The following is a 72089-nucleotide window of genomic DNA, read 5'->3' on the forward strand; positions in this document are numbered from 1 at the left end:
TACTAAATAAATAGCTGTATAAAAAATTATACAACTTTAGACATTTTTATCTTACACGCTATTTTAGAAATTCTTCAGGAAACATTTTATGTTCAGGAATGATTAAGACATTATATATATATATATATATATATATATATATATACACACACACACACACACACAAAAAGAAAAAAGTTAATTCAACTGAGAATATTTATATATGAAACTTGAATATATATTTTTCTACAATATGATTTGGGTCATGTTGCCTACGATTTTTAACTACTATTTTTCTCATCTTCATAATTGCTTAATTTTGATGATATGTTCTGGTGTTTAGGTTGATTGTTGAAAATACTGATGTTTAAGGAGGGATGTATTTTAAGTTTGATATGTAACAACTTTTAATTATTAATATATATTAGGTATTATTTTTAGTTACTGGTGTCACAAACATTAATAAGATATAATTTTATTTCTCAAACAGCTTATGATCAAACAGAGAAAGTTTCATAAAGTAAGTATATTTTGTTATAAGGTCAAAATAAGATTGTATAAAAAATCTACAGAAATTTACTAGTCAGATATATATTATTTAATCTGTTATGTGTGAAATATGGTGTACAATTAATAATTCATATTATATAATACAGAATGCAGAACAAAAAAACCAATATGTAATTTCTTAAATGTGATGCATGCATTGATTTATCTATAATCTATGTAAACACATCAAATTTAGTGGATTTTCTAGAATGAATATATGTTTAATATTATAAATGAAGATCAAACATTAATTTTGACCCAATAACAATGGAGTCATGGCTGTAGTAATGTCTTGAAATTTCTCTAAATTCTAGAATGAATACCAGACTGACCAAAAAAATAGAACAATAAATAATTTATGAATAAGCGACATATTCCCTGAAGCCACATAGGAGTTTCTTGAATACTTGGGGAACTCCTGAAAGTGAGTGGCATGGCCAATGCCCTTCATGGCTTAAAATCCATGCTGGACTAGCTATTGTCCAAGAGTAGGTGAAAAAAAAAAGAGAAACAGTGAAGAAGCACAGAGGTTATGGAATTCAAGAATAACAAATAAAAAGTTGTTCTCAAAAGGATGTAGAACAATAGTGTACGAACCAAGTGCAATACTGTAAGAAAATGTGCAGGCTCCAGAAATTTGTAAGACAAGACTAAAGGAAACACAGTAGGATGATGAGAATATGAAACCATCTGAGCCTAAATTCCAAGGCATCAGTGAAAGTAGCATAACACAGTTTTTCAGAAAGACGAAGACCTACCATAAAAGAAAACATTTGGCAATATAAGCCAAACGGAGAAGATGGTAACACTGGGAATCCTAGGAAAGATTGTTGAAGTACTGGGAGTAAATAAATCCAGAATAAGCAGGTCTCAGAAAATGATATCAAAAAATATATATATAACATTGAAAGTGAGTAATCGCTTTGAAAGACAAGGCCTGTAGTATGCAAGACAATGAAGAGTTAGAAACTCTGAGCCTTCCTGCATCAGATTTATGTCATTCACACACACACACACACAGACACACACACACATACACACACACACTATTGGCTCACGTAGTTATTGAGGCTGACAAGCCCCAAGATTTCCTGTCAGCAAGCTGGAGACCTAAGAAAGCTATGGTGTAGTCCCAGTATAAATCTGAAAAGGATGCACATTCCATATCAATGTCCACACCAGGAACCTGGAGTTGTTATCTGCTCTAACAAAGTGTGAAGGTTAGGAATCAGGAAAGTCAATGGTGTAATTTCCAGTGCAGGCCAGGCACAGTGGCTCATGCATGGTGGTGTGTGCCTGTAGTCCCAGCAACTCAGGAGGCTGAGGCTGCAAGTGAACCACGGTTATAACAATGCACTCCAGATTGGGCAAAAGAACAAGATTCTGTCTCAAAAAACTACAAACTAAAAAAAAAAAAAAGTTTCAGTCCAAAAATGAGCAGTTTAGAGATTCAAGAAGAGTGGATGTTTCACTTCTTCTGAAGTCAGGAAAAGAATGATGTTCCAGCTCAAGCACTCAGACCGGAAGAGAGTTCTCTCTCTTTTTTTTTTTTTTTTTTTTTGTTCTATTCAGGCTCTCAGTTAAAGGAATTGAGGTCCACCCCCATTTGCGAGGGCAGTGTGCTTTACTCAGTCTACAGAATTCAATGTTAATGTCATCTAGAAGCATCCTCACAGATACATGCAGAATCATGGTTGGTCAAATGCCAGGGTACTCCATGACCAAGTCAAGTTGACACATAAATTTAACCATCACATCTACTATGAAATCCATTCCTATTACACCGCCATACTGTAGAGTATAGCAACTGTGGTGATGCCTCATTTGTGCCTACAACAGGCCATATTGATGCTCTGTCAGTCTGGTCACCTCTGGAAGGTAAGTGGGAATCCATGCTATTGGTCTCCATCCCTGCTACTGGGTCATTCTGTTCTCTAAATCACATGTGTCTTATACTTTCAGGATGCTAGCCATTTGAATAGATCAATATGCTATCCTCAATGAGATGGATTCATGTACTGCTCTGTGCAATATTTTGATAGTTCACATCCCTTTGGCTTACATTATGGCAGAGGAGAGAGGAGTTAACAAAACCTGAGGTCAAATTTTATAAAGGCTTATTGTATGTTTTAATTAAATAAAATTCTTTGTGATACATTTCTCTCATTGAAACAGAAAAGAACGCATATGCCATTATCAATGCCCACACCAGGAACCTGGAGTTGTTATCTACTCTAACAAAGTTACCATCTCTGTCATGGCAGTTCTAATCAGGGCAACTGACTACTGGATTGAGCTTGTAATGACATATAATCATCTTTCAAGATCCATCTGGTTTCTGCAAAGGAAATAGTAGATAATCTAAACGAAGGTGAGATGAGGACCACCATCCCTACATCTCTTAGAGATGTAAGGCTGGCATAAATCTGCTAACCCCTGCCATACCCACAGGACTAATGTTTTTCAGTAATTTGGTCATGGAAAGAGAAATTTCAGGTGTTTCACTTAGCTTTCCCTATCATATTAGTTATTTTCTACCAAGAGCCCAATTTTGAAGTTGTGTTAACTTTCAAGTATGTCAATGCCAATTAAATATTCAGGGTTTAGGATTCATCAATATGGTCCATATAAGCTGTTTTTCACCTGGTTCCCATATGTTCCCAACAAATAAGAAAGCTATGGTAATGTCTCAAAGTATCCATATTTTAATGTCTATTAGGCCCTGTACCCTGTATTAGAAAATGTGAGTAGCTCTCATTTCCCAGTGTCCAATTAACTGAGTATATGGTCTTAGTTCCCTTTGGTAAATGCTTAAGAAATAATTTCTATGTATACATGCTATCGTCCTGGAGAATCATTGAACTTCAGAAAGAAGTCAACTGTGTTTAATGGGTGAGGTCTGCTCAATGTCTCAGGTCTGAAAACTATCCAAGGTAAAAGGAAATTTTTCTTAAGATGGCCTCCCTCAGATTCCCTGTCCAAGGTAAAAGGAAATTTTTCTTAAGATGGCGTCCCTCAGATTTCCTGTTACCAAACTGATATCGTTTGGTTCTGTGTCCCCACCCAAATCTCATCTTGTAGCTTCCATAATTCCCACGTGGTGTGAGAGAAACCCAGTGGGAGATGGTTGAATCATGGGGGCGGATCTTTCCCATGGTGTTCTTATGATAGTGAATAAGTCTCATGAGATCTGATGGTTTTAAAAATGGGAGTTCCCCTCCACAAACTCTCTCTCTCTCTCTCTCTGTCGTTTCCTGCCACTATCCGTGTAAGATGTGACTTGTTCCTCCTTGCCTTTCACCTTCCATCATGATTGTGAGGCCTCTCAAACCATGTGGAACTGTAAGTCCAATAAACTTATTTCTTTTGTAAGTTGTTCTTTTTTTCATAAGTTGTTCTTTCGTAAGTTGCCCTGAGACATGCCAGTCTCAGGTATGTCTTTATTAGCTGTGTGAAAACGGACTAATAAACAAACCTTGACTTCTTCCACTGGCTTAAGCTGAATAGTGTATTTGTCTTTCACCAATCTATTTTGTCTCCAGGGAGGTCACGTTCTGTTAACAGTCATCATAAGTCCCCACGTATTTGGTTCATGGGGCTGCTACTTCAACTTTACTAGTGATTACACAACCTGGTACTATCAGTTAAGTGCCACCACCTAGACTCTCTTATTTCAAAGTCCATTCATAACTCATTGTTTCCAGCAAGACAAATTTTCTAACAGTGTTTCCTACCTCCATCCTTGAACTGCAAGGTAGAGCCATTACTGAACTTTTTAGTGATGCTGCTACGTTTCTCACTGGGGCATTCTTGTGGCCTTGATAAATTGTGTGTCCTCTTGGCCTTCCCAAATAACATTATCATCTTCCTCATCTTCAGGCTATACATATTTTATCCATACTAGCAAATCCACTACCCTGAACTTTTTATTCTCTTTATCCATCATCAGAAACGGCAATTCTAAGCATTTCAATTTTGCTCAGCTTGGCCATTGTGGATACCAAGGCACTGAGAGCCAACTTATTAGGTACTTTGCAGGCTCTCTTGAGGTTCTTTCCATCATGAGAAATCCTTCATCTCCAGAGAGTATTCTCAGATAAATAAACTCTTTCTTTTCAAACTTTGTATTTCAGTCCCTTTCATGAAGAATCTTCTAATCTTGTGCCACTCACACTTCCCAGGCTGCTGGCAATACTTGTCAGCTAAGTTTGTAGCGTCTTTAAATTACAGTTCTTTCTTTCTTTATCAAGCACAGTGCATCTTCAGCTGGTTAATTTTCTTACTTAAATATAGGTAAAAGTTAGGTGGTCCAAAAAAGACGTGAAGGCAGATTTTGAGTATATTGCCTTTCAGGATTATGGGGCTGATCACTCTTAATAGGGAGAAATGAGATGTATCTGCAAGCTTAGATGTTTCAGAAGAGACAGAGCAATCAATCCTCCAAGGACAGTCACCCGCATACCTAAATCCTATTGTAGAATCTCAGATTTTCCCAATGAAGCTCTCTCTTTGGCATAACAAATCTGTCTTCCTTGAGGGCTTAACCTCCTCTGAAGTTAATCAGACAGTCCAATAAATATTGTGTTTCATGCTTGGCTTTCTATGCACTCCTGCTGCAAGTTATGAGGGCTTTTTTTGTCACCATACCAAGGAGTGTCTCATCCTTTTGTTTTCATATCTCATTTTAAAATGATCTTTATTTTTCTCTTTATTCTATTATCATCCTGTAAAAAAAAAATCAGCACATAATAGTTTATCAGGGAATGGGAGTACAGAAATCAAAGAAAGTTGTAATCATCTCCTTATTTCTGGATAAATATATGTCCAAATTAATAACAGTGTATTCTATCACTTTCAAAGCTGATTATTTTGATCTCTTCCCCACATCTCTACAAGATAAACGCTGTGTGTGTGTGCATGTGTGTGTGTCTGTGTGTAGTAAGTATAAAGCTCTCTATTATGTGAGGTCAAATTTTATAAAGGTTTATTGTATATTTTAAGTAAACAAAATAAATACATATTGTATATTTTAAGTAAATAAATATTAAACTCATTGCTGCTTCTCCGTTTTGTGGTTAGGTAACATTTTGTTATGGGAATTCTCAAAAATAAATACAAAAATAGCAGAATTTTTTTTTTTTCGAGACGGAGTCTCGCTCTGTTGCCCAGACTGAAGTGCAGTGGCCTGATAAAAACAGCAGATATTAACATCAGGTTCATCTGGTTTCTGCAAAGGAAACAGTACAGTAGATAATCAGCAGAGATCAGCATCCAGGTTCATCCACGTTGCCACAAATGACAGAATTTCATTGTTTTATGGCTAAAGAGTGTTCCATTGTATATATGCATGGGGAAAGCTAAGTGTAAGCCCCTGAAATTTCTCCTTCCGTGACCAAATTACTGAAAAAATTGGTCCTGTGTGTATGGCAGAGATTAGCAGATTTGTGCCAGCCGTATATCTCCAAAAGATGCAGGGATAGTGGTCTTTATCTCATCTTCATTTAGGTCACCTAGTGTTTTCTTTGCAGAAACCAGATGGATCTTGAAAGATGATTATATATCATTACAAGCTCAATTCAGTAGTTAGTTTCCCTTATTACACCTGCCATGACAGGGATGGTAACTTCGTTAGAGCAGATAACAGCTCCAGGTTCCTGGTGTGGACATTGATATGGCATGTGCATTCTTTTCTGTCAATGAGAGAAATGTATCACAAATAACTTTATTTCATTAAAATATACAATAAACCTTTATAAAATTTCACCTCAGGCTGTGTCAACTCCTTTGTCATAATGTAAACCAAAGGGATGTGACCTAAGTATATATTGCACAGAGTAGTACATTGATCCATTTCATTGAGGATAACATGTTGATCTATTCAAATGGCTAGCATCCTGAAAGTATAAGACACATGTGATTTAGAGAACAGAAAGACCCGGTAGCAGAGAAGGAGACCAACAGCATGGATTCCCACTTACATTCCAGAGGTGACCAGACTGACAGAGCATCAATATGGCCTGTTGTAGGCACAAATGAGGCATCACCACAGTTGCTATACTCTACAGTATGGCGGTGTAATAGGAATGGATTTCATAGTAGATGTGATGGTTAAATTTATGTGTCAACTTGACTTGGTCATGGAGTACCCTGGCATTTGACCAACTATGATTCTGCACATATCTACGAGGATGCTTCTAGATGATATTAACATTGAATTCTGTAGACTGAGTAAAGCACACTGCCCTCGCGAATGAGGGTGGGCCTCAATTCCCTTAATTGAGAGCCTGAATAGACTATTTCATTTTTTATTTATCCATTGGGTATTTAAGAGCATGTTGTTTAATTTCCATGTTTCTCCTGTTACTGATTTCTGGTTTCATACCATTATGGTCAGAACATTATAATCAGAAAAGAAACTTGATATAAGTTCAACCTTTTTAAATTTTGTATGATTTCTTTTGTGGCTTCAAATATAATCTGTCCTGGAGAATGTTTCATGTGCAGTTGAAAGGAATGTGTATTTTTCTGCTTTTCGGTGGAATATTCTATAGTTGTCTGCTAGGTTAGTTTGATTTAGTCTGTAGTTTAAATCTAATGTTTTCTTATTGGTTTTCTGTATGACTGATCTGTCCATTACAGATAGTGGGGTGTTGCAGTCTCCTACTATTATTGTATTGCACTTTATCTCTGCCTTCAGATCTATTAATACTTGTTGTATATATTTAGGTATTCCAATGTTGGGTGCACAAGTATTTACAATTGTTATATTGTTTTGCTGAAACCCCTTTATCATTATATAAGGAACTTCTTTGTCTCCTTTCTAAATTAAATGTGTCTGCACAGCTTTGCCCTTTTTTTAATCAACTAAAAAGCTTCTGAACAGCAACAAATATAATCAACAGTGTAAAGAGACATCCTACAGAATGAGATAACACACTTGAAAACCATATATCTGATATGGGACTAATACTCAAAACATATAAAGGACACAAACAACTCAATATCAAGAAAAGAAATAAGCCATTAAAAAATGGCCATAGGGATTGAATAGACATTTCTTAAAAGAAAATATACAAAGGTCAACAAGTATCTTTAATCATCAAATAAATGCAAATTAAATTCAAAATGAAACATCACCATGCACCTGTTTGAGTGGCTGTTATGAAAAACACAAAAGATAAATTTTGGTAAGAATGTGGAGAAAAGGAAAATAGTGCACACTGTAGATGGATATGGAGATTAATACATTCATTATAGAAAACAATATGAGGGTTCCTCAGAAAATCATAGAAAGAACAATCACTAAATCCTGCAATCCCACTGCTGGATATACATCAAAGGAAATAAAAGCATTATGTAGAAGAAATATTTGCACACTCATGTTCATTGCAGCCTTATTTACAACATCAAAGCTATGGACTAAACCTGAGTATGTATCAATAGATGAATGGACAAAAAAAATGTGCGTCATATACACAATTAAATCATATTACATACTATTCAACCAAGGAAAAGCAGGAAATTATCTCATTTACAGTATGAACAAACCTGGAGAACATTATATAAAGTGAAATAAGCCAGGCAAAGAAAGAGAAATGCTTCATAGGTGAGATCTCATATGTGAAATTTAAAAATGTTGATCTCATAAAATAAATGACTATAGTTATTAATATACTGTATTCCTGGTAATGCTAAAACAGTGAATATTATGTGTTCTTACCAGGAAAATAATAACTATGTGAGGTAATGCATGTGTTACTCATCTAGATCTAATCATTTTGCAATGTATGTATATTTCAGAGCTCATTATGTACACAGCAAATACATACACTTTTATCTGACAATTAAAAAACATTTAATATCAAGCAATAACTGTGTGGTTTAAGTAACATACTTGCATAAGATGAATTCTGTTTGTAGTTATTAAACAACTTGCTTTAAAAATGTTCAGTAAAATGGAAAATATTCTTGATATAATGTTATATCAAAATAATAGTTTACCAGATGTAATTTCAATAAAGAGCAGAGATGTAATATCAATATCCTAATAATTTTGATATATGATGTTCTAAATTTTATGTTACACAATGTAAATAAGAACAAATACCACCACAAATAGACTGATTTTCAGTTAAATATGGTGAAATAAAGTTGTCACTTCTGTCCTGTTCTTAGCAACTCAGTGCTAATAACAAAAGTAAAACCAAGTGAAAAACATATATCTTTAATAAAAAAGAAAATATTTTGTTGCTTTATAGAATTATGTTTTATTAGAATAAGGAAATATGACCAAATTAGGGCAGAATTATGGGATCAAAAAGCAACAATACTTAATTTTTACTGGTTACTTCATTTGCATTCATATCATGAACAATACTCATAAAATAATACAAAGTTCTAAAAATAAATGACTAACTCTGTGATTTCTGAATTGAAGTTTGGGAAAAGGAGCAAAGTTGTCCCAGGAGACAGGGTGAGTGCTAAAACTACACATATCTACTGAACCAAATTGAATCAATAAGGTTGTCTCCCCCAAAATTTTTTGCATAGCAATCAAGTGAGGACAAATCAATATCTCTATAGGAATGGTGAATACATAATGAAGAATCTAGAATATATAACACATGATGGTATTTGGAAAAAGTTATAAATTCAGAAACACACACATAGAGTGGGGAAATGTCTCTCAATATTCTTATCAAATGAAAAGCAAGATCCAAAACCATAAAAAGAGTAAGAGCCTACTGTTCATTTAAAGTGTACTTATTAAAATGTGCATAGCAGAATGTTAACAGAAACTGCCTTTAGGGAGAGACAAAGAGCATAATGACGTTAGGTAAGATAAAGGAAAATTTTTCTTTTTCATTTTAATTGTTACATTTATACCTACTTGAATACCTTACATTTCACAAATTTTATATATGTATATATATATAAATGAACATAAATTAAATGTTTAAATAACAGAAAAACATACGTTTTTAGTTTTTATCTTGCTTTATTGAATGCTACATGCTTAGAACATTTTAGTATATTTATTGACTTTTATTTACCTGTTTGAACTGCTTGTTCCTTGCATTTGTCCACTGTAAGATTCATTCTGTTAGTTTTAAAAAATTCCTCCACCCTGTATTTATTATTTTACATTGCAAATGTTACTTCTCCATTTAGATATTTATCTTTACTGTTGATTTTTTTGATATTTAATCAAATCTCTCATTACGTCTGCTTTTATTGTGCATCTCAGAGTTTCAATTGTCTTCTGGATTATTTTAGTAATATGATGCTCCCTACACTTGTCCATTTGTTATGGAGTGAATGTCTCCATAAAATTCATGCTGAAATGCTGTCTCCTATGTGATGATATTAGGAAGTGACATTGTTGGAGGTAATTAAGATTAGTCTAATGAGAATGAAATTAGTGCTCTTGTAAGGGTTGGGAGAGAGCTTGCTTCTTTTGCTTTCTGCCATGTGAGCATACAATGCAGTTTGCACATGAAATGCAGTCTGTGGTCTGCACATATAAGAAAGCCCTTCCTAATACCTGACCATACTGACACCCTGATCTCAGACTTCTAGCTTCCAGAACCATGAGAAATAAACTTATGTTGTGTCTAAGCTGCCCAGTCTGTGGAAATTTCTTAGAACATCCAGAACCGACTAAGACACCATATGAAATTTATTTGGATTTGTATTTCAGGATCTATATAAGAAGATCACCCATCTTCTAATTAAATGTACACTCTTTAATCATCATATTATGATATTTATAGCCTCTTGAAATCATAGAAAAAAGCATACTATAGTGGTTTGTCGGAGAAAACCTGTCTCTTAAAGGGAATGCCCTGCCATCAAAGAGTAGGTCCTTAGAGAGGACACAGAAACTGAACAGAAGATGTTAACTTTCTGGGTAAAAGGAAACTCATGCCTGCTTTCTGGTCTTTAACCAATATTCTTAATAATGCCAAGCACTTAAGAAGATTCACTTATTGTATTAGGTAATGGGATGTAGTCAATAATTTTACTACCCTGTTGCTGGTTCCGTGAAGATTAGTTGCTGCTTTGGAAAATTGTAAATATCTACTTAAAAATAGTCTGTGAATATCTATGGTTAATCACATCTTTTTTATCATCATCTTTTCATGAATCTTCAGTATCATTAGTTGAAACCTTGAATTGCTTTATTCTTCCTCAATTCATTTTCATTTACTCACTTGGAAGAATAAATTTTTCCCCATTTTTTGCATTATATTTTCTTCAGATGGAATGTTTGGTATTTGGCAGCTTCACTATGACTTGCATTTTCAATAGTAGTTGAAGGAAGCTACATGTACAACCAGAAGAATCACTCATATGTTGCTTTATGAATTTTTTTTTAAAAATCCTTATAATTTGCCAAAAAAACAGGATATACGGATAATGATTTATTAATTTTGTTTGATGATTTAGAAACTTTTTCTTCTTCTTACAGATGAAAAAAGTATTTTTATTCAATATTTTATCAGTTCTTTTTAATGAAGTTGCAATTTTATATAAATTGAATTTTATTTTACATTTTTCTGTCTCTTAATTTTTCTCTAATCATAACTAGTTTCTATATTTTTCTTCTGAATTCTAAGCACATTTACTGAACATACATTTCATTGTCTTGATTTTCTGAGGAATATAACTTGTGGATTTTTACCATTACAATAATTATAAATTTGATAATTATATTTTTAGTCACGGATATATATTTTCTTTCTAATCTCTAGAGCAAGCATGTGAATTAAGAGTAATGACAACCTGTTCCCTATGTGGAAAAGGGAGGCAGCAGCTGCGTCCTAGGTTTCTGGACTGGCCAGGCCACAGCTGGGGCAGCCTGTGTCCAGAGGCACTTTCCTAAGGGAAGAAGAGCTCGCCTGGCAGTTGAAAAGCCTGTACCGCTGGGCGCGGTGACTCACGCCTGTAATCCCAGCCCTTTGGGAGGCCGAGGCGGGCGGATAACGAGGTCAGGAGATCGAGACAACCCTGGCTAACTCAGTGAAATCCTGTCTCTACTAAAAATATTTTAAAAAATTAGCCGCACATGGTGGCGGGCGCCTGTAGTCCTAGCTACTTGGGAAGCTGAGGCAGGAGAATGGCGTGAACCCAGGAGGCGGAGGTTGCAGTGAGCCGAGGTCGCGCCACTGCACTCCAGCCTGGGTGACAGAGTGAGACTCTGTCAAAAAAAAAAAAAAAAAAAAAAAGAAAAAAAGAAAAGAAAAGAAAAAAAAGAAAGAAAGAAAGAAAAGAAAAGCCTGTACCCACTTCATCATGCTCCATGGAGTGGATATGAAATTGTTGAATGCCTTCCTGAAGTTGCACCAGGCAGAGCAGGAGAGACCCAAGTTTATTTCCTGGCTCTATCTCCAAATCCTGCTCAAGCCTTTTCCCCGGGGAGCTGGTAACCATACTTTATCTCATTCTTTCATGTATATCCACTTCTGACCCGCTATGAAGTTGAATAAAGATAACCTGGACCACCTGACACCGCAGACGGTGAGTCTGCACATCTACCGGTAACCAGCAACACGCACGGGACCTCGAGCTCTTCTTTCTGCTTGTATAAAATAAGGGCAACTATACTGATCTTACTTTCCCTTGCCTGGGAAAAGAGATGACTTGAATAAGTAACTTACGTAGAACCCGGGAGGGGCAAGGGTGGGGATGGGGGTTTTCGGTGGGGAAGAAGTAATGGTTAAGAGGAAAACTTAGTCTTGAGTTTCACACTTGCTAATAAGAAATTAGCCACAACAACATACGTCTTTGTGATCTCTGTTTTCTATAGAAACCAGGTTAAGATTATTTCTATTAGTAAAAAGTGACAAACATATTTGACTACTGATTAAATTGGCATATTTTATCAGATTAAAATAAAGCTTTGCTGGAGGGAGAATATCATTACATGGGGTATAAGATGGCTTTCATTTTGTGGGAAAACTAGTTTTATTTTAAGTTACTTGTTTTTTCCTTTCAACCACTCTTTCCCTCTATCTTTTGGAAAATTTTCAGCAAGTCTGGATTGCTAAATAAAAATATTCAGTATATGAGCCGCAAACACAATTCTTTTTTTTTTTTTTTTTACCTTTTCATATTGTTTTAGGCTATCAAGGCCTCTTTTGTTAAGTAATGCAGAATTTCTGAACAACAACAACAAAAAAACAAAACAAAAAAAACTCATACACACATATACACCAAGCTAAAGTGACTTCATGGATATCTTATAAAAAGTGGAAAACATAAATTTCCACTTTTTGCTTTTATTTATTTAATCTGTTTTTAAGCTCATATATAAGTAATATAAAAAGAATGTAGAACATGGATTATGTGATATAGATATCATTTCAGAAAATTAATGGCAGACAGTCAAATGCATTAGAAATGTTGGATTTTTTTCAAATATTGTTTATTTATGACAAGAATTTTCAGTGCATTTATACAGTTTTTAAAAATTTGTCATTTTAGTTTCACCAACCTACTCAATTTCATCTTGACTCATGGCACATAATAAAATACATTTTTACTGTTACAGAATATTGCTAATTAATGGAACTCAAAACATCCTATTTTAATATTTCCTAATCCAATTCAAAGAAACTAAGTCAACAATTATAAAATATATTTACAATTTATTATAAAATCAGTTAATTAATTGAGTAGAGCAAACAAAGAAAGCATGCAATGGTCCCAATGGGTAGAATGAATTTCCCCTTTTAGAACCACCACTCCTTCCAGGACAGAAAACAGCTTTCTTTATCCCAGGCCAAAGTATTAAAACATATTGGACAATGATTTAACTGTGCTGAGTTTCTTCCAAGGCCTTTATCAATATTTCAAGGTTTCTGGGCTTCAAGTGAACTTAGATTTTGACCACCACTGCAGTCTCATGAGCTCAAACCAGCTGTGTGTGTGTGTGTTGTGTGTGTGTGTGTGGTGTGTGTGTGTGTTGTGTCTGTGTGTTTGTTTAACCATCCCATCCTCCTCTGGAATAATTGAATCATCATGGAAGAGCAACCACTTTTTTCTTTTACCTCCTCTAGGTCCATTTCAGCGGAAGGTATAGAATCAAACAGGGAACTAATCTCAAACTCATGTTTTCACTTTTCTTTCAGCAAAGTGCTGAGTAGTAGGGACTTTAATTGTAACTGGATAACGTGTTTCCTTTTATGTGGTGTGAAAAATAATTATTGCACAAAACACATACATATATGGCTATGATACATACTATAGATAATATTTCTGTAACATATACAAATATGTAATATATACTAAATATAACAGGATATCATATACTGTGATATAGTACATACAATTGACAGGTTCAGTGAGCTATTGCTTGTCTCACAAAAAGCTATGCAGTCATATAATCAAAACAGTATGTGTGTGGGGACCAGCTTCTGGAATGGCAGAGTAAAGACTTTTGAAAACGTTCTATTCCTTTAGAAGCAATGAGAACACTGGCAGAAAAAGTAAAAAATGAACATTTTGGAAATCTGAAAATCAGTTAAACACTTACAAAAAATCCAAAAAGTGTTTATTCAAGAAAAATGACTGAATCTCAGTATGAACAGTGAACCTTGTGGTGTCTTGGCCCACCCTGATCCCGTTCCCCTCTATCTAACACTTTCGCAGCCTTGAAAACCAATAGACTCACAAAAGCATAACTGCAAAATTCAGCAACCTAACAGCTATGGAAGGGGGAGCAGAGGTTTGGAGTTCCCTAAACCCCCATTTCAAGTTTGACCAAACTAGGGACTGGCTGAAATATTTAATTCTTAGCACGTTTCTTCGTTTTACCTGACTTTGGGCTCCCTGTGTGGGAGCAGCTTAGCTCCAGGAAATTTGTCAAAAGTAACCAGCAGCAATTGTACAATACTGCGGTTATTTGAGGTGGCATTACCAGTTAAAGCAAACAAAAAGATGACCAAAAAATAGACCCTGATGATTATGTATCCATAGTTTACACGGTTTCACCAAATTCCAGGGAATCTAGGCTCCGTGTTCATGCATAGTGCTGCACAGATGCCCTAAAGAGACCTGAGACTTTAGAGAGAACTGATTTCTAACCTCTGCGTGACCTTGAGTCCCTACACAAGCAGGAAATGGAAGTCTATGACACAGCTGTAAACTACTGCAAGGATCACTGATAGCGTACACTGATACATACAAAGAGCCTATTGGCCAAATCTCAGAAACTTGTTGGTTCAAGATGTTTAAGGATATCTCTTTCCAGTAAGACTACCCAAGCAGAGACTCCTGTGGATACACACAACAAAGAATACAGACTTTACAGAATTAGACCAGAAAAGTTTATCCAGGAAACAACAACAACAAACAACATCAAAGAGCGACAACAACAACAACAACAAAATTAGAGGAAGGGAAAATATGATTTTTTAAAACGAGGGAATCAATAGAAAAAAATCAGTGATTAAAAAAAGTGGTTCTTTGGAATTAGTAAAATAATTGAAAAGCTGATAAAATAGTAAAAGTAGAGAAGACACAGTTCCTGTATCAGAAATGAAATACGATTATCACTAGTAAGCCCATTCAATTTAAAAGGACAATAGCAGATTATATATAACTTTATGACAAAAACATGATAACTTTGATGAAACATACCAATACCTTGAAAGACAAAACCTACCAAAGCTCACACAAGAGAAATAGATCACCTGAGTAGGCCCATATATATGAAAGAAATTGAAGCAGTAATTAACTTTCCACAAGAGAAAATGCCAGGCTCATATTTTTTTTTACTGGTGAACTTTACCAAACATTTACTAAAGAAATGATTGCAATTCTATTTCATCTCTTCCAGAAAATAGAAGCAGAAAAGCAATTCCTAAATCAGTGTATGAAGCCAGTATTACCCTAATACCAAAACCAGATAAAGATATTATGAGAAAATAAAACTACAGACCAGTATTTCTCATAAGTAGATACAAAAATTCTACATGAAATTATAGTGCCTTAAATCCAACAATATATCAAATGAATTATATGCCATGATCAAGTGGGATTTATCTTAGGTGTTCTTGGCTGGTTCAGTATTTTTAAATCAATGTAATCCATCACATCAAAAGACCTAAGAGGAAAAATTACATGTTCATATCAATTAATGCAGAAAAAGCATTTGAAAAAAAAAAGGGACACATCCATTCATGATTAAGAACAACTCTTATCAAATTAACAATAGAGAGGATTTTCCGTAACTTCATAAAAAAATCAATGAAACAAATTCAGAGCTAACATTATACTTAGTATTGGGAAATTGGATGTTTTCTCCTAAGATGACAAACAAAACAAATATGTCTCTTCTTACCACTCCCATTCAATATTACTGGAAGTCCTGACTAATGCATAAAAACACAAGAAAGAAACAAAAGTCATATGGATTGGGAAAGAAGAAAAACAAAAACTATCTTTGTTCATAAATATATATGATTTTTATAGAGAAAATTTCATATAATTGACAAAAATGAAACAAAACAAAAATCTCATAAAACTGAAATAGATTACAGCCACCTAGCAGGATACAAAGTTAATATACAAAAGTCAATTGCATTGAAAAACTGGATTTGAAGTTTAAAATACAGTACCGTTTACACGAGCACCAAATAAAAATGAAGTATGTAGAAATAAACCTAAGAAAACAGGTTTAAGATCTACATGAGAGAAAATTACAGAGCTCTGATGAATGAAATTTAAAATATCTAAATAAATAGAGAGATATTCCATGTTTATGATAGGAAAACTCAATTTTGTCAAGATGTTAATTTCTCCCTAATTTATCCATAGACTCAAGGCAATCTCAGTCAAAATCTAGCAAGTTATTTTTCACATATGGACAAACATTTTCTGGTGTTTATGTGAAAAGGAAAAGACACAGAATAAGTAATACAATACTGAAAAATAAGAATAAAGTCAGAGAACTGATACTACCCAACTTCAAGACTTAATATAAAAGTACAAATCCAAGTACTGTGATATGAATGAAAAATATAAACAGAAGAAAGGAACAGAAAAAGTAGCCCAGAAATAGACCCACACCAATATAGTCAACTAATCTTTGACAAAAGAGCAAAGGGAAGTCCTTTCAACAAATGGTGCTGGAACAACTGTACATTCACATACCAAAATTTTAATCTAGACATTGACTTTACACCTTTCACAAAGGTTTGCTCCAGATGGATTATAGACCTAAAAGTGAAACATAAAATGATAAAATGAGTAAACGACGACATAGGTGAAAGTTAATGACCTTGGAATTGGTGATGACTCCTTAGAACCTATATGAAAGGTGCAATCCATGAAGATGAATTGCAAATTGGCTTTCATTATAATTAAGAATATTTGCTCATGAAATGCACTATGAACATGAAAAGACAAGCCACAGACTAGGAGAAAAAAATTGTTAAATATATATTCAGTAAAGTTATTTTGACTGAAAATGTGTAAAAACTCAAAAATACGGAAAAAAAGTTGGGATGATCTGGGAAAACATACCCCGCAAAGAAGATGTGTACAGGACAAATGGCATATAAAGAGATTCTCAAAGTTGTATGTTGTCAGTGAAATGCAAATTAAAACAATAGTGAGATGCCATTACAGACCTATTAGAATGGCTAAAACCCAAAGAAACCAATATTACCAATACTGGCAAAGATATGGAACAACAGGAACCCTCATTTATTTATTGTTTGTGGGAATGCAAATTAGTGCAGGCACATCGGAAGTCAATTTGGCCTCTCTTACAAAGCTACACGTAGTCTTACTACATGATTCAGCAATTGTGCTCCTAAATATTTACCCAAATGAGCTGTAAACTCATGTAAACACAGAAATCTGCACATAAAATATTCATGTCAGTGTTACTGATAATTGCCAACAAGTGGAAGTAGCCAACATTTTCTTCAAATGGTAGAAGGATAAACAATTTTGGTACGCTGGTGCAATAGAATATTATTTAGTGACAGAAAGAAATGAGCTATCAGGCCATAAAAAGGCACAGATAACACAAAATGCATATTACTAGACAAAATCAGACAGTATGGAAAGCCTACATATTACACGATTAAAACTGAATGCTGTGATGCAAAATACAAAATTATGTTGACAATAAAAAGATCAGTAGTTGCCACAGATTGAGTAGGTGAAATGGGAAGGACAAATAGGTAAAGCCCAAGGAACATTTAGGGCAGTATAACTATTATTTGTAACACTCTAATGATGGATGTACAATATTATATTTCTTAAAATTCATAAAAGGCACTACACAATGAAGTACCTACTGTAAACTATTTATTTTAGTTAATTATAATGCATCAATATTTGTTCCTCAGTTGTAACAAATATACCCCATAAATGCTGGATGCTTATAATAGGGAAGTTGTGGAGAGGAGAAAGAGTGTGTGAGAACTCTCTGTACTATATACGCAATTTTCTCTAAATATAAATCTGTACTTAAAAGTTTATAAAGGAACACTGTGAGCATTGTATTTAAACAAATTAGATAACATATGAAATTGGCAAATTTCCAGAGAAACAAACTATTAAAACTGCCTAAAGAAGAAATAGAAAATGTGAATACACATGTAACACATAAGGAAATTGGGTTAGTGATTTAAATAAATTAACAAAGAAACGTCTAGGCCAAGAGTGCTTCACACGTAATTTTATTAAATGTTTACAGAGAAATTAACATCAACTTTTCAACTTTTCACTAACTCTTCCATATTAGAGAAGTATAATAGACACTTCACAATCTATTCTATGAGGCCAATATTAACCTGAGGATAAAACCAAATTTTTTTAAAGGCATCACAGCTAAATTTGCAAATATACACAAAAATTATTAACAAAATACCAGCAAATATGTCCAACAATATACATAAGGATAATACAATATGACTAACTGGAATTGAACCTGGGAATACAAGGTTGATTTAACATGTGACTATGATTATAATAATCATATTAATAAAATAAAAGACAAAAAAGTCATCATCCTAGTAGATGAAGAAAAATGCATTTGACAGAATCGAACACTCATTCAAAAAAATTAAAAAGTAACAAAGTAGGAGTAGAAGTGAACTATTTCATTCTAATAAAGGCTACATATGAAAAACCCAAGGATAATGTTATATTTACAGTGAAAAATATAATGCTTTCCCGCTAACACCAGGAAGAAGACAGGATGTCTACTCTCATTGATTTTATTTAACACTGAAGGTTCTAGCAAGGAAAATAGGCAAAAAAAAAAAGTATAAAAGGTATTCGAATTGAAGGAGAAAAAATAAAATATCTCCATTTCTAGAGGTTTCATTTTACACAGAGAAAATTATAAGGAATCCACAGAAAAACTATGTAATCTAATGAATTATCACAACAAAATTACAATGTAGTAGATATATTTCTATACCCAAGCAATGAAATGTCCTTACAGGAAATGTATGAAACAATCCCACTTACAACAGAATACAAAAGAATAGTTGGGATAAATTTAACGAGACTTGTGGACTGAAAACTATAAAACTTTGTAATATAATCTGACTAAAAAATTAAAATGAAATAATATCTCATTTTCCTGAAGGAAGGTTTAGAAGACCTGATATAGATACTCTAAGTTGATATATAAAATTGCTCTACATGTTCAATGTAGCCCTATCAAAAATCCAAGTGGATTGTTTTTTGCAAAAATCCAAAAATTAATATTGAAAAATAATATATCCATAATACAAAAATAATTTTTAAAAAGAACAAATTTGGATAAATTACACTTCCCAATTTAAAACTTACTACAAAACTAGAGTAATCAAGACTATGAGATACTGGTGTAAGTAGCCATAAAGACACAATGAGTAAAATTGAGAGCCAGTGATGGTTAACTTTATGTGTTAACTTCACTGAAACATGATGTGCTCATTTGACCAAACATTCTGAAGATGTCTGCAGTGAGGGTGTTTTTGGATGAGACTAATATTTGAACTGGTAGACTGAATAAAGCAGATTGCTTCCCTAACGTGGGTGGGCCTCACCTAATCAGTTGAAGGCCTGAGTAGAACAAAAACGGTGAACCTCCTGCTAGTAAAAGGGAACTTACTGCCTTTCACCTAAGATGTTGTTTTTTGCTTGCTTTTGGACTCAAAATGTCAGCTCCTTCTGGGTCTTGATCCTATCATCGTTTGGACTGGAACTTCACCATGGGCTCTCTTATTTCTCAGGCCTTAAGACTTGAACAAGAAATACGCCATTGGCTATTCTGAGCCTCTAGCTTGCCAACTGTAAATCTCAGGATGTCTCAGCTTCCATAATTATATAAATCAATTCCATGTAATAATCCCTTTATATTGGACTTCATCAAAACTAAACATTTTGTGCTTTAAAGAATACTATCTATAAAATGAAAATACAAGCCACATAGTGGCAGAAATTATTTGTGTGTCATAAATCTGATAAGAAACTCAGGCCCAAAACACATAAAGAACTCTTACAACACAACAATACAAAGGCAGAAAATTTAAATAAATTTGAGCAAATGATTTGAATAGACAGTTCTCCAAAGAAGATAGGTAAGCAGCAATTAGCATAGAAAAATACATTTAATATTATTAGCAAACAAAAGTGATGAAATCACTGCATACACACTAGAATGGCTACGTTCAAACAGTAAAAATAAATAAATAAATAAATGTGTTTACAAGGATGTGAAAGAAGTGGAATTTTCATTTATCGACAGCAGGAATGTAAAATGGTGCAGACATTTTGAAAAGTTTAGATGTTCCTCAATGGCTAAGTGTAGCATTACCATAGGACACAGCAATTCCTCATCTAGATATATATCCAAAAGAACTTAAAACACATTTCCAGAAATGTGTACAAAAATGTTTATGGCAGCTTTATTCATAACACCTAAAAAGTGAAACAGTTCAAGTGTCTATCAACTGATAAAGAATAAACACAATGTAGCTTATCAATACCATGTAATATTAGTCATGAAAAGGAATGGTGTTCTCATATGGAATGTAAAATGGTTGAACTTTGAAAGCAATATGCTAAGTAAAAGAAGTCAGACACAAAAGCACACACATTCTATAAATCTATTTATATAAAATTGCCAGAATAAGCAAATCCATCTAGACAGAAAGCACATCAACGGTGCTTGAGGGAGGGAGGTTGGTGAGTAACAGCTAATGGGCACAGGTTTTATTTTGAGGTTATAGAAATGCTCTCCTTCATTTTTTGAGGAGACCACCAAGTGTGTGTCATAATCTAGAAGGTGAATCAGACAATGCTGTCACACATTTCAGGAAATGATGACTGGAAATACAAAGGCGTATCTAGAACATAATAGCTGATCAATAAGTAAGAGTTGAAGTAATAAATGGAATAAGCACTACACTCTGGGGACAAGGGCAGCTAATGTTCTCTGATAATTTCAAAAAATACTTCATGAAAGAAAAAAATTTGAGCCAGCATGAAAGATGCATGGGAATCTGTCCACAAGAGGAGACATGTATACCAAATTCTGCAGTAACACAGGCCCTCCCAGATGATAGGAAGCAGGGCAATGAGGCCAGGAACAGAAGTAACGGCCACTTTTTCCTTCCTTCCTTTCAGTTTGTGCCCGGATGCAGATTCAGGGTTTTACAGTCCTTGGAATGTTGTTTGGGAAATTTGCCATTGTACTTGTTTTTGTAATATAATTGTCGTCCCATTGTGAAATATACAAGGCTTCAAGTGCTCCGTCTGAACATTCTCTCTGTGCTAGATAGAAATGTGGGATATTCTATATTTTAGGAATCCATTCTCATATTCAGGGGTTTTATGTAGGTATGAGCATTGTTTACTACCAATGTCTGATCTCATTTGTCAGACCTGCGATTTAACAGTTATTACATATTTTTAAAATCACAGGCAATGGTACACATTTTCATGTGAAAATTTGGTTATATATAAACAAAGAATCCACTTGATATTATCTTTTTTTTTAAGTTTTACCCTTATTAAACTTTTTCCCTTTATTTTGACTCAATAAACATTTCAAAAATTTGTGCAATTTTCCAACAAAAAATACATGTATGATCCCATTCATTTTCTACATAAATTTTTCTTTATATTTGTTTCCTTTCATGACTTGTTTGAACACCAACCTTCTGTCACTGAACCATAACAAACCAGGTGAATTTGTAACATTTCTGAATCTATGTTTATTGGTAAACTTCATCTTTTAGTTTTAAAAATTAAACTCTTTAGATTTATATGAAATTATAAACGTAGTACAGAACATTCCCATCTACTTCATACCCAGTAAAACCTACCATTAACATCATAAATTAGCATTTGTCACAGTGAATGAACCTATAGTGATACATAATTATTAAATAATTATAAAGTGCATAATTTGTTCAGATTGGCTTACTTTTTACCTAATATCTTTTTTTTCCCCCCCAGGAACTCATTGAGAATACCACATTGCATTTGGTGTCCTGTCACCTTAGGCTCCTCTTAACTGAGACAGAGTCTCGTACTTTCATTGATTTTTGATAACCTTGAAGGTTTTGAGAACAGTTCAGGTATTTGGTGGAATATCACTCGATTGAGAGTTGCCTGATACTTTTTTCTCATTATTAGACTGGAGTTACAGGTTTTTGGAAGAAATATTAATGAGTACAGTGACATTTTTGTTACATAATATCATGGGCACATACTATCAACTTAACTAACCATTGTTAATGTTGACCTTGACCATCTGGCTGAGGTAGTGTTTGTGAGATTTTTCCACTGTAATGTTTTTTATTTCCACCTGCCACCCCTTTTCCATACTATTTTCATTGGAATTAAGTAACTGCACAACCCACACTTAAGGGGGTTAATGAGACTTGTGCTCCACCTCCTTGAGGATGAAGTATGTCATAAATTATTTGCTGTTCTGTAGTTATTTATATCAATATGGACTCACTGATACCCATTTTCTCTCTTCTGTTATAATCCCATACTATTTTAATTATTTTGATAATTAAATTGTTCCAGTTTGGCTGTTGGGAGCTCTTTGAGTTGTTTCCTCTGTCCCCTTGACATACCCCCCTCATTTTTTATGTATGTGTGTTTTATTTTATCATATTTGGTTTTCATTTTCTTCATTTCCTTATTTTCTGGAACTCAAGCTCGTCCAAGCTCACATGTTATATTTTCTCCCCTGGTCCCAGAATCAGCCACTTCTCCAAGGAACCCTGGTTCCTGGTATCTTTAATTCTAATTCATTAGCACATGGGTCAATCTATGCTTCCTTCTTTTGCTTATCTGTAAACTGTCACTCCAATAGTAAAAAAAAAATTCTGTATTTTTACTTTACAAAAGCAGTACATATAAAGCTTGTGGAACACAAATATAGCAAAAATAAAATTACTGGAAATCTTTCAATAAGCAATATGCCAAACCACCTTCTTTAATTTATATTTAAACATGTATAGCTAAATTTAAATTTTCAGTGTCCTGGGGTGACACTATCACTATAATAATCTATGGGAAATTTTTCTTATACGATCGCATTCTTTTCTTTTAAAAATAAACCACGACATGAAAGCTAAACAATTTGCTACTAGTAGGAAGAAAAAATAAGCATACCACCTCTGCTTGCTCTCTTCAACACTTCTACGTTTTCATAACATTTATAACTACCATAAATTTGAATGAATTTAACATGCAGGGCACGATGCTAAGGACAATAACACAGATTCTATCCTATAATGTGTAAAGCCATTATTTAAATAGTTATTATTATTTCACTCATTTTACTCAGGAAATTCTTGAGTTTTGTGGAGGTAATGCATTGCTCTTTTCACAATTAGTAAGTAACTGAGAACTGAGTGAAGGAGAGCAAGAAACTAGTTTTCTAAGCGCTCCTCCCGCATTTTAGTCCACTGTTTACCACCAATACATTTGGAAACTACAATTGAATTGTTGTTCCTGATTATTTTAGCCATCCGTATTAAGTAGGACATGCCTACCTAATAAAATACAATAATTATATGTATCATTATTATACGTACATTTTATGGTTTATAGATATATTTTTATACATTGAATACTGATACACTTCTCTTAATGACACTAGTTAGACCTAAATGGGGAATTCAAATTAAAGGAAGCATTAATTTATGTGTCTCTATGTTAGAATAAAGTTCTATGAGGGCAGAGAGTTTTTTATTCAGTATTCTATTCCCAAATCCTGGAAAAGTGTCTGGCACATAATGTTGAGAATTGCTAAATATTGGTGGGGAGGAGGAAACTTAGGATAAAGTAATTTTAAAATATAATGCTACCAGCTTTGTTCCTATTTGTGTAAATGAATAAAAATCATGGCAACAAAATACTGCCTTCATGAAGCTCAAATTTCAGAAACTCTTGATCATTTCTTCTCATTTCTCTGAGGATCTTTTCAATGTATTCATTTTTAATGATATTTTAATGGAATTGGTTGATCTCAATAAAGTACAGTTTTAATAATTATATGGAGCTCTTAATGTGATGGCTACTCCATTTGGTAGTTGCGAACATCTTTATAGGAATGAGTATTTAACAGATACTTTAATGTCTGATGGAATAAATTAAAAGAAATGTGTGATACGACATCATTTACAAAGTTCTTTTAAGCCCTGAAATTTGTTTCCATTTGGTTTTACTCAGCTAGGAGAGTTAATTTTCAGGTCTTAGTGAAGTGCTGTATGAAACTGAGATTGCCAAGGAACTGAATTTTGTGAGCTAAATGTGTATGCAATTCTTGTTTAAGGTAAGTGGAAATGTGGAATACCCCCCCCACACACACACACTCACACACAAACACACAATTAAAATAGTGAAATAATGCAGCGCATGTATTAGAGGCTCTGTATCTAAATGGAAACATGGCATATGTAATAGCAATTTCTACAGGAAGTGCTGTTATATGCTGAGTTGTGTCTATTCAAAATTTCATATATTAAAGCCCTAACACCAAGTGTGTCTGTATTTGGAGATAGGGCCTTTAAAGAAATAATTAAGATGACATAATATCATAACAGTGGGGCTTTAATATAATAGGAATGGCGTCTTTAAAGGAAGAGGGAAACTAGGAGTGTACACACGCAGAAAAAAGGTCACACAAAGACATACTGAAAAGAAGGCCGTCCGCAAACCAAAAAGAGAGGCCTCGGGAGAAACCAAACCTTCTTACAAGTTGGATACAACTTTCAACCTCCAGAACAATGAGAAAATAAATGCTGTTGTGTAAGAAACCTAGTCTTTGGCAGCCCTAGCTTAGTGTTACAAGCGCCTAACCTCAAAAGTACAAGTAATAAAGTTCCCTAAGCAAAACTGGTTGGGTGTTAACATATGTAGAAATATGTTTTACATGTTTAATAGTTTTTGTTAGTTTTAGAGTTTCGTGTGTGTGTTCTTGAAAGTACAGCTTAGGAAGATACAGATATAGATGTAAAAATATTTAGATAGGTATTGCTATCTATCTATCTATCTATCTATCTATCTATCTATCTATCTATCATCTATCTATCGTCATGCCACATAACTTAAAACCAGTAATATGTTGGGTTTTTTTTTTTTACTTTTTTTATCTAACAATGAGTAGAAGTTACTTTATAGATGTTATATAAATGAGCCAAAGATAGTCCCTGCGTATCAGCCACTATGTTGTTTATTTCTTCACAGCAGAAAAGGACTTAGCTAAAAATCCTGCCAGTACCAAACTAAACTTTTTACACGATCAATCACTTTAAATATAGCCCATAAGAGCATGTGATTAGCCATGTAGAGCCTGTCTGCTTGGCACAACCTGTGAAATTGTACCCAACATCTGCTGGCCATAAATAATATAAACTCTGAGGCCACTATTGAGCCCAAGATTTGACCTTTAGAGCTTCAGGACCCGAAAACTCTCTGTCTGGTTGCTTAGTGACAGCACCTAGATGTTGGAGCCTCCTCCCTGATTCTCTTCTTCCACAGGAAATTGCTTGCTTCTTTCCCCTTCCAGGTGGTGGCCTTATGGCGTTGTCTCTGGAAGATCTCCTGCTGTGAGGAAGTTCCTCTAGCTTACAACCTGTCCAAGTGCCTCCTAAATAAAGCACATTGTGTACTCCTGACGCATTGTGGTTACATCTTTTCCTTGATCAGTCCAGAAACTCTCAAACTCACTTTAATTGCTATGAGCACTTACTTAAATATAGGCTTGTAATCAATCTTAGAAATATTCGGACATACAAATTTTATAGAAACTAAGCATTAATCGGAAGTGGAAATTTTAATCAATAACCAAGTATTGATTATAAGTATGGCTATCTCCATGTTGGGAGGAATAAATAAGTTAATATGTATAAAACACTTAACAAAAGTGCTTGGATCATAGTAAGGTCTTAATATGATTAAGCAATTATTAATATTCTATGTGATCTAGATTGAAAAGTTTTAATCTGATGCATTCAGCATTATTTTGCTCTGTCAACTTTTTATAATCATAGTATAGTCACCAAACATATTTCGAGTATCTTCTTTGTGCCAATTTATGACATAATAGGGATTTTCCACCTTCACTCCTTATAAAATTCAAATAGAGTGTTCCACATGGAACTTCCCTGTTATAGAAAGATAATTTCCTGCCAAAATCAGTAAATTCAAATTTTAAATCATTTATGAGACTGTTCTGTAATCACTGAAAATAAGCTGACATATGTAGATAGACACATAGATAATTATAGATAGATAAATAGATAAAATGATATTAAATTTATTAAAGTTGTAAGACAAGAGATGATGATTCTAGGGCCAGTAATAAGTGCCGCCTTTGTTTTTCTTCTATTGTATTTCTGTTTCTGGTCATGTTCATCATTTCCTTCTAATTTGAGGTTCCTAGCATCATGAATAAACTGGCCTAAAATTTTAACGTTTTTAAGCAAATTTTGCCTGTTATATCAATTTATCTAACATGTGTATATGAAAAATATCAAAACTAGGATGTATAAGTGTGTCCATATGTTAAGTCCCTTTGAAAATTAGAGGTAATATAAAAAAACTTGGATTATAAATTGTATCATCACCTTGTGTTCAGGAATGTGTTAAATTTTATCTTAAATAACATAAATGTGCTAATTAATTGTTTTTGTTTGTTTGGAGACAGAATATCTCCTCTGTTGCCCAGGCTAGAGTACAGTGGCACGATCTTGGCTCACTGCAACCTCTGTCTCCTGGGTTCAAGTGATTCTCCTGCCTCAGCCTCCTGAGAAGCTGGGATTACAGGCATGCACCACCAGGCCCTGCTAATTTTTGTATTTTTAGTGGAGACAAGGTTGGCCAGGCTGGTCTTGAACTCCTGACCTCAGGTGATCTACCCTCCTTGGCCTCCCAAGGTGCTAGGATTATAGGCATGAGCCACCACTCCCGGCTACATATTGAAATTAATAAACAGATACTTTGCTGAGAAAAAAAATAACGCAGTCTATCTACTTCAATTAAACTATGACATTCTGAATATTTTTTGACTCTCCCTAAACTGACATACACTGAGTCGCATCTGCTATCTTTGAAATTTGTGAAACATCAGTATCTCAAACAGATGTTAAGGCTTTTGGAAAGACGTCACATACATTCATCTCAGGGAAAATTTTCCTAAAATGGGATTAGAAACAACGCATCACAACTGTGTAGGAGCTTTATTTGGGTGTTGTCTATGCTCAAGTTGCAGATCCTCTTAATACTCAAAAATCCACACTTACCATGGCTGACAGTTTCAAGCAGATGTGTTCATCGCAGTAGTGTGAGAAAAGAAACGTTGAAGAACCCGGCAGAGATTTCATAGAATCCAGCTTCTTTTTTATTTATTTATTTATTTATTTATTTTTAATTTATTTATTATTATTATACTTTAAGTTGTAGGGTACATGTGCATAACGTGCAGGTTTGTTACATATGTATACTTGTGCCATGTTGGTGTGCTGCACCCATCAACTCCTCATTTACATCAGGTATAACTCCCAATGCAATCCCTCCCCCCTCCCCCCTCCCCATGATAGGCCCCGGTGTGTGATGTTCCCCTTCCTGAGTCCAAGTGATCTCTGGCACATATACACCATGGAATACTATGCAGCCATCAAAAAGGATGAGTTTGTGTCCTTTGTAGGGACATGGATGCAGCTGGAAACCATCATTCTTAGCAAACTATCACAAGAACAGAAAACCAAACACCGCATGTTCTCACTCATAGGTGGGAACTGAACAATGAGAATCCAGCTTCTATTCATTAAAACCAATGGCAAAATGTAAAGCAAATAGGAGGTGACGAAGGTTACAAACATATGTATTGTTTATGTTTTCCCTGGGGTGCGCTGATTTTCAGGCATCAGTTCCCTGTGCCATTCATTCCCTTTCACAGCATGAGTCAGAAATTTTGTCAATAAATGCTTTCTCACTCAATGTTCAACCTACGCTGATAGACCATTAAATACAGTTTTTGGGTTCACAGCTTGTCATCATCATTTGTCTATACCTGTGGCAAAGAATATCTAATAAGATACTGTCAGCATTTTGCACACTTAAACTAAGATGATGAATGCTGTGTTTTACAGAATAATCAACGACATTAAATTTCGCGACTCAACAAGCATGCTATGAATATTCAACACTAGGTTTAAATTTTATTTTTAAAAGTTAATAATAAAAGGATATATGTTAAGTATTATGAAATCCTGCATACATTGTAATAAAATAGTGGATGAGAATGGACAATATATGCAATAAAACTTAAAATTTGATTCTGATTCCTTTGTTTTAGAATTTGTCTACATTTATGGATTTAAGAATTAGCTTAGGGTTTTTCTATCTGTATAAAGTTAAATTAAATACAGCTATAACAAATGTATTATGTTTTAAAATTACAAACAGCTTTCTCAATGGGTGGAGGGAAGGGAAATGACTTTTACTCAACTTTTACTCATATGCATGTAAAAATAGCTCTATTTTGGTACACCTTGGTGTTAAAGTTAGCATTATAAAATGTGCATTGTAGAATGTGTCATGGGTGAAATTGGTAACATCAGCAAAATAGTGGACTATGAGACACTAACTCTCCTTACCCCCTAAAGAAACAATGATTTCACTATTTAATGACTACTCACAAGCACTAATAATGTTTGGAGAATACCGGAGCACAGTGAAGACTGCAGCAAGCCAATGGGGCACAAAATCACAAGGATGGCTCCAGAGAAAAGTGTAGGAAAAGTAGCCGGGCATGGTGATGCACACCTGTAATCCCACCTACTCTGATGGCTGAGGGAGAAGAATTGCTTGAACCCAGGAGGTGGAGGTTGCAGTGAACCAAGATCGCTCCACTGCACTCCAGCCTGATGACAGAGCCAGACCCTGTAAGAAAGGAGAGGAGATGAGAGGAGAGGGGAGGGGAGGGGAGGGCAGGGGAGGGGAGGGAGGGAGGGAAGGAGGGAAAGAAGGGAGGAAGGGAGGAAGGGAGGAAGGGAGGAAGGGAAGAAGGGAAGAAGGGAAGAAGGGAGGAAGGGAGGAAAAGATGAGACGAAAAAAGAAAAACAACGGTGTAGGAAGCATTTTACATGCATCTCCCCCTCCCTCGGATAAGCACAGCTAGGTTCTGAGAGGAAGCCTCATGGCCATAATATCTCCCCGGTGAGAGAAAAAAGACAGCAAGAGGGACCCTGCACTCTTTACCCCTGAGGACCTTCAAGGTCTCCGCGGACTCTGAGCCCAGCTGATGGAGCGGTTCAGAGTCCACTTCACTGCATCCCGTCGTCGGAGTCGCCACTGTTTCAGCACCAGAGCTGCCACCACCACCTTTACAGTCCTGGTGCCACTGCCACAAGATATATGAAAAAGTGCTCAGCATCACTAATCAACAAAGAAATGCAAATCAAAATCACAAAGAGATAACACTTCACACGTATTAGAATAACTGTTCTAAAAAAGATGAAAGATAAGAGGTGTTGACGAGAAAAACGAAGACTTATATCCTGTTGTAGGGAATGTAAATTGAAGCAACCATTATGAAAAACAAAACAGAGGTTCTTCAAGAAATTAAAAGTAGAACTACCATATGATTCAGCAGTCCTGCTTTTGGGTATATACCCAAAGGAAATGAAATCAGTATGTCGAAGAGGTATCTGCACTCCAATATTCATTGCAGCACTATTCACAATAACCAAGACATGGAAACAACCTAAATATCTGTCAGTGTATGAAAGAAAAAACCCTGACACACACACACACACACACACACACACACACACGCGTGCATAATATTATTCAGCCTTTGAAAAGAAGGAAACCGGGCCATGTGCAGCAACGGTGGTACGCCTGAAAGACATTATACTAAGTGAAATAAGCCAGGCAGGCAAAGACAAATACTGCATCATTTCACTTTAGAATCTAAAATAATCAAATTCATAGAAGCAAAGAGTAGTATCGTGATTTCCAGAGCCTAGGAGGCTGAGGAAATGAAGACACGAGCTGATACATGAGGTATACAATTTTGTTATGCAAGATGCATAAGGTGTGGAGATCTATGTACAGCATGGTAACTATAGTCAACAATATTTCATTTTATATGTGAAATTTGTTGAGAGGATAGACTTTAAGGGCTCTAACTACAAAAAAAAAAGAGAAAAAATATTAACTATGTCAGGTAATCTTATGTTTGCTCAATTGAGAAAATTATTTCACAGTTTATACATATATCGGAACATCACCTGTGCACCTTAAATATATAAAATTTATTTGTGCATCATATCGCAATAAGATGGAAAAAATGATTTTTTTTAAAAAATGTCATGAGCAAAGTTTCCTATCTTTTTAAAGTTGTTAGCAAGCAGCCATATTACCTGAGCAGCAGAAAAAAAATGAGTATACAGAGACTGATGATCTAGTGAAATCAAACTGATGTAATGAAAAAGATGTGCATTTTATAATCCATATTTTTTCTTACTAGATTTTCAAGACATAAATAGAAGTTACAGAAGTCACATCAATGTGGATTTATGGTTCTCCATAAATAAACATCACATCATTTTCTTATACCAGTAGTCAGCATTAGTTCTCCAAATAAACATCAGGTTTGCACTACATGTATATACTACAAAATCCCATGTGACACTGCCGTTGTCTGCCTCATAAAGACTCTTTAAACCTATGTAGATGAAAGCTTGTCAGTGTTCTTTAAAAGATATTTCCTTTAATCACTGGTTCAGAATAACAAACCATTATTTACAATTATTGAAAATGTTTATAAATTGCACAATTATTTCTGCAATAGTGCAATATAAACAAGATGGAATAACTTATACCGTGATAACTTATAATCACAAAATCTCATTGGCCTAACCAACCTAGATTTGCTTCATACCAATTAAATATGCGCATTTTGGTACTGCAGGGGCTTTCTACTTTAGTTTCAGTCTAGCTAGGCTGACAGAGATTCAATCTTGACACATATTTCTGCAGCCGTCACAATTGAGAGAAAGAAAGATGGCAAGTTGCAACTGGATTTCAAACTTTCCTGATGAAAATACACATAATATTTATGCTCACATTTCGTTGATCACAGATGTCACCTGACCATGCTTAATTTAAAAATATTATGAAAACACAACCTTACCTTGTGCCAGGGAGAAATAGAACTAGAATGAATTCCAACACCAATCACAACTGCTACAATTTTTAAGGAATCTTTCTCAATATAATTCATAGGAATAAACCTATGATAAATTCAGCCATTAGCCTCAGGTGTATGGCAGAAGAAAATCTGGAGATCTTAAAAATTAAAGTTACTGCATGGTAAAGATGAAGGTTCAGAAAACTACAGAGGGCTGGCCATGGTTGTCCCTGTAAATAAAGTTTTATTAGAACCAGCCAACCTCATTCATTTATGTTTTGTTTATGGCTGTTTTTGCACTACAATGAGTTACGTAGTTTCAACAAATTTTGTATGGCTTACAGCATCTATCATATTTGCTATTAGACCTTTTAAAGAAAATGTTTGCTGACTACTGCTATAAGAATATGACCAATTATAATTTTATTGTTTGTTTTGTTCTTATTTTTTCTTTCAGTAGTATTTGTTTTTTAATGTCATATTGGGCATGTGAATATCTTTAAAAGTCCCCAAAGGAGTATATGTTATTGATTAATGGGCATGTAAATCCATGTTTAGCACCATAAATTTTTTAGAAGAGTTGAATTTGTAACCATAAAAATGTAAGTATGAAACCATGCTTGACAGGTTTTTTCCCTAAACATAATACTTTTATATAAAGTTAGTGGAGTTTTCTAAAACTATATTTCATTAACATTTTTTCGATTGGAAAAAATACACCCAACCCAAAAATCACCATCTCCAAGAATACAGCTCTGTGGCATCAAACACACCCACAAGGTGGTGCAGCCACCGCTATCATCCATCACTAGAACCTCTCCATCTCCCCAAACAAACTCTGTACACATTATACATGAACACCTCATTTCCAACTCTCTCACCTAGTTCTGGGAAACTACATTCCACACTCTCTCTCCCCTAGAAATGCATCATTTTAGGCACCGATGGAAGTGAATGATTCATTTCTCTTTCTGTGAATGCTAGCACAATGGTATCAAGGCTCATCTACGTTACAGCATGTGCCAGGGATTCCTGTCCTTACAAAGTTGACCAATGTTCTACCATAATGGCATAACACATTATGTTTATCATTTCATCCTGTGATGGAAACCTGGGTTGCCTCCATCTCTCTGGCTACTGAAAAAAATTGAGCCATAAACTTGGGTGTACAAGTATACACATGAGTCCTGTTTCCATATCTTTGGGTGTATATGCAGATGAGGAATTGCTGGATGAAATGGCAATTCCATATACAAATATTCAAGAAATTCCCACATTGTCCTTTACGGCCTTTGATCTTTTCATATTTCCATCAGCAATGAGCAAAGCAAGATCTCCAACATATCCACATCCTCATGATCTGTCATTTACAGGCTTTTTGTTGTTGTTGTTTTTAATAACAGTGTTTCTTTGTTTATTTTCTTTTCCAACTCTTATTTTAAGTTCAGGCAATACATGTGCAGGTTTGGTACATGGGTAAATTGAGTGTCACTTGGGGTTTGTTGTACAAATGATTTTATCCTCCAGGTAGTGAGCACAATACCCTATAGATGGTTTCATGATCCCTCTTCCCCTCTCTCCACCTTCAAGTAGCTCCTGGTGTCTATTGTTTTCCTGTTTGTGTCCATGTATACTCATTTTGCTCCTGCTTAAAAGTGAGAACATGCAGTATTTGATTTTCTGTTCCTTTATTATTTCTCCTATAGTAATAGCCTCCATCTGCATCCATGTTGCTACAAAGAACATGATTTCATTATTTCTATGGCTGTGTAGTATTCCATGATGTGTATGTACCACATTTTTCTTTATCCTGTCCACTATTAATGGGCATCTAGGTTGCCATTCTGATAGTTGCGAAGTGGCATGATATACTAGTCTTGAACTGAATTTCTGATTAGTGATGCCCACCATCCCGTTGTATGTCCATTGGCCACCTGTACATTCTCCCTTGAGAAATTTCCACTCAAGTCTTCTGTACAGTAAACTAATTACCTGTATTATTGTTTTCAGTTGTAGGAGATCTTTATATATTCTGGATATCAATTCCTTATGAGATATATGATTTGCAAATACTTTCTCCTATTCAGTGGATTACCTTTTTGCCCTGTTAATGGTATTTGTCGATGCACAGAAGTCTAATTTTGATGAAGTCCAGCTTATCCATTTTATATTTTGTTGCCTGTACTTTTGGTGTCTTAGTCAATGGATCATTATGAAATCCAATGTCATGTGGCTTACCTCTTGTACTTTCTTCTAAAAGTTTGACAGCTTTAGCTCTTACATTTAGGCCTTATATCCATTTTAAGTTAATTTTTTTTGTATATGGTATAAGGTAGGGGTTCAAATTCATTTCTTAATGTTAATATCCAGGTTTTTCAACACTGTTTTTTGAACAGATTGTTTTTCTCTCATTGAACTGTCTCAGTACCCTTGTCAAAAATCGATTCACCATATATGTGAAGGTTTCTTTTGTGGTTCTCTATTCTCTTCCATTGATTTGCTTGTCTTAATGACAGTAGCAAATTATTTGATGATTGTAGTTTTATGGTAAGTTTTGAAATCAGAAAGTGTGAGACCTCCATATTTGTACTTCTTTAAGAGTCTCCCATATCTGTCCTTCTTTTTAAAGATTGCTTTGACTTTTTGGGGTCCCTTGAATTCTGTATTAATTTTAGGATGAATTTTTCTCTTTCTGCCAAAAAACTATTTCTGAAAATTTTATTGGTATTGCATTGAATCTGTGGTTTGCTTTTGGTCATATTGACATCTTTTTTTTTTTTTTTTTTTTTTTTTTGAGACGGAGTCTCGCTCTGTCGCCCAGGCTGGAGTGCAGTGGCGCGATCTCGGCTCACTGCAAGCTCCGCCTCCCGGGTTCACGCCATTCTCCTGCCTCAGCCTCCCGAGTAGCTGGGACTACAGGCGCCCACAACCGCGCCCGGCTAATTTTTTGTATTTTTAGTAGAGACGGGGTTTCACCATGGTCTCGATCTCCTGACCTTGTGATCTGCCCGCCTCGGCCTCCCAAAGTGCTGGGATTACAGGCGTGAGCCACCGCGCCCGGCCTTATTGACATCTTAATAATACTAACTCTTCCTGCCAATGAACATGAGATGTTTTTCCACTCATTTGTGTATTCTTTAATTTCTTACAGCAACTTTTTTATAGTTTTCAATGTACATGTCTTCTGCCTCCTTTGTTAAGTTTATTCATAATTACTTTGTTATTTTTGATACTACTGAAAATAGTTATGTTTTCTCAAAAAAATAGTTTTCTTAATTTCTTTTTCAATTATGTATTCATATGTATAGAATTGCAACAGATTTTTATGTGTTTATTTTATATCATGCAAATTTGCTTAATTCATTTATTAGTTCTAATACTATTTTGGTGGAATCTTTTGGATTTCCTACATATAAAATAATATCATTTGTGAAAATAGATTATATTACTTATTTCTCTCTAATCTATACTCCTTTTATTTCATTTTCTTGCCTAACTGCTCTAGTTGGGACTTCTATTATCATGCTAAGTAGAAGTGGTAAAAGAAGTCATCCTTGTCCTATTTTTAATATTAGAGAAAAAGCTTTTATTTTTCACTATTGAACATCTAGATAGCTGTAGGTTTTACATATATGACCTTATTTATATCGAAGTGATTTTCTTTTGCTTCTAGTTTCTTGAACGCTTTTAGTTTGAAAGGGTATTGAATTTTTTCAAATATTTTTTCTGCATCAATTGAGATTTTTATGTGTTTTTAAAATTCATTCTGATTATATAGGATATTACTGTGATTTATTTTCATATACTGAACCATCCTTACATTCCAGAAATAAGTCCTACTTGGCTATAGTATAAGTAGATAGAATTTTTAAAGAAATGAATTATAAACGTTTTCAAATTATGAAAATTTTCTAATATTTACCAAATAAGTTCAATAACACTTATGAATTAATAACCCAGGTTTAACAAACACTTATGTTTAGCCAGAAGTTTTAAATATACTTTCTAAAATCTATTCTTTAGAACAAAGAATTCTGAAGTTAATGCAAACCTTTTTTTTTTTTTTTTTTTTTTTTTTTTTGAGACGGAGTCTTCCTCTGTCACCCAGGCTGGAGTGCAGTGGCCGGATCTCAGCTCACTGCAAGCTCCTCCTCTCGGGTTCACGCCATTCTCCTGCCTCAGCCTCCCGAGTAGCTGGGACTACAGGCACCTGCCACTTCACCCGGCTAGTTTTTTTGTATTTTTTAGTAGAGACGGGGTTTCACCGTATTAGCCAGGATGGTCTCGATCTCCTGACCTCATGATCCGCCCGTCTCGGCCTCCCAAAGTGCTGGGATTACAGGCTTGAGCCACCGCGCCCGGCCTTTTTTTTTTTTTTTTGTGACAAAGTTCCACTCTGTCGCCCAGGCACAATCTCGGCTCACTGCAACCTCTGCCTCCAAGATCCAGGCGATTCTCCTGCGCAACCTCTGCCACCAAGTTCAAGCAATTCTTCTGCTTCAGCCTCCTGAGTAGCAGGGACTGCAGAGTATCTCCTCTGTCTTCCAGGCTGGAATGTAGTAGTGTTATCTCAGGTCACTGCAACCTCTGCCTCCCGGGTTCAAGTGATTCTACTGTCTCAGCCTCCCAAGTACCTGGGATTACAGGCATGTGCCACCACACCCAGTTAATTTTTGTATTTTTAGTAAAAACAGGGTTTCAAATGTTGATCAAGCTGATATTGAACTCCTGACCTAGGGTGTTTATATAATTTCTAAGAACAGATAATCCTTAAAGCTATTTGACTGTCGTGTAAATAATAACTACAAGAAAGACAATAAAATCATTACGAATTTATCTTGATTTTCAGACTAATGAGTTGACGCTGTAGGAAACTCAAATGATTTTATTATTTTTATTGGTTACTTTTTTCTTCTTTTTCCGAATATCTTCGTAAACTCACTTTCTGTATTTAAAGAACTTGAATCAACTGTAGCCACTTAAAAAAATCAACCTGCCTTGTCAGTGGTCTACAGGATTTTACTAAAGCTGACTCTTGAGTTCTCTTACAAGACTCTGTTATTTCCTGGTAGCTTATCGTTTTCAGGCACTACAACATGCATGAAATTCATCTTGTACATTTCCTGCGTCAAACACAGAACCAGTCATTTTCCTAAGCCAAATCTCAGGCCCTTTTAATGGAGTGAATTGTCTTAGAGACAACAATCCTGGCATTGGGACAGCATTACACCATTGTAAAAAGTGGTATTCCCTGCTTCTTCACAAAAATCGCATTTCCAAATCTGTCATACTAGAACAAATAACATGACTGAATTCAGTCTACACTGATATCGTATTATTTTACATAATTTGTATGTACTTTCTCTTTTGAATCTCACAGAACTTTCAGTTCTAACCAGATAGAGAAGTCAATGTTTTCATTTTAAAGAGAAATGGATTAATACATTGGTTGAAAAATCTGACACGTCTTCTATTATTCAGCAACATACGGAAAAATACTTTCTGAGCTTACGAAATGTATATAACCATATGTAGTGATACATGCAAATTATGTGTGTGTGTGTCTCTGTCTAATACTTATACACACTTCATTCTGTATTCATGGCTGAATAAATAGATATCATCATGGTTCAGCTGCAGGTTATTGTACCCTTACTTCTAATGACAAATCCTGTAACAAGAAAAAAGTGAAGGATATTTCTGCCACATAAAGCCTGTAGCATTTTTCCAAAAATCTTCCCCTTCAGAGTTACATTGTTCAGAGTATGCCAGCATTCTGTATGAAATGATTTTCTCAGCTGTAAATTCAGAGAAAGATAAATTTTACTTTCAGTTGATGAAAATTAAAAGGATTATCTTAGATAATCATCTCTGGAGTTGCATTCGGTATTCCAGACCCTTCACTTCATTCCCTGCCTATTATTCAAGCAAGAAAGCTGACTGACGTGGAGGCTTATGATGGCAGCCCTGGTGTACTCTTTCAGTTTCATACACAGCAATTACTTCTACTTAGAATCTGTGGCACTGGACAGTGAGTGCCTGTCATGTCTGTCATCTAGCTTGCCTTAATTGGAAAAAATGATGGATCGATGGAAAGACAGGAGGCAGGAAGATGGACAGAAAGATGGAAAGCACCAAATAAAAACAGCAGTGCACAGATTAAAATATATGTTAAGCTTTGCAAACACTGCAAGCGTACAGACAGCTTGAAAGATACTTACGTTCAGTTTACAGATTTATTACTTCCTTTCTCCAATATTCATGAACACAGAGAGTATTTGCTTAAGGCATGATACAGTGGCAAAGCATTAAAACTGACAATAATTGCCTAACACAATGAAAAACATAATTATAAACTTTTGGTTGTTTTATCCAGTGAATTCAAGATACATCCACTACACTTAAATGTATTCATTTAAAACAAAAGTCAGTTGCCTACAAGATTTTTAAAACTTTTTGTCTCTTAACCAATGCTATTGTATTCTTTTCATTTTGTTTGCAGTACATAAATTACAGTTTAACTTAATTAAAAAGATTCTTGACTAATTTTCTATCAATTCCATTGTAAATGCTATATTCAATAAACTATAATTATAAATCCTTCAGAGTCTTCTTATTATTCAAAGTAAGGTGTAAACGAGAAAAGTAACATAAAATTTTACATTCAACAAAGACTGTGGTTCTTTGCAGCAAAGTTTTCAGATAATATAAAAATAACTGAAACCGTTTTATTTCTCTCCGTATATTTTTACAGGGCAAGAACAATGCTCTATTATTCTGTTGGCCAGTCAATTTCCTTGCAGATGTGAAAGCATTATATTTTACTTTTAAAAAAGGAAAAATTATTGTTGACTATTTATCTTTTTCCAGGTAGGTTGTATTTTTCCCTTCTAGTTTATGACTAAACTTCTTGAATATCTTATCTACATATAATTTTTTTCAAATCATTGCCCAAACACAATTCAATCATATACAATTTGACATTCTCCTCTTTACACTGCTAAAACTGCTCTTAGGAGGACTCCAACAAACCCTGTGTTGTGAAATCTAGGATCATTTCTGTGTCAATATTTTACTGCATATAATCTCAGTCTTAGTACTTGGTCTTTATCAAGTCATTCTCTTCCTTTGGTTTCTGGGTCACTGCAGGAACTAGCGCTTCCTTCTTCCTCCAATCTGTGGGATAGTTGTAATAAATTGGTTCTATTACAATTACTGGTACTGGTGATTTTTTTCCTCTCTTTTTTTCCCATCTCTTTTCTTAAAGTCTTGTTAGAAGTCTATCAATTTTATTTTTTTCCCCAAGAGATATTTGTCTCTGTTAATTTTATGTACATTGAATATTTTCTATTTTATAGATTTCAATTCATTTTTATTGCTTGAGAACAGTTATGTATTGTAATTTTCTTGGCTTAATGTAGACAGTTCACCAAATTAAAAGCAGGGGAAGTTTTACCTGGTTTTTCAAAAAATAATTAAAATCACTATTTTTGTGTTGCTCCTCCCTGTACATATGAGTTCCATTGTTTGACATTTTCCTTTGGCTTGAAGAACACCCTTTGTATTTCTGTTAACACTAACACTGCTGACAAGAAAATCTCTCTGCTTCCATTTTTCTGAATGCACCTTTAATTTGCATTTATTATTGTATATGTTATCTGGCTGTAGCATTCTGAATTGACAAGCTTTGTTTGATAGTTGGTTTTTGCTATATTATGTGTTAAAACCTACACGGCTTCACTAACCATTTTTTTTTTTTTTTTTTTTTTGTCTTGGCTAGTTAAGGGAACCCACCAACAATAACCTATCCCCAGATAAGGAAATGGAAGCCTCTTACAAGACCACAGATGGAGCGAAACTTGGATGTAGATTAAGGAAGGAGCTATCTTTCTCCCTAATCTGACCGTACCCTGCTAAAGGGACCAAAGTTAAGGGACCCAGATGTAAAATTCCTGGCTTTTAGGGCCAACTTTGTCTACTCTCTACCCAATGGGCTATGTCCCAGTGCAGGAATACCATGATGCATATTGTAGAAGTTGAGCTAGTTCTAGGAAACATGTCCTGACTTTTGGCCTGTTGTCAGGCCCATGCTACACTCCACCACATTTTCCAGCACCAGAACAGTTCCCTCCCTGTCCATATGCTTTAGTGGTACATAAGCTCCTCATCATAACCAATAAAAAGTTTCTGGTTTGTAGAAAAACAAGCAAAGAAAAACTTTCCTAGTGGCATTAAATTTACAGTGAAATGCCAAAATTAATTATGTTTCAAATTTGAATCACATTGAATTTTAATATAATTTTGGTAGAATTGACATTTGTATAAACATGTTTTCATCAAATAATAGAATATATTCCTTTCCCTTGTTTTGTTCTTGTTTCATGTTCTTCAACAAAACTGCATTGCCTTTTCATAAAAGTCAAGTACTTTTTCTGCAAATTTATTCCAAAGTATCTGACTCACTTTCTATTACTTTGAATGCATTTTTAAAATTATAGTACTTCTAACATGGAAGATCTAATTATGTATTAATTTTGCATCTATTTAGTTTTCCTAGGTACCTTAACATATTTTAAGGAATTTACTTGATACTTTAATTATTTAGGTATAAAAATAATACAATCAAAATGATGTATTTTATCCATTCATTTTTGTATGACTATTTATAAAGACTATTTTATGTTATCTTATTATGTAATGAAAATCTTATATTGCATATTATAGATTCCATTCCTACCTGTCTAATCTATTTCTCTTGATTTTCCATGATGAAGACTTTAGAGTTCCAATTGTAAAGTGGTGTTTGCTATTATAATTTTATAAATTATCCTTAATATATATTTCTATTTTGCTTAGATATTTTATTACAAATTTTAAATGACAACAGGAACTTTGCCCGATATACTGATATGTACTAACGTCTTATTTTACTGATATGAGATGTATTGGTAGTGTTCCTGTTATTGAGCTAACTCTTTATTCTTGCAATAAGTCGTACTTTGGCATAACACATTATGTTCTTGATACATAGCTATAGTTTAGCATAGTGTAGGTGAACGTATTCATTATAATTTGATGTAGGACTGAGCTTTAAACATAACCATTTTTATGTTGTAATATTTTTGTTTTACAAAATGAGTTTTAAAAGTTTACATTTTGTTTCATGGCCTACAATGACTATTACAATGACATATTATTTAAAGTTTAGACAAAAGTTTACTAGGCACATATCTTTATGTAATTCCATTTTTCTTATTATTTTTGATAGAAGGTGTTTTAATCTTTTCTCTCTGCTTACGAGTCCATTCAAATTTCCCACTTGATTTTAAATCAACATTGGTATTTTATAAAATAAAATGTACATTATTACATTTCCAAACTTCTTATAAAAAAGTTCTAGATCTTAATTTATTGTAATTTTAAATTGTTTTCTGTGGAGTTTTGTCTTTTTCTTTTTCATTTAGAGTATAGCTCCTGTTGTTCGACAATGGCAGATTCCAATATGCGGGTTTTAAACAGAAGTCGTATGGCTCTAAATAAGATATTTATGTGTGGCATAAGATATTTATTCTCCAACCTTTTATGGGAAACATTTGCTGACCTTTCTAATAAACAAATATATAGAAAAAATAATCATTATCATTTTATTATATTTATTTTGGTTTCTTCCCTTGAAATTTTCAGGTAGACAACAATTGTATCAGCCAACAAATGTATTCTGTTTCTCCTTGATTCTAATTATACCAAATTTCATTTTTCTTTTTTCAAAATTAAACATTCTTTTTCTTTTTCATAAACATTGCTTCACAGTTTTTACCCAATTATACACATCAGAAAACTGAGTGTGCACTTAGGTATATTCTCCTCCTACACACACTAGCAAGTATGTTGTTTGTATATTAATTTATTCAACAAGTAGTGTTGAATTTAACTATGGTTTAGATGCTGAGAAAAATATTATAGAAAAACTTAATTTCCTATATCAGACTTTTTCAATATGTGAAGTGGTTACTATACTCATAACTAATCATTAACTGATACACTGTCAGTGTAATCCAAGTTTTCGTACATTCACAATCCCTGTTTCTTCAGCTTTATCTTGTATTTCTTCCTTCTTCCATGCACAGCCTCTTTCTTCCAGTTTCTCTAGTGTAAAAAGCTCTTTCTTAAATTTAGGCATCTGTGAAGAATGTTTCTTCTCCCTGAAAAGCCCACTCTTCTTTACAAATTTTTCTTCAAACTTTATTATAAACATTAGTTTCCCATAAATGATTTTTTCTTACTGCAAAGCACATTTTTGTTTTTCACTTTTATTTTTCAGTGCAATACTACACATTTTGAGGTAATATTTATCACACAAAAATACAGGTGTGGGATTTTCTATCATGTCTCTCTCTTTACTAGTATGATGACGGAGACCAAGTTACTTAAGGAATACTGAAAGTTTAGCCTAAAACACCAGACACTTTGCACAAGGTAAAAACTAAAATGATATTTGATTGAATGTTATTGATCTATGAATAAAATATCCATAAAAGCATGACTGATAATAGCAAACAACATTAAAGAAATGGTTCTTGGAATATGGCAGAGTAGGAAGCACTAGGAATCTCTTTACCTAGACAATTGGATTGGCAGAATCTGTCTAGTATTTCTTTCTCTTTTTTTGAACTCTGATATCTACTGAAGACTTGCGACTTCTAGGGGAAGGCTTAGATAAATTGTGGTAAATTTTGTTCAATTTTAGATGTTAGCACAGTAGCAGCTACCTATCCTTCACTCCCTGCTGATGGCAGGCAGCTGTGCACATGCTCCTGAAGCAGATCGCACACAGCTTGCTGGAGCCAGGGTAGACCCAAATCACCCTGTACTACAAATATTGGAACTCTGTACTCTGATTATTAATCAAGTGTACCTAATTACAGAAGGAGAGAAAAATAAGCAAGTGGCACTTTATGTTATGCCTGACTCCACTGTTGCAAATCTCCCTCCTTCTAGTTGAAGTAAATTTCAGGTGATTTAAAGGGCTGGTACCCGCCCCCCGACCGAAAAAAAAAAAAAAAAAACAACTTTTATTTTTCTCCTTTTCCCTTTGTGAGTGCCAGGTATTAAAGTATAGAACATTTAAAAGGAATCACATACACAGAAAAAATTAGAAAGTACTCAAACTTGCATAAGAAAAGGTATAAATACAGGGTCAGAGGAGACCTGAAAAGACCTCAAATTTTCCCCTCAGGCTGACCCTTACTATTTATATTTACTGATGTAGGTTGACACAGAGAAATAATAAATAAACAAAACAAATAGAAACAATCACAAAAATAACAAACCCTGGGGAAAAAAGGAAGGCCTGGTTTTCAGACTTATTTTAGTAGATTGAAATACGCAGATTTTTGAAAAAGTATAAGACATACAAAAAACAGAAAAGTATGGACTAATCAAAGGAAAAAAATCATTAGAAATTATCCCTAAAAAAGACCTGATGGCAGATCTACTACAATGACTTTAAAGCAACTCTCTTAAAGATGCACAAAGAACTGATGAAATACTTGCGGAGTCAAGAAAGCAATGTAAGAACAAAATAGATGTATCAATAAAGAGATAGAAAATCTGAAAATAAATCAGAAAGAAATTCTCAGGCTGAAAAGTATAATAAATGAAATGAAAATTGTACTAGAAAGTTTCAAAAGTAGATTTAAGTAGGCATAATCAAGAATAAGTGGACTTGAAATAGGACAATACAAGTTAAGGAGACTGACAAATATTTAAAAAAAAAAATTAAAGAAAAGTGGACAGAACCTAAGAGATTTGTGAAATGCTATTAAGCAACCTAAGATAAGATAATTCCAAAAGGAGAAGAAAAAGGAAAGCAGATAGAAAGAATGCCAATATACCTTGGAGATCTTTTGGGTTATTTTTAGATTACTGCATTAAAACAAATACTGCATTAAAGCAAGTAACAGAAATATTTTGGTTTCATAGTACTTATAAGAGTTATATTTCAGTAATACTACAGTCTACTAAGTGTGAAATAGCATTAAATCTATAATACAATGTACGTACCTGAGTTTAAAAAATTTCTTTTTAATAAATGTTAATGGTCATCTGAGCCTTCAGTGAGATAGTGGTGGAGGAATTTGCCTCAATGTTGATGGCTGTTGACTCATCAAAGTGGTGATTACTGAAAGTTGGGGTGGCTGTGGCAATTTCTTAAAGTAGGACAATAATAACATTTTATGCATTGATTAATTCTTCTTTTCATGAAATATTTCTTTGCAGCATGCTATGCCATGTAATAGCATTTTACTCTCAGTAGAACTTCTTTCAAATATAGAGCCACTCAAACCCTGCCACTCACTGCTTTATCAACTAAGTTTATGTAATATTCTAAAATTTTTGTTGTCATTTTATCAATGCTCACCGCATCTTCACCAAGAGTAGATTTTCTCGCAAGAAAAAAACTTATTTGGTCATCCGTAAGAAACCACACCTCATCGGTTCAAGTTTTATCATGAAATTACATCAATTAAGTCACCTCTTCAGGCTGCAGTTCTAATTCTACTTCTTTTGTTATTTCTACCACATTGGCCATTACTTCCTCCACTGAAATCTTGAAGCCCTCAAGGTAATTCAGGGGGTCCAAATCCACTTACTCCAAATTCATGTTAATATTTATATTTTGAGTTATGCCCATGAATCATGATTGTTCATAATGACATCTATAACAATGAATTCCTTCCAAAACTCTTCAATTTATTTTAACTAAATCCATCAAAATAATTAATCCTATGTCAGATATGCTGTTATAAGATGTACTTCTGAAATACAAATCCTTGAAAGTCAAAATTATTACTTGATTCATGAACGACAGAATGGATGTTGTGTGAGTAGGCATGAAAACAACATTCATCTCCTTGTACATTGCTACCTGAGCTTTGCAGATGGCTAAGTGCATTCCTAATGTGCAGTATTAGTATTATTTTGAAAGGAATCCTTTTTTTCTTAGAAGTAGGTCTTAACAGTGAGTTTTTGTTTTGTTTATTGTAGCCACCTTCATCAATGATCTTAGCTAGATAGTCTGGATAAATTGCTGCAGCTTCTCCAACAGCACTTGCTGCTTCACCTTTCATTTTTATGCTATGGAGATGGTTTCCGTCCTTAAATCTCATGAACTAACCTCTGCTACCTTCAGACATTTTTTTTTCTGCAGTTTCTTTACCTCAATGAATCTTCATAGAATTGAAGAGAGTTAGGATCTTCCTCTGGGTTAGGCTTTAGCTTAAGGGACTGTTTTGGCTGGTTTGATTTTTCTATACAGACCATTCAAACATTCTCTGTATTAGCAATAAGGCTGTTTCAACTTCTTATCATTTGTCTGTCACTGGAGTAGCACCCTTAATTTCCTTCAAGAGCTTTTTCTTTGCATTCACAACCTGGCTAACTGTTTGGCATAAGAGACCTGGCTTTCAACTTTTCTCAGCTTTCAACATGCCATTCTCACTAAGCTTAATAATTTCTAACTTTTGATTTCAAGTGAGAAACATACGACTCTTTCTTTCACTTGAACACTCAGAGGCCACTTTATGGTTATAAATTGACCTAATTTCAATTTTGTTGTGTGTTTCAGGGAATAGAGAGCTCAAAGAAGAGGAAACAAGATGGAGAAACAACCAGATGATGGCACAGTTAGAACACATAAAATATTTATTAATTAAGTTTGCCATGTTTTGTTGACACAGTTTGTGGAACTCCACAACAATTACAATAGTAACAATAAATATCACAGATCATGGATTGTGATTACAGATATAATAATAATGAAAATATTTGAAATATTATGAGAATTTACAAAGTAATACACAGACATATGATGCAAACACATGCTGCTGGAAAAATGAAAAATGATTCCAATAAAAATATCTCAACAGAGGATTGCTGCAAACCCTCAATTTGTAAAACATGCTGTATCAAGAAAGCATAATAAAGCAAAGTAGAATTCAATTAGGAATGTCTGTATTCAATTAAATATTGCCGAAAATTTTCCAAATTTTATTGAAAACATGAATATAAGCAGCCAAAAAGCTCAATGATGTACAAATAAGATGAACTGAAAGAGAAACACATGGAGACATGTTATAATCAAACTTTCAAATGGCAAAGACAAATAAAGAATTGTGAAGGTAGCAAGTGAAAAACAACACATTATGTACAGGAGAATTCAACAAGATTATCAAGGATTTCTCCTTAGAAACTTCAGCGCCCAAGAAGCAGTGGGCTGATATATTCAAATGACTAGAATAAACAATAACAACAACAATACAAAAACAACAGCAACAAAACTGTCAATTCAGAATTCTATCCAGCAAAACTGTTCTTCAAAATGGAGGGAGAAAAAAAGACATACCTAGATAAACAACACCTTAAGGAGTTTGTGACCACTAATCTTTCCCTGTAAGAAATGCTCATGGAAGTCCTTCACATTGAAATAAAAGCACTAGACTGTGACTTAAAGCCATATGAAGAAACAAAGAATAGTAACAACATTATTATTTTCAAATATGAGAAAATGTTATACTGTTTTGATGATTCATGTCCTCTGAATAGACAATTCTGTTAACAAACATAAAATGAAATAAAATATTCTGTCATGGTCTGTCCAGTCATTGACATAAATACACAGTCCAGTTTTTGTTCTTCATGGAAATCTGAATTCCCATGGCTAAGTATATGAAAGCCCAAAATGGGATCCAGGCCTGTACATGCAAGCTTGTTTTATGAGAGATCATCAGAGAAGAGGACAGGATAAAATAAAAAGTACTTGTCTTCCTGCAACAGTGGACCGCCAAGATGCCAGATACGTGGGACAACTGTGGATGCACCTAGAAAATTAACTTGTGTAGAATTTCTTTACAACAACCCACTGAGTTTCCTAGGAGCAATAAATGGAGGGAAATATATACTCTTTAATTTGTTTGGCTTTATAATATGAAGCCTAATTTAAACTTGATAAAACAATGAAAAAATTTATTCTCTCACAGAACTTGAAATAGAGCAAGTTTCTAAACTCAATGAAGATATGGTGATGAGGTCATCACAGGCTTTGGTTTTTATCTGTCTCTTGACTCTTCTAACCTCAAAACTGTCTTTATTTTAAGACTAGTTGCCCTCAGAGTTACCGGGGGACTGCCAGTAGCAATCAGTATTATAGGTTTACTCATATTCCTACGGGCCCTTACTAAAGAGCAAGAAAGAACTTTCCCATAATCTCTCAGCAGACTTCTCAAATCTTATAATTGTGAATAAATCCCATGTCTATTTTCCAATCAATCACTGACAAGTGAAAAGATAAATACTGTGAATGATTTAGACTAAACAGTTAACTTAGTTTCTACTAAGTTATATAAACTGCACAGAAAGGGGTATATATTCAGAAAAAAAATTCTGAATTTTTTTGAGAGAAAAATTCTCATTTCTACAAATGTTCATTGTTCATTTCTACAGAGAAAATGGAAGAAGAAATATAAAAGATTGCTGAGTGAGCAATTATCAAAATCCAATGTTACAAGCTTTTTGATTATGCAAAAACTTATTTCATATTTATCTATCTACCTATATGTGGATGTAGAATAAGTACTTCAGTATCTCTCTCTCTCTCTCTATATATATATATATATTTTTATATGTATATATAAAATATATATTTATATATACATACATACACAGAGTTTGGCAATGTAATTCTTATATAATTATATATATACACATATACACACACACACATATATACACACACAGAGTTTGGCAATATAATTCTTTTAAAACTAGTTGTCTAGTATACTTGTTTTCAACCAAATCTATAACTAAAAACACACAATCAGAAATTGTTTAGGGCTATGAATATGGAAGGTTCTGGTTGATCATGATAATTGCTACGCTCTGTTTGGGTCATGACACCTTAATTTAATACCTTGCTTCTCTCTTGGTCTCACGTACCCAGTGATTTTACCATTTGCCTCTGGCAGAAACACACTTGCTTTTTAGAGAGCTGTATTCTGGATGTCCCTTTTTCCAGTTACACAACACTTTACAGGAGGTAATTGGGAGAAGTGTGTGGATTAGTATTTTTTTTGTTATTCCAATCTTATTTTATCCCAATTCCTAAACTTTTGTATGGCTCTTGAAAGCTTTTCTGAATCTTCCCAACTCCTGGTGCCTAAATTTTAAATTTGCTTTACTATAATCCATAGGTAAAGACAGCTTACCTTAAGATAAACATATTTTTTCTCCCTCAGATTTCAAATGAGACACACACAGATCAAAATTTTCTTCACATTTAAAAATGTTATATAATGTCATAGAAAATATTCAAATTGGTCCAATGTTTTATTTTCCCTGCAGAGAATCCTGATGATTCAGTCATTGTCAGAAGTTGATATGTCTTAAGGTAAAACATGTCATAGTTAAACAACAAAAAATAATTAATGAATACAAGTATTCTTAAATTCCTATGACAGAAAAAGGGGAAACTTATTGTCTGACATCAATTTTACTCAAGTAATTTTATATTGCAGAATATTATTTTCAGCTTTCCATTCCTATACAAACATCTGACTTATTAGGATGATGACTCAAGAAACCCTGGCTCAAATAGCTTAAACATGGTAGTGGTGGCTTTGTAAAAGTATAGGGAAAGTCTAGGAGAAAGGCTGTCTTCTGGATTGTCAATTTAGCAGCTCATTAACATTACAGAGGGTCAGATGTCACTAACTCCAAGCTCTGCTGGCCACAGTATTGTCATTATCCTAAAATTAGCTCTATACGGAGCTGTAGAGTTACACTAAAAATGATTTAGATTACTTGCTTTCTCCTTCACATTAATGGTAGAACAAGAAATGTACCTGCACAGCATTGCTGAATACAGAGGAAGAAATTTTCCAAAAGCAAATTTCTTTATGTTTCTGTGTACTCTGAATTTTATTATATTTTTATTCCCCCACCTCTGAAAAAAAAAAAAAAATCACTAGCAAGTAGAACGACTTAGCTTAACCAGGATTTCCAATGAAGAATGTATAATTAGTTTCCAGTTTGCCACACATAAGCCTGTGGGATACCCACATTTCCTATGGTAAAATTTAACTTAATCAAAATTGGAGTTATTTGAAGTAAAAGGAAGGGATATTATGGTTTAATCAAACAACTGTATTTACTGTAGAAATGCTAGGGAGTTATTGGATTGCTTGATTGAATAATTTAGAAAGACTCATGGCATGAAGATCGATTGAATTCCTGAAAATATAACATACCAGTACTACCTAGTGAGTGGGGCCAGGAGTCAGAGACTCCATATAGCCTTCATGATTTAAGAAATTTAAAGCACATATAGATATATTTTTCTTTGAAAAATTATGTTGTATTTTCTACTTCATCATTTCATTATATTTTTATTAAACTTAAAGTAGTTATAAGTGGTAACAACATAACTTTTGAAAAATATCATTTTTATTATAAAGTATAGTTAAGTAGGTTTCTGAAGGGATGCAGTCTGTAATACAACTAGAGACAAGATAAAATGCAATCAATGTAAGGGTTGATATATTGCTAAGATTGCAAGAAAATAAGGTAAGGGACCAAGTGCTCCTGCCAAAGAAATAGAACATAAGACAACAAAAACAGCTAAAGGTGACTCATAATCAAAGAAGTGATGCTACTCAATGAAGAAAGTTGATTTTTTTTTCTAGGCAAATTCATTATCGGTTTAGGAAAAATCAGATAAAGTACGTATTTCTATTAAGTTGTGGAACTGAATCTGAGACACATATTAAGCATAGACCCTCATTGGGAGCCAAACGCTGAACAAAACAAGAGTCAAAAAATATACCTATCAGCAAGAAGACACAAGAAATCATTATTTTCTGCTATGGCCATTGGTTAATAATAACAAATCTTGAGTATTTAAAATTATGGATTCCACTGGAATCTGAAGTTCAAACTAGTAGTAGATATTTAACGATAGAAATCATATGATGAGCAAGAGTAAAATTTAAGATAGTTAGTAATGTTAGTTCCCAAGTTAGTAATGTTCCTTGTAACTTAGCAGGTGCAAATGAAACCCATTTTAAAGGAAATTGTTCTTTGTTCAAGCCCTCAGGATTTCAGCAGACTAAATTGAAAAAAAAAAAAAAAAGAAAAATGACCTCAGTATCAAAAATGGACTACCATATACAAAAAGAAGTCAAATGTAAGGAAAGTCAGCAGAAAAAATGTAGGAACTAATATACATGTCCTGTCCATCAATAAATCCAATGATTTTTTGAATTATCAGTTCCATAATATAAAGAAATTATTTTAAATAAATTTATACCAAAAGGTAAAAATCTACGAAAGTCTTTACCTGTTTGCAAAGATCCAATACAATTTTTGGATACTGAAAATATAAATGTTAAAATTACAATTACAATAAGTACATTAAACATAAAATTTAACTTAGCTAAAGAGACAATGGATTGTTTGTTATTCATTCTTAACTGACCCAGTTTATGAGGATATAGAAGAATAAGCAACATAAAATATCCAAGGAAAGCATATTGATTTAGAAAACTGATTCAGTTATATTAGTAAACTAATTATGATCAGGGATTGAAAATGTTGCTAATTGATAAAATTTTTAATTATTAAAATAACCTAATTACTCTAATTTTAAATTTTTCCATAAATGTAGCCAAACAATCATCACCAAGAAAACATAAAAATTCACAAATTGGAACATTTTCTTATGCTTCTTTCACAAAGAGAGATACAAGTGTATGTGTGTGTGCATGTGTCTATGTGTGTATTTGTATGTTACTAGCTCTTTGAATTGGAAACTGGAATTCTGAGTCTAAAAGTGACCTACAATAAATGAGTGGAGGTATAAGAATACCCGTGACATTGTATTAGAGAATACACAAGAAAATGTAGGGCTGCTGTAATGTGACAACCAACAGTTCATGTTCAAACACCCAATTTAGGCAATAATGAAATGCACTGGAAATGACAGTAAAGATTTACCGTGAGATGACTTAGCAGTGCTTGACACCTTTTAAGCCAAAGTCAAAAATGAAGTATACTCTCTTGGATTTGTGCTTTCGATTATCAGTGGATATGATAGAACCATAGAAAAGGCCAGATAGTGTACTTAAAACTTAGAGGCAGAATAAATATAATTCTGTCATTAGAGTGCCTTTGTTAATAGAGATCTTTGGTGGTAAACCAGGGAATGTATGGAGTTGAGAGAGATAGAAAAACATCTTGTGTGTACCATGTTTCAATTAACAGTAAAAGAAAATGAGAGTTAGCAAGTGAAAGGAGACATCAGATATTTTAATGGAAAACCATAGCTAGTGTGGAGATCTGAACCAATTCACTGAATGCTTATTAATTTAATGGGGAACAGGCTTCCTTTGAGGAGGGAACTTGAAATCTCATCAAAAACATGCCTAGTAAAATAGTCTGTTGATTCTTCCTCAAAAGAGTCTGCAGTCAATTGTCAGGGCAACTTCACAGAGGTAAAATAAGTGTTGGTCAGACTCTTGAAGAACTTTTAGACAGAAGTATCAAAAATATCTACTAAGCAAGAATGATACCTTGTCAGATAGTTCACATGGGAAATACAGACGTCAAATATTAAGGTGAGTTCTGGATCAAGCCAAACTCACAATGTGCTTTATGGGACCATAATGAAGCCTGAGGATATTTCTTCTTTTTCTAAATTTACTGAACATATAAGTGGAATATACATGTTTAGTGACAGAAGGTCCCATTTCTGGTTTCCAGAATTATGGGGTAACTGCTGTTGTTGTAGGAGGACCAAGTGAAACAAAACTGAAACTGGTCCCCACTGTAACAAGCTTGAAATCAAAAGAAGTATTGCATTTCTGGAATTATTGAAGACATGAGTTTCACCATGAAAGATATGAAAGATTTGGTATTGGTGTATCCCTGTATATCTCGATTCAATTTTTTCCTTCCTTCCTTTCTTCCTTCCTTCCTTCCTTCCTTCCTTCCTTCCTTCCTTCCTTCTCCTCCTCCTCCTCCTTCTTCCTTCCTTCCTTCCTTCCTTCCTTCCTTCCTTCCTTCCTTCCTTCCTTCTCTCTCTCTTTCTTTCTCTCTCTCTCTCTCTCTCTTTCTCTCTCTCTCTCTCTCTTTCTTCCTTTTCTTTCTTTCTCTCTCTCTCTCTCTCTCTTTCTTTTCTTTCTTTCTTTCTTTCTTTCTTTCTTTCTTTCTTTCTTTCTTTCTTTCTTTCTTTCTTTCTTTCTTTCTTTCTTTCTTTCTTTCTTTCTTTCTTTCTTTCTTTCTTTCTTTCTTTCTTTCTTTCCCTTCCCTCCATTCAATTCTCTTATACAGCTTTAGCAGAACCATGATGGACAATGACAAATAAATGTGAATCCTTGTGTGCTTAACCCGGTGGTAGCTTGGTTTTGAAATTGTTATTTTCTTTCTTTCTTTTCTTTCTCTCTCTTTCTTTCTTTTTCTTTCTTTCTTTCTTTCTTTCTTTCTCTTTCTTTCTTTTCTTTCTTTCTCTTTCTTTTCTCCTTTCCTTCCTTCCTTCCTTCCTTCCTTCCTTCCTTCCTTCCTTCCTTCCTTCCTTCCTTCCTTCCTTCCTTCTTTCCTTCCTCCCTTCCTTCCTTCCTTCCTTCCTTTTTTCATGGAGTCTCACTTTATTGCCCAGACTGGAGTGCAATGGTGCAATCTTAGCTCACTGCAACCCCCACCTCCTGGGTTGAAGTGATTCTCCTGCCTCATCCTTCCAAGTAGCTGGGATTACAGGCATGCACCACTACACCAGGCTAATTTTTGTATTTTTAGTAGGGACGAGGTTTCACCATGTTGGTCAGCCTGGTATTGAACTCCTAACCTCAGGTGATCCACCCACCTTGGCCTTCTAAAGTGCTGGGATTACAGGCATCAGCCACCATGCCTGGCCTCCATTCAATTCTCTTAGATGGCTTTAGCAGAACCATGGTGGAAAATAACAGATAACTATGAACCCTTGTGTGCTTAACCAGATGGTAGCTTAGTTGTGGAAATGCTATTTCTACATGTGAGATCTTAACTTAAAAAGTGTATTGTAGCCATTGTCATTGGGACTTTTTTTTGGTTTCATTATCCATTAAAAAGAAACACACATACATGCGTGTGAATATACCATATTTTTTTCATATGGTTATATGGCAAGAACAACAACCTACCTTAACGGTTTTATTTCAGGTTTATGTCAATTTTCTCATGCCCTACATAATAGTTTAGAGAGGAACACTTACGACCTTGACAATCAACGGCAGATACCAGAAATTAGTTATAGTGATGACTTCAAACTAAAGAAATCTGTGAAATTGGAAGTGTCAGGTTCTCTAGATGCCATACAAGACAGATGTATAACCTCAATAAAGTTTTGTGTCATTTTATATGTCCTTCTACATGGACACATTTTATCTAGCCATCAAGGACATGCTGGTACAAATCCTTTAAGATCAAGAGCAATTCCCTGCTCCTTGCACCTCCAATCACTGTGAATGAAACCTAGGTCTTAGTAGACAACTCTAGATTTTGAAACAACATTGACTACACTTAAAATACTGCCCCATCTTATTCACTGATTTACCTAGAATGTTGCCAAGTTCAAGTAATGACCAGGTGAAAAGAGACCTCTGCCACAGTTCCAGGATATGGTGAAATAATTCTGTTTCTTGTGTTGTATAATACAGCTTATTTAATAAGATACCATGATATGTATATAATTGTCAAGGCCTAATGGAAATTACAGAGATTTTTAGAGTTTGGGGAAAAGTATATGCATTCTGTGTCAGAGGACTACTATTTGCTTATAGTATCTGCAATGCTACCAGGTCCTAGATGTGAATGACTTCCTAACCAGGATCATAAATTATTGCTGAGACCTAAAGCTGCTCATCATGAACTGAGTTTTATCTCATCAGCAATGTTATTAAGTCATATTTGTACGAAGGCAATTCGTCATTTAACTCAGACTTAAGTAGTTGCAGAAAGTCCAGGAACAGATTCCCATGACAACTGCCTCTGCCACACTGTTACCTAACTGTAGTCTATACCTAGAGCTTTATGAATGCTCTCCTTCCTAATGCTAATATACAGAAAAAGAAGAAACTTCAGGCTGGTTCACAAATGAGTCTTCACAATGTGTGTGTATTAATTAGATGACTAATGCAAATGCGTAATAGTCCCTTTTATGAATGACCTAAAAATATAATAGTTTAAAAAAAACTTCACAATGAGAAGAGCTATGATGAATAGACTTTCTATCTACATTGTATGCATTACAGGTAGTTTAGGGTTTTCATTTACATTAAAATTTCAGTATTATGAATGATTTCAAGGCCATTTCATCGAGGTCTATAGTATACAAGATGGAACAATTGAAAAGTGTCAGAGAATAAATTTATTATGTACCTATGAGAGAGGTATGAACTATGAAATTTTTTATTTACAGTAATCCCTCCAAGAAAGCATCTTCTGCAGAATCATCTGTGAGGATCATCTATATTTGAATGTCAAACAACCTCTATATAAGCCTTTTACAATCCCATGAACAGATAGATCATGGTGGCAGTTATGGAGAATATTTAGATACAAAAATATAAAATTTCCTCCAGTAAGGCCTATTTGGTTACTCCCATTGTTTAATTTCTAACATGATAGCAGAGACAGATACTGGATCTCAAAATGGTACCATTCTTATGGGACCAGCTAGTGCCATAAATTGCTGAAAAAGAGCAATTATATTAGACTAGTCCCAACACAGAAAAAGCAGTAATTTGTCCTTAACAGAGTTGTTATCTACTCCAAATTTGAGTTACCCTCTCTGTTTACAGTGTCTTCATCAGCACCAAAGTTTATTGCCTTCAAATGCCTCTTTCAATGTGGCTTTGTACAACTATTGACTGAGACTGATGTGTAGCACTGAACTCATCTCCACAGGTCTTAATATGAACCCTATATCTTGAAAACAGTTACCCTGATGCAACATTAGAGTAGAACGTTAACCCTCAGCTAAGTTACGTTCTTGGAAAGTACTGTCAGTTTATGGAACACTCTTCTTGGATCTGCTAAATACCTTGAACAACAACAACAAAAACAAACCAAAGTACAGAACCATTTACTGTAGCTACAATACATGCCTCTGGGAGTCAAGGTAGTTGAGGAAGTATAGAAATGATTTATATCAGAATCACACTTAGTTACCCATTTTTGACATCTTGTTCATCTCATCTGGTTCCCTCAAACCACAAATGAGAAACATTTCTGCTAGGAGACATAATAGGATGTTCTACTAAATTAGAAGTTGTGTCTACAGATTAGGGATTTGATTACCTCATTTCAATTTTCCTACAGGCCAAAAAGGAGTTATATTGGCTAAGGCAATCAGTACAAAGAGTATGACTGTAATTTGGAGATTATTGAAACACACATATAGTAATGACTATCCAGGATGCAACTAAAGGATCAGACTCCTTGGTAAAAATGAACTTGATCATTTTACCAAACAAAACAGACTAGCCAAAGTGAGAGCTAATGATGAGACTCTTAATTACTAAGTTTCCTAGGCAATGACCCTTGAAGGAAGTGGAAGACTCTGATTTATTATACTTGTATTTGCCTACTCAGTGAAGAAGTAGGAGTGACTTTATTAACACAAGAAAAATATAGGTAGTATACAACTAAGATAAAATGAGAGGTCATAAAGGCATCCAAATGGCACAAGAAGTAGATTGAATCAGGCAAAGTTGCGTGTGTCTGTGTAACTTCCTTTCTTCTGAATGCCTTCTTCTTTAATTTTTCTTTGGGGTCCCACTCTGATACAATCTTCTCTCCAGTCTTGGACTTGAACAAAATACTACATTATTAGGCAACTAAAAGGATTTCCTGATCAGACTGACAGTGCAACCATTAAGTCTGGTGTTGCTACGTCCTTGAACACTTAATGGTAATTTATCAGAAATAAGAAAAAGGAAGAAGTTGAGTATATAGTTTTATCCTCAGTTCTCTCTTCCGTGGACAATTCTGAGATGAGTTACTCTCTCATGCCCAACCTAGCAGATGTCTACTAAGTAATTTGCTATATTTTTAAAATGGATTATTGCTACAAACCTTTCCTTGCTCATTTATTATTTTTTACACACATCTTTACCACCCTGTATGTGTCCCCTTGAAATTCAGGGTCAGCTTTGTAATCTTTGTCTTGGGCTTTAAAAGCAAACCATATTCTTTTCTTTCAAGAAGTCTAATAAAATAAAAATACATCTCATGTAATCAATCAAGAATTTTATAGCACATGTGAAAACTGATAACACAAAAAAGAAGGTACCTGTTTAGTTGGAGTTTTCCAGAGAAAGAAAACCCATAGCATAAATATATATAATATATATAATATCATTATATATAAAATATATAGTATATTATATAAAATATATATTATATATTTCCAAAGAAAGAAAACCCATAGCATAAATATATAAAAAATATATTATATATTATATATAAATATATATGTTATAATATATAATATGTATTATATTATATATAAAATATATAGTATATTGTATAAAATATATATTATATTATATATAAAATATATATTGTATATTATATAAAATATATATAATATATTATATATAAAATATATATTGTATATTATATAAAATATATATTGTATATTATATAAAATATATATTGTATTTTTATATTTATTATATATAATATATAATAAATTTATTTATTTATTTATTTATTTATTTATTTATTTATTTTAAGAAATTGACTCATGCAATTGTGGAGGCTGGTAAGTCCAAAATCTGTATGGTGGGTAGGCAGGCTGGAGTTGTGGGGAGAGGCAATGAAGGCCATCTGCTCTACAATTCCCTCTTGCTCAGAGAAGGACATTCTTTTGTTCTATTCAGGCTTTCAACTGATAGGGCCCACCCACATTATGGAAGGCAATCTGCTTTACCCATTCCACCAATTAAAATGTCACTCTCACTCAAAAACACCCTCACAGAAGCATCCAGAGTAATGTCTGGGCACATATCTGAGTACTGTGGCCCAGCCTAGTTGACATGTGAAATTAACCACCACAACATTCTAAGTTATGACCATATTTAAAATTATTTTAAAAATTAATTTAACAGTGGCTTTATTACACATAAAGCTATGAAGTTTCTGCCAAAAAAATGTAGAAACTTTGATAACATGGGCAATTTACTAGGAAATAACAATGAACATAACTGACTCAGAGATAATTAGAACTACTGAATTCTATTTAACTACTGAAGAAATTGAAGAAGCTGTAAAATCTCCTACAAATAAAATATTGTTAACAAATGGCTTTACAAAAAAAGGTATATTATTCCACTTACTCCACAAACCACATCTTTATTATTAAAAGAACACAAAGGCAGAAGAAGGAAGGACATTTATGTCCATAACTCACTTATAGGCAAAAACGCAAAATTGCAAACAAAATATTAGCACACTGAAACAAGAAAAGTGTTAGAAAATAATGCGCTTGAATGAAGAAATATGTTGTTCTCAAATTTGGCTTATGCCAAAATGATAAATTGGGTAAGCACACATATTAAAAATGTCACTGAATCCTTTAAGAAATTAAATGATTAAAGAAGTAGATAATTTTAATAGATACAGAAAAAAACATAGTAAAATTTAACATAAACTCATAACTAAAATAGTTCTGTGAGCAATATATACTTTAAAAATATATGCTTCATTTACAATAAGAAAAATTCAAATAGGACCAAAATGAGACACATTTTGTAACCAAATTATTGTCAAATTTATAATATGAAAATAGCAACTATTAGAGAGCATTTAGAGATTCCATACAATATTTCTGAGAGTGTAACTTGGCTCATAATACAAAAATAATTTGAAATTTTTTAGTGTGCATTGACTATGACACATTCATCTAATTACACATTTAAAACTGAGTAAAACTCTTGCATATTTATTGAATTAGGCTACAAACTTACATACCTGTCCATATTAATTTCTATATTACATATATTTTATAGTAACCCTTAGTATATTAAAATATTAAAAAGTTACCAATCAATAATTAAGCAATATGTGAAAGAAATCTTGCTATTAAAGAGCTCTTATTTCAAGATAGCTTGCTATGTTTTTATTAAAATAAAAATGTATATCATGAAACTTATTGAAAATTTGATATACTTTTACAGTGGAAGGATTTCATAATATGTGAGAGAAAGCAGAAATATTGTTTATTCTGAAATTATGTAAAATAATATTTAAATATTTTCTCAGAATTCTGATGCATTTTCTTAATGAATCAAGAAAATAGTCTGATTATTCTTATATAATTGATATAAATTTGGAGTTACCTCTTTTCCATAATAGTTGAACGTCTACATATAAGGCAAAATATTATAGTTAGACAAGAATTTAGGAAATCTTTTTTGTTATGGTTAATCTCACTTCTAAAGATTATATTTCCAATCACAATTCTGGCTTGAAGTTGTGTAGTTAGGTAGTGACGATAAATTGATAATAAATCAGTAGGTAGGTAAGTAGATGATAGATAGATAGATAGATAGATAGATAGATAGATAGATAATAGGAAAAAAAGGAAAGAGAGAACGAAGAACAGAGAGAGAGATGAAAAGAGAGAGAAAGAAAAGGAAAAATAAAGAAATGAAGAAAGGGAAGGCAGGAGGGAGGAAAGAAGGGAGGAAGTATGAAAAATGAAATACATTATTAATCACCTCTTGATGAGTAGTCTTAATTATGGGTATCTACAGTCTATAATACTTCATCTTATTTTTATTAAAAGGAAAATCTACTCATTATATGTTGTATCACGGAGAATTCCAAAATATGCTGAAAAATATGGAAGCTAAATATAAAACTTACATTTTAATACAGTGGACATATTAAGGCTGTAGAAATTTTGTTTCTATGAACACTCAACATCCAGCAGCTGGGAACATCAAAAATAGATGTGTGAAATATCCAATATATCCCAATCATTCAAACCTTCCACTTCACAATTGCCTATTTCTGTACTTATATAAAATCTTGGAAAGTCCTGAAACTTGAAATTGTGAGTAAAAATAGTTGGAAACATTGTAGGTTTGTGTTTTGAGGATAACTGCATGCAAAACAACACTTCTCACTAAGTTGAGACTGACAAGAGTCATTTGTAAATTTCCCAATGATTTCAGGTGATTGTAAGAACAGTGTCCCTGTTACACATACATTTAATCACTGTGTATTTTGTGACAACCAAGGTAACCTCTCTCCAGTACAGACATCAGAGATATAAGATGTAAGGCATACAGATATAAGAGGCAAGAAAAGATGTTTGCTGAGAACACATGATTTGGAATAGACCAAAAGTTCCATCCCTGAATATATGTTCAACAAGTTTAATTTTCTCCTATCCAAAAGAGAGGCCATAGTCTTGACTTTTTGGTTAATTAATTAATTAATGAATGAAAATTAAGTGAGCTAAACTTCTTAAGGCCTCCAGGTCACATAATATGCATTCAATAAATGTAGGCTATTTTATTAACAGTGATACACAGATGTTGATGATGTGGCATTTATATTATATTATTGATGCCTTTTGTAGTACAGATTTTGAACTACAAGTATATTTCAAAATAAATTCTGTTACTCATTTTCTTAAGTTTTCTGAGCTGGAAACAAACATCCTCAAGTGATCCCTTTTCTGGCTAGGCTAGAAAAGCAGTCTCTAAGGTGACTAAATTCCAAACAATATCAGAGTTTAGAAATATAAACCTATACTTTAAATTTCACTAAGAAGCAAAGGGTCATGGGTAACATTTTGCAGCTCAATAGCAGTATACTGTGTTTAGTCAACACTGTATTTATCCAGTTTTCAAGGTTAATAACCAATTGTTACTGGTTTCATTCTAACAACAATGCTATTCAGTTTAAGTGAAACTCAATTCCTTCAGAACTGTTCTGTTTGTATTTAGAAATTTTGATTTCTTTAATCAACTAGCTAGATCACCGAATTTTGCTTTTATCATTTTGTGAATAATTCAGAATTAACAATTGTAAAATACTGTGCCATATCTGATAACACTTAGTGACTACATATTCTATTCCAGGTACTATATTAGTTATAATAAGGTTTGCATTATTCAGAAAATAAATTTCAGTTGAGTGAAACAGTTGTATATAATGGATCTCTTACCTTAAATCTGATGAAACATTTGGATGAGGTGAATACATAACTCTATTAAAAATAAGAAGACATGTGTTTTTCTTTCTTATTTTTATAATCTCTGAAATAAAGTTCTAATGTCAATGCATTGTATCTCATCATAGGTTTGGGGCTATAAATCCTCATATGATATAACACAACACATTTTGTGTATTTCTATAGAATTTTTGAATCCACTATACTCAATGCTTTCCATATATTTACTAAATTATCATAAAGTCCTGAATTTATCCTTTTTTAAATTTCAAAGAAGTTGCTTATTTTGCAAGAAGAAGAAGAAAAAAAAAATCTAGTGCATTCATCAACTTACAACTTGCCCAAACACTTATTTTATGCTAGCCCTAACACAGCAAAGTTTAGGCAATGAAATATTTTAAAAGACAATATTGTCAAATTAGGGGAGCTATTTGTTGTCTATAATACAAAAAAACTGATAATAAATTTAACATCACTCAAGCAACATTAAGTATGCCATAATATTACTTATATATTATTGGCAATTATATTATTGACATAGATTCAAATATATCATGAACTTTCAAAGATTGAGGAAACTGATTTTTTCCCACAGCATCTGTAGGCATGTATTCAGTGAAACATATAAATGCTTAAAATTGTCTTCATAAAAAATTTCACAAAATCAAGGGAGGAATAAAAGGACATTTTTTTTTTTTGACCTGTGTAAGATATAAAGATCACTTCAATCAGCGAAGGTGTCAGTTTGACCCTTAACTATGGAATTCAGATAAATAAAAATAACTCATTGTCTCTTCTATATTTGAATGATTGTATTGGCAACAATACAGAACGTGTCAAGTTTTATGAGAAATTTTCTAATTTCTAGATAGATAGATTACACAATTTTAAAGCATTTTTAATAGTTCATAATGTGTCAGTATTGTGCTATTTAACATGTGCAAACAATATATCTTATGTAAGAGAAATCAAGGAAGTGACAAAATACGGAAACTTTTTGTAGTTTGTGGCTTGAGCATAATAAGAACCAGATTGTAAAATAAGTGGTTGTTTAACTTTCAGAAAACTTGCTGTTATCTTTTGCAGCGTGGCTGAGCCATTTTACATGTTCGGGTTCTCCATGTCCTCTCCAGCTTTTGGTGACATTGTTACATTCTACTTCAGCTATTCTGACATTTGTGTAATATTACCTGATCATGCTTTTTCATCTGTCATCAACATCGCTTTATGTGTTTATTTAAGATCTATATAACCTATTCATTCCAATGTTGACTCACATCTTTTGCTCAATTTTTAATTGGACTGTTTATATTTTTCCGCTTAATTTTAAGAGTTATTCATAACATCTAAATACAGGTGCTATGTTGGATATATAGTTTGAAAATATTTTCTTCCAGCCAGTGTACAAACATGTCTTTTCTTCCTCTTTATAGAGTATTTTCAGACCAAAAATTCCAGTTTTTGTTTGTGTCTTAATTTTGAGGAGGAGCAGTTTATAAAATTTTAAATTATTATTATTATTTTTTAAGCTTGTGAGCACAAAATGTGAGTTTTATTTAACTGCAAGTGATGCAACCTATGTAACACATTCTTTTCTCAATCACGTTCTTCAACTGCTAACATTACGTTTACAGACACAAACATTATAAAATGTGTCTGATTGGTAATTTATTAACTCTATATGTCAAATGGTAATGTTCTGTAGGCAGCCTTTGAAATGATTTTTTGAGAATTTATTTACAACCATTGAACACAGATGGTTTTGTAAAACTGGCAAGTAATTACAGGCTCCTTAAACTCACAACATACATATATTTTAATATTTAAAGAGCTCATTTTCTTCAAAAGTAATTTTCTACTGCTTTTTCATAAAAATATAGAAAAGACAACATTTACAGTTTTGAAAACCTATATTTAACCCAAATCAAAAATTTTCTACAAATGATACCTCTTTTCAAAAGTTAAAAAGACATCACAGAATAATGTGAGGTTAAACCAAAGACTCTTGCCACAATGAAAGCATTTTACTTTTAAGAAAGATTGTGTAGTATTTCCTCTTTAACCTTTCATTCTAGATTTCAGCTATGTATATCCTATGTAAAAGCATCAGATTAATCCTAGTCCTTCATATTTATGCAGAAGACTGTCATATATATGACCAGTTAACATATAAACTATAATATCATAATTGCAAAACTAGCAAAAGGCAATCTTTATGAAAGCTTATAAAAAGCTTTTAATAAAAGTCAACCAACATTGCCCTAATTTTCAGCAAAAATTACCTCTTCCTCCTACCTTTCCCCCTGATGTGAATGGTGCCTTTTATTGCGAGTTAATACACAAAGGTATTTCTAGCACTTCTACTTAAGTTAGCCTCTTACATGGCTGCTTTCTTTCCTGATACACTGAGTTTATCAGAAGGCACCGAGGTTATACTCCTAAGTAGTTTCAGATTTTGTGTCCCTTTTTAGGTTCCTCTAGAATAATTTTCCTCAGAAAAGGGTAACTCGAGAAACTTAAGGAACCAGAAGAAAATGAATGATGCAACAAAAACTTGAAACTTGTAGCATTCAGTAACTGTAGATATAGTAATAGTCTCCTTGAACATATCACTTAGGACAGTCAGAATAACTTTCTGATCATAAATGAAAAAATAGAGCACATTTAGTAACTGTAGCAAAACTCCTAAACTTATAGTAACAACATATTAAATCTCACATCATAACATACAGCCAAAAGCATTAGAAATTCACTGCCAGATATTCTGATGCATCATCCTGAAAATATGTCTGAAACATACTACTAACATATATAACAAAGTAACAAAGTATGGCATTTATTTCACAGAAAGAAAAGATAGACTCAGCACACAAACAGATTTGCAGATTTCAGCTTTAAGTTCTAGAGATACATATTTTTTATTTTTCTATTTTTTATTTTTATTATACTTTAAGTTCTAGTGTACATGTGCACAACGTGCAGGCTTGTCACACATGTATACATGTGCCATGTTGGTGCGCTGCACCCATCAACTCGTCATTTACATTAGGCATATCTTCCAGTGCTGTCCCTCCCTCTTATCCCCTCCCCACAATAGGACCCAGTGTGTGATGCTCCCCTTCCTGTGTCCAAGTGATCTCATTGTTCAATTCCCACCTATGAGTGAGAACATGCGGTGTTTGGTTTTCTGTTCTTGTGATAGTTTCCTGAGAATGATGGTTTCCAGCTGCATCCATGTCCCTACAAAGGACAAGAATTCATCCTTTTTTATGGCTGCATAGTATTCCATGGTGTATATGTGCCACATTTTCTTAATCCAGTCTGTCACTGATGGACATTTGGGTTGACTCCAAGTCTTTCTATTGTGAATAGTGCCGCAATAAACATACATGTGCATGTGTCTTTATAGCAGCATGATTTATAACCCTTTTGTCATATACCCAGTGATGGAATGGCTGTGTCAAATGGTATTTCTAGTTCTAGATTCCTGAGGAATCACCACACTGTCTTCCACAATGGTTGAACTAGTTTACAGTCCCACCAACAGTGTAAAAGTGTTCCTATTTCTCCACATCCTCTCCAGCACCTGTTGTTTCCTGACTTTTTAATGATTGCCATTCTAACTGGTGTGAGATGGTATCTCATTGTGGTTTTGATTTGCATTTCTCTGATGGCCAGTGATGATGAGCATTTTTTCATATGTCTGTTGGTTGCATAAATGTCTTCTTTTGAGAAATGTCTGTTCATATCCTTTGCCCACTTTTTGATGGGGTTGTTTTTTTTTCTTGTAAATGTGTTTGAGTTCTTTGTAGGTTCTGGATATTAGCCCTTTGTCAGATGAGTAGATTGCAAAAATTTTCTCCCATTCTGTAGGTTCCCTGTTCTCTCTGATGGTAGTTTCTTTTGCTGTGCAGAAGTTCTTTAGTTTACTTATATCCCATTTGTCAATTTTGGCTTTTGTTGCCATTATTTTTGGTGTTTTAGTCATGAAGTCCTTGCCCATGCCTATGTCCTCAATGGTATTGCCTAGGTTTTCTTCTAGGGTTTTTACGGTTTTAGGTCTAACATTTAAGTCTCTAATCCATCTTGAATTAATTTTTGTATAAAGTGTAAGGAAGGGATCCAGTTTCAGCTTTCTACTTATGGCTAGCCAGTTTTCCTAGCACCATTTATTAAATAGGGAATCCTTTCCTCATTTCTTGTTTTTGTCAGGTTTGTCAAATATCAGTTGGTTGTAAATGTGTGGTATTATTTCTGAGGGCTCTGTTCTGTTCCATTGGTCTATATGTCTCTTTTGGTACCAGTACCACATTGTTTTGGTTACTGTAGCCTTGTAGTATAGTTTGAAGTCAGGTAGCGTGATGCCTCCAGCTTTGTTTCTTTGGCTTAGGATTGTCTTGGCAATGTGGGCTCATTTTTGGTTCCATATGAACTTTAAAGTAGTTTTTTCCAATTCTGTGAAGAAAGTCATTGTTAGCTTAATGAATATGGCATTGAATCTACAAATTATCTTGGTCAGTAAGGCCATTTTCACGATATTGATTCTTCCTGTCCATGAGCAAGGAATGTTATTCCATCTGTTTGTGTACTCTTTTATTACATTGAGCAGTGGTTTGTAGTTCTCCTTGAAGAGGTCCTTCACATCCCTTGTAAATTGGATTCCTAGGCATTTTATTCTCTTTGTAACAATTGCGAATGGGAGTTCACTCATTATTTGGCTCCCTGTTTGTCTGTTATTGTTGTATAGGAATGCTTGTCATTTTTGCACATTGATTTTGTGTCCTGAGACTTTGCTTAAGTTGCTTATCAGCTTAAGGAGACTTTGGGCTGAGATGATGGGGTTTTCTAAATATACAATCATGTCATCTGCAAACAGGAATAATTTGACTTCCTCTTTTCCTAATTGAATACCCTTTATTTCTTTCTCTTCCCTGATTGCCCTGGCCAGAACTTCCAACACTATGTTGACTAGGGGTGGTGAGAGAGGGCATCCCTGTCTTCTGCCAGTTTTCAAGGCTAATGCTTCCAGTTTTTGCCCATTCAGTATGATATTGGCAGTGGGTTTGTCATAAATAGCTCTTATTATTCTGAGATATGTTTCATCAATGCTGAATTCATTGAGAATTTTTAGCATGAAAGGCTGTTGAAGTTTTTTAAAGGCCTTTTCTGCATCTATTGAGATAATCATGTGTTTTTTGTCTTTGGTTCTGTTTATATGCTGGATTATGTTTATTGATTTGCATATGTTGAACCAGCCTTGCATCCCAGGGATGAAGCCCACTTGATCATGGTGGATAAGCTTTTAGATGTACTGCTGGATTCGGTTTGCCAGTATTTTATTGAGGATTTTTGCATCGATGTTCATCATGGATATTGGTCTAAAATTCTCTTTTTTTGTTGTTGTTATGTCTTTACCAGACTTTGGTATCAGGATGATGTTGCCTCATAAAATGAGTTAGGGAGGATTCCCTCATTTTCTATTCATTGGAATAATTTCAGAAGGAATGGTACCAGCTCCTCCTTGCACCTCTGGTAGAATTCGGTTGTGAATCCGTCTGTTCCTGGACTTTTTTTGGTTGGTAGGCTATTAATTTTGGCTCAATTTCAGAGCCTGTTATTGGTCTATTCAGGGATTCAACTTCTTCCTGGGTTAGTTTTGGGAGAGTGTCTTCATATTTTAAAGATAAAAAAGTAAAACAAGATTCACCCTTCAAATAAGTTAGTCTCTCTATATAATCCATTATTAATAGTTTTTATGCTCTTACAATGTAAAACATTTAGAAACTTTTGAATTCTAGAAATTTTCACCAGTTAACCTAGTCAGCCTTAACATATTCTACATTCCCTTTCGAGAATCACATTAATGTTTTCAATCCATCGGTACAATATGGATGGAGCAACTCTTTCTTTTTCTTCTTCTTTGTTGGTTCCTACTTGGAGCTGCTATCTGTGCTGGTGTTGCTGCTACTGGAAGAGCTGGAATCTGAGTCTGAATCAGAGGAGAGGGAAGAGGTTGTGGAGGAGACTGAGGATGAGGAACTAGAAGAGCTTTCATCAGTGTCACTGTCCTCTGACAAGGATGAGGTAGACGTTTCTTCACTCTCTGATGAAGAATCACTAGCTGAACCGTCATTGCTACTGCTACTGGAACTGATTACCCTTTTAGACCATTTTTTTCTCAGTCTTTCTTTCTACATTGGTTGCTCCAATGCCAATAACACGAAGGGGAAGAAAGCTCCTTCATTGTAATAATAATCTGTTTTCTTTTTCTTTTAGAAAGTTTTCTTTATTTCTACTGTCCTTGAGGGACTATGTACGTATTTTCTTTTTCATGCGCATTCGTAAGTCTAGTGTCCAAATTCCAAGCATTTCTGACATCTTACATGTTGCTTATTTGCTTTATTATGCTTGTCTCTGGGCTATGAGCTGATGCATGGGAGTCACCATCTTAGCAAAAAAAAAAAAAAAAAAAAAATTAATAATGCTTTTGCTGTCAACTCAGAACTTCTAACCTTTACTTGGATCTTAAGGAGGAGATTTTCTGATAAAATGTCAAGATTTCACCTGAAACTTTAGAAGAGAATCACTCTAGAAATAAAAGCATCTAGAAACAGAAAAGCCACATAAAATCTGGACCATCTCAATCTAGGACTACATTAAAATGATGGATGCATATTCTAAGTGTGTGTGAGGAAATAATATCACAAAAGTCTCTAAGTTCTTTATTCATAATGTCCATCATCCATATAACAGGACCGGATGACTTAAGCAAAATAAAATAGAAGGAAAATAAAAACGGTATCACAGATGATACCGATATTGAATGAGAAGACATAAATGTTAAAATAACTATCATTGATTAATAAAATCAGTACAAATAATAATAAAGGAGTATTTTCCCTACAGTACTAGAGTCTATAAAAAAGTAGAAATGGGCATAGACTTCTGGAAAGGTGCTGAACATCATTAATCATTAGAAAAATGCAAATGACTGAAATGGTAGAGTTCCCTTATTCCCCTTACAGGGCAGACAACAGGTGTGTGGCTTGCTTCTTTGGTGCCTTACTGCTCAAACCCCTATGGGGGCATGCAGGTGGACAGGTGCAGAGGCCATGGAGACTGTTTCTGGGTTCTGGCCCCATGGCAGCATCTAGGACTACTGATGCCCACTTTTAGCTATGCTGTCTGCAGATGGCTTGTGTTACTCAGCTCAATAGACCTTCTGTCTTATTTCAAGGACGGGGGCCAGTGTGACAGCCTGAGTTTTTGCCCAGAGTACCAGAAGAATCAGATCACAAGTGGGCCCGAAGGTTGAGTCAAAGTCTTATTGAGTGGTGGAGGTGGCTCTCATTGAGATGGATGGGGAGCCGGAAGGGGGTATGGAGTGGGAAAATGGTCAGGTTGCCCAGTGGCCAGACTCTTCTCCAACCACCACCAGCCAAACTCCCCCTTGGCGTCCACATCATTTCACCATCACTGATCTGCTGGTGTCTGCTGGTGTCTGCCAATATGTTCCTCTTGACGTCCAGCCACTTGTGTCTGTGTCTGCTTAAGGTCTCAGGTTCATGTGAGCACAGCATCAGGGGTGTGGTGGCCAGATTGATGTTGGAAAATGTAACATTTTGGCGTGAAAACAGGAGTGCCTGTTTTCATTTAGGTCCGTGGGCACAGGCCCAAGGGTGAAGCCCTTGCCAGTGACCCTGGCATGAGATTAATAGTTCTTTTGAGTCTTCTTTTTGATTTATTCAAGAATTCTGATGATGAGGTAGAAAGGGAGTGTCAACTAGATTCACAGCAATTGCAGATAGGATATCTAAAGTGTAATTTAAATGGTCAAAGACCACTACTAATTTATAAAATACAATAGAGATGGTTGTACATGAAAAATGCCAATTCAAATTTTGCCAGATTTTGTTTATACTTCCTAATGCATAACTTCAGGAACCTCTATAAAGCTATTGTTGTTCCAAGTATATTTAGAAGTTCTCATAAACTTCTCTCAAAGGATTAGACATAATTTTGTTCTACCAGGATGAAAACACTAGTTATACACAGTTCAACCGAACAGCCTGCAGTGGCAGAGGGGATTGAGGAATTCTCAAAAAAAAAAAAAAAAATGCTCAAGCTGCTGCATGTAGTAATAATAATAATATCAATAAACAGTAATAATAGCTACAACAATATAATAGCAATAGCAAGAAGAAGGAGAAGGAAAGAGGGGAGAAGGAAATAGAAATGCATCTTCTGTATGAGGCATTCTGCTAAGCCTTTACATTCATTATCTCTTGTATTCTATATAATAAACTTATGGGAGGAGAAATATTCACCTCTGTTGTTAATGGATCAAAACTGGAGACTTAGGAACATTTAGTTATTTGCTTGGGGTCCTACATGTAGTCAATTTCAGACTTGACATTTGAACTGATGCTTATTTGCTATCATAACCCACTTATTTTGAACAGTTTTCCTTATTTTGTATCATGCACAATGAAGAACTTCCTAAAGTGTAGCTGTTTATTCACGCAGTTTTAATGCCAATATTCATAGAGTTTTAGGGATAATAACTTTTTATGGCATGAAAACTACTACTGCTCCAACAATTAGTTTTCATCTGAAGCTACTTTTTAAACCATTTTTATAAGTTCTACAAACTGTTGAGACCTCGTGACTCATAACAGAGAGAGTCGATGTTTCTCTAATATTCTCTCTTTCATTATCATGCTATTAGAATCATTGATTTAAGTTAGTTTTCTGGGAAGCAGATAGGAAGATGGAATTATTCATGCAAAAAATATTGAGGGGAAGAGCCTGTGAAGAATGAAGTGGAGAGAGATCATAGAATGCTGAGAGAGGCTTCAATTGGGGATTCCGTATGACATTTAGGAAATGAGAAAGGGAGGGAAGGAAGAGCTTCAGAGTGCAATTCAGCAGTAAGAAAAACCTACCAGCATGATCAAAGATGTCTGTTAGAGGCCAGGTGCTGTGGCTCATGCCTGTAATCCCAGCACTTGGGAATGCCAAGTCAGGTGGATTACTTGAGGCCAGGAGTTCAAGACCAGCTTGGCCAACGTGGTGAAACCCTGTCTTTAATAGAAATACCAAAAACAAAACAAAACAAAACAAACAAACAAACAAACAAAAAACCTAGGTATGGTGGCACACACCTGTAATCCCAACTACTCAGGAGGCTGAGGCAGGAGAATCGCTTGAACTCAGGAGGTGGAGGTTGGAGTGAGCTGAAATCTCACCACTGCCCTCCAGCCTGGGTGACAGGATGAGATGCCATCTCGAAAACAAACAAACAACAACAACAAAAGACGTCTGATAGAGAAATTGGCAGGAATGCTGGGCAGGAACGACTGCCTAAAGTTGGTTTAACTACCCAGTTGTCTGTGAATCTAGGTATGCTTATACATTACTGAGATTAAGCTAATGAGATATGTTGTGAAATGATGTGCTCAATACTTATCCTTACCCTTTAACTTCCTCCTCCATTTTTACCTTGCACCACATTTACAGTAGCAAGCCATCTTGAGTGATGCTTGGGAGAGTGAATAAAGAGGATAGAAAGAGCCAGAGTCCCTGGATAACTTCCAGAAGTGTCATCACACCATTCCAGTTAGAGGCAAAAAAGAAATGTCTAAACTCATTTTTAAATGTTATTACAGGACTCTTTACACACACAGCTGTATTTCAAATTTAACTGATAAACCTAATCATATTTAGAGATGAACTATAATTTTGCTGAGGCAGCAGTGCTTAGGGTAGACCAGAAAAAGAGATTTTTAAAAGGAAGTTAGTCTGTACAAAAATACTGTGACAGTGCAAACGTGTTTTAACATTGGCCCTGATGTTGCTCTTTTAATGGAAAGAAAAAGAAAGTTAAATACTTTGTCAAAATAAAACCAATAGGATTTGCTGACATGATGAAAGAGAAGGAAAATTAATGAAGGGTCTAAGATCTTGAAATTGTTGATTTGGTGACTGATGATACCATTAAACCAAACAGGAAGCATGGAGATGGATCAGGACTATTGGGAAGAAAATGATGAGTTTCGTTTTTGTCGAATTAGATTGAAATGCTGATGAAACATTTAAACTTGGTTGCCCCATGTAAGGGGAAGATTGAATCTGCTCAGCAAGTGAAACAGATTCTTTACGAGCATAATATCTTTTCCTCTAAAACTTTCCTAAACCATTAGAGAAAGTTGTGCATATAAAATAAAGTCGTAATGTAGTATTTAGGCTTCCCATTTGTAATGGATGATGGTTTTTGGTTTGTTTTGTTTTTGTTTTACATTTACCACATATGGAAAATATCTTTGGGTAGTAAAATAACATTTTGTGTATTCTGTACATTTTCTGGTTTATCTATTATAAATCAAGTGTTAGAGTAAATGCATGACATTCTTTTTTCATATTATGTCTGTATCCAGAGATGCCTAATGCCTTTACACCTTCTTCTCATCTGCTTACCAATGTTAGAAATGTAGGAAAAATTTTAGGTAAGGCAAAAATTCTATCTTTTCTCTTATTTATTCTTACTTTTAAAATAATCTATTATAAAACTTTTTAAAAATTAAAAATAATTAATTTTCATCAAATACTATGAATGCCTTTGGTTTAAAAGTCAATTTGTATTTTATGTTACAAAAATAGCATTTACTCTTTTTTAATCTTGATTTTATATGACAGCTGTGAGATGTGTGATGGTAAATCAGAGTTGTATGATGGTAAATCTCAATATGATTTCAGTTTACATTTATAAATTTAAAATTTTCCACTAGTTAAAATATGATGTTGAGCACCTGTACTCATTATTTAACCTCCTTCATTTTAGTTATTGTTATTTTTTAATCTTTGTAGTTTTCACTGTTGTGATTTTTACCCCAGGTGGAATTAAACAGAAGTAGATCCAGCCATATCTTTTGGTGATTGACCTAGGGATTTCCTGACAGCTCAGAACATATTTAGTAATTATGCCATTCAGACCTGAATATTGCATTATCTCAAACTGCCTGGAATGAAAACAATTTATCCAACTTGCTGCAAGAAGTTCAACTTCACCATAAAGTGATCACTTTTTTTCCTAAATTGCATTATATACTAGTAAAAGTCCAGGGGCTCTTCATCTACAGTCTTTTTCTATTCTGTTCATTTTTATTATCTTTGGCCATTTAATAGCTGAAGGAGAAGGTAGACAATGTTTTGGGCCTGCATTGTTTATCTTGCTGTCAGTGCAATAGAGATTTAGATTGTGTAACTTGACACAAAAGTGCAAGACAAGTTAAACAATAGGATTTCAGAATGTCTTGACCAAAGTTATACCTTTCCTACACAATTAAGTTCTCCAAGATACATTTAATTATGAAGGAAAGGCTATGAAAAAAAAAATACTACAATCCAAAGAAATTAGTTTCCAATCCTATTCTACTGAATCTTCAATAACCAAATCGACTTTATATATTTCCTTAGATCTTGGTAAAAGAGGAAACCAAACATTACAAATTGACATTGTTTTTCCATTTTTAATACTTACATGAGGTTAATTTGTGAGTATTTTATTTACATCTCACTGAACAAGTAAAAATAAAACAAATTAGGGCTAATAAAATATACACATTAGAGGCACATATTATTCTTTGTACTATAGAAGACATTAAATGTTTAAAAGCAAATTCAGTTTAAAAAGTTTAAAGAACTTTTGAGAAACTTTATTTTAGTGCTTATCTAGGAATCTAAATAATGTAAATTTTTATATAGGTGAATAAGATTAAGACATAACAAATTTAATATGTTGATACATTTTAATTTACCCAATTGCCTTAGATTATAAAAATTAAAGAGATTTCCATAATGTGTTTATATTGTAATGAATTAATAGTTCATTAAATGTTTCCTCTTTAAATTGTCAATAGAAACTTAGTAGCTTTTATTTTTTACATATATTATATATTCTCAAGCTGCCATTTCTATTATCAAATTTGTTTGTGCTTGGGAGTATAATATATGATATAAATAAGAGCTTTACTTAAGTTTAAATTAATATGATTAACTCTATAAAAATATATTGACTAGTATCCATTAAAACAGGATATAAATCTAAAATGTGATACATATTTCATGAATAATAATATAAGCATAAAAACAGACATTGCATAATAATATATAATGTGTAATAAATCTTTTTGACTTCATGAATTTTAAATTTTTAAGTATTTCTTGTATCTTCTCCTTCAATCATGATTTATCTACAGCACATTTTTATATTCATAATGCCAAGGCACACAGATATCCCCTAGAGGCTGCAAAAGGAAAGGAAGTGGATTCTCTACTATAGCCTCCAGAAAGAAATACCAACTTGCTGATACTTTAAGTTTTGTCCAGTGAGATCCATGTTAGACTTCTGACTCCCAGAATTGTAGGTTAATAAATATATGTTGTTCTAAGCACATTTTACAGTACATTACATTAGTTATATAGGATAAAATGGAGACAGTCACTGAAGGATAAAATAGGAGAAAATTTCAGGCAGAGGAATGAAGATATAAAGGGCCTCAATATATAAAAAGACTTGAACTGGATCAAATGTTTTCCAAATCT

Source organism: Macaca mulatta, chromosome 6 (genome assembly GCF_049350105.2).
Source record: "Macaca mulatta isolate MMU2019108-1 chromosome 6, T2T-MMU8v2.0, whole genome shotgun sequence".
Classification (NCBI taxonomy): domain Eukaryota; kingdom Metazoa; phylum Chordata; class Mammalia; order Primates; family Cercopithecidae; genus Macaca; species Macaca mulatta.